General features: G+C 33.8%; 2 non-coding genes across 2 annotated transcripts; both read right to left on the reverse strand.

The window, feature by feature from the left end:
* Positions 1-22442: 22442 nt before the first annotated feature.
* Positions 22443-22526, reverse strand: LOC139895410 (small nucleolar RNA snoR77Y). Its single transcript, XR_011775862.1, has one exon. It is a non-coding gene; the product is annotated as a small nucleolar RNA snoR77Y (small nucleolar RNA).
* A 48-nt stretch (positions 22527-22574) lies between these two features.
* Positions 22575-22730, reverse strand: LOC139895419 (small nucleolar RNA snoR2/U65). Its single transcript, XR_011775871.1, has one exon. It is a non-coding gene; the product is annotated as a small nucleolar RNA snoR2/U65 (small nucleolar RNA).
* Between the last annotated feature and the right edge of the window lie 45279 nt (positions 22731-68009).

Here is a 68009-nt window from a genome sequence, read left to right on the forward strand (position 1 = left end):
TCTGCCATCTCTATCAGAGATAATAGAGATTGGTATTCCATGTCTAGAGACAACTTCCTTCAAGTATAATCTCGCCAACTTCTCCATTTTATCATCTTCTCTCATTGGCAGAAAGTGTGCTGACTTGGTGAGACGATCAACTATTACCCAAATAGTATCATAACCACATGCAGTCCTTGGCAATTTAGTAATGAAATCTATGGTAATGTTTTTCCATTTCCATTCTGGGATTTCGGGTTGTTGAAGTAGACCTGATGGTTTCTGATGTTCAGCTTTGACCTTAGAACACGTCAAACATTCTCCTACGTATCTAGCAATATCAGCTTTCATACCCGACCACCAAAAGTGTTTCTTGAGATCTTTGTACATCTTTCCCGCTCTGGGATGTATTGAATATCTGGTTTTATGTGCTTCCTTAAGTACCTTTTCTCTCACATCTCCAAACTTTGGTACCTAAATTCTTTCAGCCCTATACCGGATTCCGTCTTTCCGAATATTAAGATGTTTCTCCGATCCTTTGGGTATTTCATTCTTCAACTTTCCTTCTTTTACAACTCCATGTTGCGCCTCCTTTATTTGGGTAGTAAGGTTAGTACGAATAATTATATTCATAGCTTTTACCCGCATTGGTTCTCTATCCTTTCTACTCAAAGCGTCGGGTACCACATTTGCCTTCCCCGGGTGGTAACGAATCTCGAAATCGTAATCATTCAATAACTCAATCCACCTACACTGCCTCATGTTCAGTTGTTTCTGATTAAATGTATGTTGGAGACTTTTGTGGTCGGTATATATGATACTTTTGACCCCATATAAGTAGTGCCTCCAAGTCTTTAATGCAAAAACAACAGCGCCCAATTCCAAATCGTGAGTCGTATAATTTTGCTCGTGAATCTTCAATTGTCTGGACGCATAAGCAATTACCTTCGTTCGTTGCATTAATACACAACTGAGGCCTTGCTTTGAGGCATCACAATATATCACAAAATCATCATTCCCTTCAGGCAATGACAATATAGGTGCCGTAGTTAACTTTTTCTTCAACAATTAAAACGCTTTCTCCTGCTCATCCTTCCATTCAAATTTCTTTCCTTTATGCGTTAATGCAGTCAAGGGTTTTGCTATTTTGGAAAAATCTTGGATGAACCTTCTGTAGTAACCAGCCAGTCCTAAAAATTGGCGTATATGCTTCGGAGTTTTCGGGGTTTCCCACTTTTCAACAGTTTCAATCTTTGTCGGATCCACTTGAATACCTTCTTTGTTCACTATGTGACCGAGGAATTGAACTTCTTCCAACCAAAATGCACACTTTGAAAACTTAGCGTACATTTTTTCTTTCCTCAACAACTCTAACGCTTTTCTCAAATGTTCTTCGTGCTCTTGATCATTCTTTGAGTAAATAAGTATGTCATCGATAAAAACAATGACAAACTTGTCAAGGTATGGTCCACACACTCGGTTCATGAGGTCCATGAACACAGCTGGTGCGTTAGTCAACCCAAACGGCATAACCATAAACTCGTAATGACCGTAACGCGTCCTGAAAGCAGTCTTTGGAATATCATCCTCCTTCACCCGCATTTGATGATACCCAGAACGTAAATCAATCTTCGAATAAACTGACGAGCCTTGTAGTTGATCAAATAAGTCATCGATTCTTGGTAGTGGATAACGATTCTTAATGGTAAGTTTGTTCAACTCTCGGTAGTCGATACACAACCTGAATGTACCATCCTTCTTTTTGACAAACAAAATAGGAGCTCCTCATGGTGATGTACTTCGTCGTATAAAACCACGCTCTAAAAGTTCTTTTAGTTGGCTTTGGAGTTCTTTCATTTCACTGGGTGCGAGTCTGTATGGAGCACGAGCTATTGGTGCAGCTCCTGGTACGAGATCTATTTGAAATTCAACAGATCGATGTGGAGGTAGTCCCGATAATTCTTTCGGAAATACATCGGGAAATTCTTTTGCGACGGGAACATCATTGATGTTCTTTTCTTCAGGTTTGACTTCTTTGATGTGTGTTAGAACGGCATAGCAACATTTTCTTATTAGTTTTTGCGACTTCAAATTACTAATAAGATTTAGCTTCGCGTTGCTCTTTTCTCCGTACACCATTATAGGTTTTTCTTTTTCTCGTACAATGCGAATTGCATTTTTGTAATATACGATTTCCGCTCTCTCCTTTTTCAACCAGTCCATGCCGATTATCACATCAAAACACTCTAACTCTACTGGTATCAAATCGATCTTAAACGTTTCGCTAACCAGTTTAATTTCTCGATTCCGACATATTTTATCTGCCGAAATTAATTTACCGTTTGCTAATTCGAGTAAAAATTTATTATTCATAGGCGTCAATGGACCACTTAATTTAGCACAAAAATCTCTACTCATATAACTTCTATCCATACCCGAATCAAATAAAACATAAGCAGGTTTTTCATCGATAAGAAACGTACCCGTAACAAGCTCCGGGTCTTCCTGCGCTTCTTCCGCATTAATGTTAAAAACTCTCCCACGGCTTTGCCCATTATTATTTCCCTGGTTTGGACACGCAGTTTTGTAGTGGCCCTTCGTCCCGCATCCAAAACAAATAATGTAGGCATTACTTGTTCCTTTACCCGATGGTCCATAAATTTCACACTTCGTTGTATCATGACTCTTTCTATTACATTTAGTACATTTTGCTGGACAAAAAGTAGTTGGATGGTACCCTTCACACCTCAGACACGGAATTTTCTGATTTTGATTACCAGTGTTGTTATTGAGATTGTTGTTGGGATTTTTGTTGTTGCGGTTGGTATTATTGTTGTGATGATTGTTGTAGTTGTTGTTGTTGAAATGGTTGTTGTTGAAATGGTTTTTGTTGCGTTTGTTGTTGCGAAAAATGGTGCGATTGTGGTTGTGATTGTGGTGTTGATTGTTGAAATTGTGACTCTTGTCATTGTGTTCTTCCCACTTTCTCTTGACTTGTTTCATTTTAGCATCCTCGGCCGCCTGCTCTTTAATCCTTCCCTCGATCTGGTTTATAAGTTTGTGATCCATTCGGCTTGCCTTTTGCATTGAAGTGGGCGCACTTGAACTCACATCCTACTGAATTCTCTCTGGTAACCCCTTTACAAATGCATCGATCTGCTCTTCTTCATCTTCGAACACTCTTGGGCACAATAAGCACAACTCGGTGAATCGTTGTTCGTATGTGGTGATATCGAATCCCTTCGTTCGTAATTCTCTAAGCTCTATCTTGAGCTTATTGACTTCGTTTCTGGGATGGTACTGCTCGTTCATCAAGTGTTTGAATGCTGACCACGGTAGTGCGTAAGCAACATCTTGTCCCACTTGTTCGAGATAGGTATTCCACCATGTTAACGCAGTACCTGTGAAGGTATGCGTGGCGTACTTTACCTTATCTTCCTCAGCACATTTGTTTATAGCAAACACAGATTCGACCTTTTCGGTCCATCGTTTCAGTCCGACTGGTCCTTCAGTTCCATCGAATTCTAAAGGTTTACAGGCAGTAAAAGCCTTGTAGGAGCATCCTACATGGTTTCCTGTGGAGTTAACTCCACTGCTAGACCCTGAGTTATTGTTGTTTTGCATTGCAGCCTGTACTGCGGCTATATTTACTGCAAGGAAAGCACAGAAGTCTTCCTCACTCATGTTCAAGTTCTGATGAGTAGTCGGTGCCATTTCCTTCAAAAATAGCCAAAAGAATTAAGTTAATCATATAGAATATTAAGAGTAGTCAATAGTATTCTGTAGCATAATATGAACTCATTTATAAAAGTTTTTTCTTCATATTAGCGTTTTATAAGTTTTAATTCGGGTAATACCTACCCGTTAAGTTCATACTTAGTAGCTAACATACAATTCAACTACTACAATTCTATATGAAAAACTGATTATAATAATATTTCACATTCAAACTTTTATACAATATTTTGCAAACTTACAATACCGCTATTTTATATATAGCATGAAATATAGCACATAAAAACTCTGATACAAAACAGTTGCGAAGACAATTCTAGTTAATACGCAAGTCGTTCAACAAAGGCAATAAAGACACGTAATTCATACGTCCAGAAACAAGTCATGCATTCTGGTTTTACTAAGACTACTTCCCATCCTTGGTCTTGTGGAACATAACCGTTGTGACCATTGACAAGACAGCATGTTGTAATGTCGTTAAAAGGACGAGGGTTTCGTAATGTCCAACAGCTCCGTAATAATCTAAAAACCTTGTTTCTCACCCCAACTACTGAATCCGTCACTTGTGGGAAGGTTTTATTTAAAAGTTGCAATCCAATGTTCTTTTTCTCACTTTAGTAAGAAGCGAACATCACTAACCCGTAAGCATAACATGCTTCTTTATGTTGTATGTTAGAAGCTCTTTCTAATTCACGAAATCCTATGTTGGGATATGTTGAGTCAAAATAAGTTCTTAACCCGTAGCGTAAAATTGCATTTGGGTTCCCCGCATTTAACGCTTTAAAGAAAACACGGCGTAACTTACACTCTCCCCAATGTGATATACCCCAACTATCAAAGGAAAGCCTTTTATAAAATAAGGCATTTCTGGAAAGTCTTTCAAATGTTTGACAAGTTAATTTCGCCATAACTAATTGTGCTGATGAATTCTGACCGACTCTAGACAAGATTTCATCAATCATATCCTCTGGTAGGTCTTCTAAAATATTCGGTTTTCTACCCTTAACGTCCATTTTGTGTTTTTATACTGTAAAAATAGACGAGGGTTAGATTCATAAAAGATAATTAACAAATAATACAAGCAATTTTTACATAGAACATAAAAGTACAAGCACTCTACAATACATATAATACACAACATGATTACAACCCTCTAATCTGAATCACTGGTTTCTTCTTCTTCGGACTTGGTTCGTTTTCCTAATTTTCTAGGAATATATGGTGTTCCTCTAATACTAGCCATCATTTTCCACAATGGTTTAGAAAAACCTGGTGGTTTAGAGGTTTCTGGGTCATTGTTACATTTTAGGAAATACGGATGTTGCCGATACATATAAAGTTCATCGGGGTTGGAATTGGATTTCTCTATTTTTATACCTTTTCCCTTATTATTTTCTTTCGCTTTATTAAATTGGGTCGAGGTAATTTCTATAACATCATCGGAATCCTCATCGAGATCCGATTCATCGGAAAATTGGTAATCTTCTCAATATTTTGCTTCCTCGGCGGAAACACCATTGACCATTATTAACTTTGGTCTGTTAGTTGAGGATTTTCTTTTATTTAATCGATTTACTATAGGTATCAATATTTATTCCTCCGGAACCTCCTCCTCTTCCTATTCCTCCTCTTCCGATTCCTCATCTTCCGGTTCCTCTTCTTCCGGTTCCTCTTCGGGAATTTGTGAATCTTCCCAAAATTTATTCGACTCTTCATTATTATTAGGTGAATCGATGGGATTTGTACTAGTGGTAGACATCTATCACACAATATCAAACACATTATGAGGTTAATATATCACATAATATTTACTTGTTAATAATATATAGTTTCCAAAAAAAGTGTTAAGAAATCATTTTTAACGAAAACACGGTCGAAGTCCAGACTCACTAATGTAACCTAACAAACTCGATAAGACACACTAATACAAATTTCTGGTTCTCTAAGACCAACGCTCGGATACCAACTGAAATGTCCCGTTTATATTGATTATAAACGTTCCATATAAATTGATTTCGTTGCGAGGTTTTGACCTCTATATGAGACGTTTTTCAAAGACTGCATTCGATTTTAGAACAAACCATAACCTTTAAAATATTACGATGATTATCAAATAATGATAATCTAAAATATAGCGTTTTTCACACGACTATTACATAATGGTTTACAATTATATTACGCATCAACATAAGTCTTCGAATGCAGTTTTTAAACAATATTATACAAGCATTGACTCCAAATCTTGTCCTTAATTTAGTAGGCAACAGCGGAAGCTCTTAATAATCACCTGAGAATAAACATGCTTAAAACGTCAACAAAATTGTTGGTGAGTTATAGGTTTAACCTACATATTATCAAATCATAATAATAGACCACAAGATTTCATTTTTATAACACATCTCATATCAGGCATTTCGCAAACTGCATAGAGATAAAAAAATCATTCATATGTTGAACACCTGGTAACCGACCTTAACAAGATGCATATAGAATATCCCCATCATTCCGGGACTCTCATCGAATATGATAAATCAAAGTACTAAAGCATCCGTAACTCGGATGAGGCTTGTTAGGCCAAATAGATCTATCTTTAGGATTCGTGTCAATTAGGGGCCATTTTCCTAATTCTTAGGCTACCAAGCTAAAAAGGGGCATATTCGGTTCGATAATCCAACATAGAAAGTATTTTCGATTACTTGTGTCTATTTTGTAAAATATTTATAAAATCGCATGTACTCTCATCTCAAAAAAAATAATAGATTTTAAAAGTGGGACTATAACTCACTTTCACAGATTTTTACTTCATCGGGAAGTAAGACTTGGCCACTGGTCAATTCACGAACCTATAACAAATATGTACATATATATATCAAAGTATGTTCATGTAATGACCCGCACTTTTTTGATCATTCTATACTTGTAAGATTAATATTTACATAAATTAAACCTTACCAACATGATAAGCAATCCAAATTGTTGAGATTTATGTTTTTGAAAAGAGTTTTTACACAACGTTTGACCGTCTAGTTTAACCGATGATATCACGAACTATATAACATATGATAATTATACGTTTGTGTATATATATGTATATATACATATTTAACATGATCTAAGAATGTTTTAATATCTCATTTTGTATTAATAACAATAAGTTATATGTATATTTTGAAACTACTAACTTAAGTTTTCAAAACGATAACCATACGCAACGTTATTTGACTTAAATACTTATGACCTATAATGTTTATACATATATCGTATAAGTAATGAATTTAATCACTTTTAAGAACTTAAATACATAAAACCATATAAGTGTATTCACAAAAGATAGCTATATTTGAATCCTCATTCCATTTTTCACAAAATTTCTATACGTATATCTAGAGTATATGTACTCGTATCATACGCAGCTTCTAGATGTATTTACTATTGGTATATACCAATAAAAATCTGCTCCTTAGCAGCCTTAAATGATTAAGAAACATGTGGAACCAACCATTTGTCAAGTAGCATGAATTATTTAGCAAGAAAACAAAGTTAGGTATCTTTTTTTTCCTTTATAACCTAAAAACGTTTTTATGCATGCACACCATTTCTTCACCCCATTTTCTCATACTTACACTTCCATTTCTCTCTCAAAATACTCTTAACTTCATACTTGATCATCTCCAAGCATTTTCTCCATCATTTAGCTTCAAAAACAACACTTAAATCTCATAAGAAAACCTTACAAAAACACTTCAAGAAATCCTTCCAAGAACACAAACTTACTTCCAATCTTTCATCCAATTCCATCACCCTTTTGGTTCTAGGTTCTTACTCCTCTTTTACAGAAACCTTGTCCAAGGAACTTGAGGTAGTATCTATGTTCATAACCTTATTCGATTCATATATATATAGCTATCATATTTTGTGGTATACAATTTTAACAACAAGAACATAGTTTGAATGTTTTCAAACTTGTTTGCAAACTAAATAGATCCTTCTAACTTAACTTTTAAAATACTTCAAGACCTGTAATATAACTTAAATATATGCTAATTTAACAAGGTATAACTTGGTTTTTCAAAGAACACCTTAAAAACTGTTTTTACGACGTCGGAGTGTAACCGGGGGCTGTTTTGGGTTGGATAATTAAAAACCATCTTAAACTTTGAATTGAAGGTTTATGTTCTGGAAAAATGATTTTTACTATGAATATGGTAACACATAAAAATTTCATGATTTAATTCAAAGTATAAGTATTTTTAGAAAAATAATCATTTAAGGTTGCCTACATAAAGGAAAAGGTTTAACTTCATAAGTTTCACTAAAGTTTCACCTATGCCGTGTGATTTTGAATACAAAGTAAGATATTTACAGTTCATAGTCTTAAAGAGGAACTCGATCCAAGGAGATGGCAAGTTGAATCAACGAAAACGGAGTTGTAACGAAGAAACTATGACCGAAACAAAATTGGCTATCCAAGACTAGTTTAACTTCGGGATTAATTGGAGAAAATTAAAATAAATCACATCTTTTTAAGATAACATGATATTTTATATATATGTACTCATAATTCAATTTTATATGGTTCAGGATCACCCGTAAACAACACGAGAAGATTAATCATAAGATCCCATGTTTGTACGCAACACGTCATTTGACAACACCGGTACTTTATGTACGCAACACGTCATTTGACAACACCGGTACCGTGGGTCAAGATTAATCTCGACCAATACATATACGATGGGGATTTTTATTTATTTCATTGGGGGTTTATTAAACACCTAAAAATGAACCATTAAAATTGAATTACTAACATCGGACTGCTAACTACGAACTAAGAAATTATTAAAACTATTAAAAGTATAAAAAGTATATATATGTGACGATTGTTTAAAATAGAAATATATTGATAAACTATATATGGATAGGTTCGTGATATCAATCGGAGACCAAGTCGAAATTACATATCTTCAAGACAAAAGTGAGTATATAGTCCCACTTTTAAACTCTAAGTATTTCGGGATGAGAATACATGTATTTTATGTTTTACGTTATGGACACAAGTAACTGAAAAATATATTCTACGTTGAGTTGTACCACTGGCATACTTCCCTGTAGCTTGGTAACTGTTATTTACAGCGGTATTGTAAACGCGAATCCTGTTGATAGATCTATCGGGCCTGACAACCCCAACCGGACTGGACGACCAGTATTCAACGGTTGCACAGTACTTCGTTTTGTGACTACACTTGGTACGGTGTAGTAAGATTTCATAATAAAGGGAATATGCGACGTGATTAAATGTTAAGTATGGTTACCAAGTGCTCAACCACTTAGAATATTTTTATTAAAATGTTTATATATGAAATCTTGTGGTCTATATTTATATCGCTGCCGGCATTAAACCTATATCTCACCAACTTTATGTTGACGTTTTAAACATGTCTATTCTCAGGTGATAATTAGAAGCTTCCGCTGCAACATGTTGAATTTAAACAAGATCTTGAGTATGCATATTTGTGTCAAAAATAAAACTGCATATCGGAGGATTTGTAATGTAAAATATGCTAGAAATCGTATTGTTATCATCACATGTAAAGTTTGTAAGTCTAAGATTATCGCTAAACGATAATCATCTTTATTTTGTCTAAAGCTTGTATCAAAATAAGAATTATGGTTTGTAATGTAAAATATATGCAGTTGTTCTTTTAAAAATGTCGCATATAGAGGTCAATACCTCGCAATGAAATCATACGTTATCTAACACGTTCTTATGGTTAAGGACGGGTTATGACATGTGGTATCAGAGCGGTGGTCTTAGCGAACCAGGTTTGCATTAGTGTGTCTAACTGATAAGTCGTTAGGATACATTAGTAAGTCTGGACTTTGACCGGGTCTGATTTAAAAACCATTGCTTATCATTGTTGGTTAAAATTTATATGTAAATATTATGTAGTACTAATGGGTTAGTTGTTGTGTGATAGATGTCGGGCTCAAAACTTGTTATCACATTCAGCGACTCCGAACCAGAATCTTCAGATGGTGTTCCAGTCATTAACCTATCCGATGACGAAAATAATATCTTTGGGGAAGACTCACAAATTCCGGATGAACTGACTATAGAGAACCCGGAAAGTGAACCCGAGGAGGAAAGTGAACCCGAGGAGGAAAGTGAACCCGAGGAGGAAAATGAACCCGAGGAGGAAAGTGAACCCGAGGAAGAAATACAGGAAATTACAAAAGAAGAGTTCGAACTAGGAAAGAAACGAAAGGCTAATGAATTAGAAAATTCAAATCCTGAGTTTAATAAGGATGATGTGGCACCAACTCCACTAGACACTACCACCCCTATTCCCGCTATTCCTATTCGTTCTATCCTGGCATCCAGTTCTTCAGTCCCACAGCCAAAATATAGGCAGACAGCCAGGATAAGCGTTAAGCGATTCTTTGAACCTAAACGTCCTAGAAAATAGACCAAACGATGCGCTGCCGTATTAAACCATGGGATCATATAATGTTTTGTATAATATTATTAGTGTGGTTTGCTTAATGTTCGATGTAAGATAAGCATATGTAAAATAGTGAAGTGTGAAATGCAATAATTTTCCATGGTTAAGTATTACTTAGATGGTAGTAATTGATTCTGTACTAAGCTATTAAGTATGGACATTAACGGGTAGGTACTACCCTAGATATAATTATAAAACGCTAATAAGAAGAAAAGGCTTTTATAATAATACCTGGTTCATATTATTAATAAGCTATAATGTACTGTAAATATACACTACATCTATAATATTCCATGTGAATAATTATTTTCTTTTCATTCTTATAGAAGAATATGGCGCAATTGAACCGAATGACGGAACAAGAAATCCAGGAACTCATCAATCAGCGAGTGAACGACAGAATGTTATGGGTCGAGGCTGCAAGAGGTGCTGCAGTTAACCCAAATCCTCGTGTGGGGTGCACTTACAAAACTTTTCAAGCTTGCAAGCCCTCATCATTCAGTGGAACAGAAGGACCGATCGGTTTAACCCGGTGGATAGAAAAGATGGAGACTGTGTTTAAAATAAGTGGTTGTGTTGAAAAGGACATGACCAAGTATGCATCGTGCACTTTACAAGATAGTGCACTCACGTGGTGGAAAAATTATGTGAAGGCTGTAGGAGGAGATGTAGCTTATGATACTCCTTGGGAAGAATTCAAAACAATGTTAATCAACGAGTATTGTCCAAGGAACGAGGTTAGGAAGTTGGAAGATGAATTACGAAGCCTGAAGGTTGTTGGTACTGAAATCACCAACTACAATCAGCGATTCATGGAATTAGTTTTGCTATGTCCTGAATTGGTTCCAACCGAAGAACGGAAGATTGAAATGTACAAAGATGGTTTGCCCAAAAAGGTCAAGGCAAATGTTACAGCATCGAAACCTAAGACAATTCATGAAGCTATAACCATGGCAAACGAGCTAATGGATCAGGTCATCATGGATAAGAAAGTATCCAATACTGATGTGAAGGTATCAGGTAACAAAAGAAAGTGGAATGGAAATTATGATCGAGGTAACCAACAACAATCTTTTAAGAAACAAGAAAACACGCAAGGTACGGGTAGTGGTTTAAGCTTTGGTTATAAAGGACAAAATCCTTTATGCAACCGATGCCACAAACATCACTCTGGTTACTGTAATGTGGTATGCAACAAATGTAATCGAAAGGGTCATCTTGCTGAAGATTGTAGGGCTCTCGTTACAAATATAAATAGTACCAAGACTCCTGCCACCAATGCAAATAGAACTGCTTTGGCTACCATTACTTGTTTTGGGTGTGGAAAACAAGGTCACTATAAGAGCCAGTGCCCGAATCCAGAGAAGAATATCGGACCTGCACGTGGAAGAGCATTTGTTATTAATGCTAAAGAGGCATGTGAAGACCCGGAGCTTGTTACGGGTACGTTTACCATTAATAACTTATCCGCATCTATTATATTTGATACTGGTGCTAATAGAAGTTACGTGTGTAGAGACTTTCACGCTAAATTGAATTGTTCATCATTACCTCTCGATGCTAAGTACATGATTGAGTTAGCTAATGGTAAACTAATTAAAGCCGATAAAATTTGCCGTGATTGTAAAATAAATTTAGCCGGAGAAACATTTAAAATTGACTTGATACCCGTAGAATTAGGAAGTTTTGATGTAATAGTCGGCATGGACAGGATGTCCAAAATAGGAGCTGAAGTTGTGTGCGCCAAGAAGGCAATTCGCATTCCTCGTAAGGATAAAACGCCAGTAATGATTTATGGAGAGAAGGGTAACTCAAAGCTAAAACTCATTAGTTATTTGAAAGCTCAAAAGTGCTTGAAGAAAGGGTTCTATGCTATCTTAGCACATGTTAATAAAGTCGAAACAAAGGAAAAAGTGAAGAGCATCAATGACGTGCCTGTGGCAAGAGATTTTCCTGAAGTCTTTCCGGAAAAGTTGCCGGGATTACCTCCATTTAGATCTGTAGAATTTCAAATAGATTTAGTACCAGGAGCTGCACCAGTGGCTCGTGCTCCATATTGACTTGCACCGTCCGAGTTAAAAGAACTTCAGAGTCAGTTAAAAGAATTACTGGATCATGGATTCATACGACCAAGTACTTCACCGTGGGGAGCTCCGATTCTATTTGTTAAAAAGAAAGATGGATCTTTTAGGATGTGTATAGATTATCGTGAATTAAATAAGTTAACTATCAAGAATCGGTATCCACTACCGAGAATTGACGACTTATTTGATCAACTCCAAGGATCATGTGTGTACTCAAAAATTGACTTAAGGTCGGGCTATCATCAATTACGTGTCAAAGAAGAGGACATTCCGAAAACTGCTTTTCGGACACGTTATGGTCATTACGAATTTTTGGTCATGCCGTTTGGATTGACGAATGCGCCAGCTGTATTCATGGACCTCATGAATCGAGTTTGTAGTCCATATTTAGATAAGTTTGTTATCGTTTTCATTGATGATATTCTTATCTATTCCAAGAGTGAGCAAGAGCATGAGCAGCATTTAAGGTTGATATTAGAGTTGTTGAGAAAAGAACAGCTATATGCTAAATTTTCTAAATGTGCTTTCTGGTTGAAAGAAGTGCAATTTCTTGGCCACGTTGTTAGTAGCAAAGGAATTCAGGTTGATCCAGCAAAAATTGAAGCCATTGAAAAATGGGAGACTCCTAAGACACCAACGCAGATACGTCAATTTTTGGGTTTAGCCGGTTATTATAGAAGGTTTATTCAAGATTTTTCCCGAATAGCTAAGCCGTTGACAGCGTTAACGCAAAAAGGGAAGAAATATGAATGGACTTCTGAGCAGGAGAGTGCATTTCAATTACTAAAGAAGAAGTTAACTACGGCGCCTATTTTATCGTTACCATAAGGGAACGATGATTTTGAAATATATTGTGACGCTTCGCGACAAGGTTTTGGTTGCGTTCTTATGCAACGAAAGAAAGTTATTGCATACGCATCCCGACAATTGAAGATTCACGAGCAGAATTATACGACGCATGATCTAGAACTGGGAGCAGTCATGTTTGCATTGAAGATATGGAGACACTACTTGTATGGGGTTAAATGCACTGTGTTTACTGATCATAAAAGCCTTCAACATATTTTTGATCAGAAACAGCTGAACATGAGACAACGTAGGTGGGTCGAGTTAATAAACGACTATGATTGTGAAATTCGTTATCATCCCGGGAAGGCGAACGTGGTGGCCGATGCTTTAAGCAGAAAGGAACGAGAACCAATTCGAGTACGAGCGATGAACATAAAAATTCGCATGAATCTCAACTCACAAATCAAAGAAGTTCAACGAGAAGCACTTACTAAAGAAAATATAGGAAATGAAATAATGAAGAAGTATGAGAAGCAACTCGTTATGCGGGAAGATGGAATTTGATATTTTGCAAATCGTATTTGGGTACCGAAGTTGGGTGGATTAAGGAAGTTGATATTGAACGAGGCACATAAGACAAGATATTCGATACATCCTGGAGTTGGAAAGATGTACCAAGATCTTAAGACACATTATTGGTGGCCTAATTTAAAGACAGACGTTGCAACATATGTTGGGGAATGTTTAACTTGTTCCAAAGTCAAAGCTGAACACCAGAAGCCGTCAGGGTTACTTCAACAACCAGAAATCCCAGAATGGAAATGGGATGGTATTACCATGGATTTCATCACGAAGTTACCAAAGACTGCCTGGGGATACGACACCATTTGGGTGATTGTTGATCGTCTCACCAAGTCTGCACACTTCTTGCCTATAAAGGAAACGGATAGAATGGAGAAACTATTACGATTGTATATAAAGGAAGTTGTTTCAAGGCATTGAATACCTATTTCCATTATATCCGATCGTGATAGTAGATTTACATCAAAGTTCTGGCAATCACTACAGGAGGCCCTAGGAACTCGTTTGGATATGAGTACCGCGTATCATCCGCAAACCGACGGGCAGAGTGAAAGAATGATTCAGACTCTTGAAGACATGCTCAGGGCATGTGTAATCGATTTTGGAAACGGATGGGATAAATATCTACCATTAGCAGAATTCTCGTATAATAATAGTTATCATGCGAGCATTAAAGCTGCGCCATTCGAAGTATTGTACGGAAGGAAGTGTAGATCTCCTATTTGTTGGAACGAAGTAGGAGATCGACAATTAACTGGTCCCGAGATCATACACGAAACGACTGAGAAGATAGTACAAATCAAGGAGAGATTGAAAACAGCCCGTAGTCGCCAAAAGAGCTACGCCGATGTTCGAAGGAAACCATTAGAGTTTCAGATCGGTGACATGGTTATGTTAAAGGTGTCACCTTGGAAAGGTGTAATACGTTTTGGAAAAAGGGGTAAACTAAACCCAAGGTATGTAGGCCCGTTCAAGATCATCGAACGCATTGAACCGGTAGCTTATCGACTCGAGTTACCGCAACAACTCGCCGGAGTACATAATACCTTTCACGTCTCAAACCTTAAGAAGTGTCTTGCAAAGGAAGACCTCACCATTCCTCTTGAAGAAATCCATGTCGACGAGAAACTACAATTCATCGAAGAACCAATCGAAATCATGGATCGTGAAGTTAAACGGCTCAAGCAGAGCAACATACCGATCGTTAAGGTTCGTTGGAATGCTCGAAGGGGTCCCGAGTTTACTTGGGAACGAGAGGATCAAATGAAACAAAAGTATCCACACTTGTTTCCCGATGACGCAAAATAGGTACAATTTTAAAATTCCGGGACGAAATTTATTTAACGGGTAGGTACTGTAATGACCCGCACTTTTTCGATCATTCTATACTTGTAAGATTAATATTTACATAAATTAAACCTTACCAACATGATAAGCAATCCAAATTGTTGAGATTTATGTTTTTGAAAAGAGTTTTACACAACGTTTGACCGTCTAGTTTAACCGATGATATCACGAACTATATAACATATGATAATTATACGTTTGTGTATATATATGTATATATACATATTTAACATGATCTAAGAATGTTTTAATATCTCATTTTGTATTAATAACAATAAGTTATATGTATATTTTGAAACTACTAACTTAAGTTTTCAAAACGATAACCATACGCAACGTTATTTGACTTAAATACTTATGACCTATAATGTTTATACATATATCGTATAAGTAATGAATTTAATCACTTTTAAGAACTTAAATACATAAAACCATATAAGTGTATTCACAAAAGATAGCTATATTTGAATCCTCATTCCATTTTTCACAAAATTTCTATACGTATATCTAGAGTATATGTACTCGTATCATACGCAGCTTCTAGATGTATTTACTATTGGTATATACCAATAAAAATCTGCTCCTTAGCAGCCTTAAATGATTAAGAAACATGTGGAACCAACCATTTGTCAAGTAGCATGAATTATTTAGCAAGAAAACAAAGTTAGGTATCTTTTTTTTCCTTTATAACCTAAAAACGTTTTTATGCATGCACACCATTTCTTCACCCCATTTTCTCATACTTACACTTTCATTTCTCTCTCAAAATACTCTTAACTTCATACTTGATCATCTCCAAGCATTTTCTCCATCATTTAGCTTCAAAAACAACACTTAAATCTCATAAGAAAACCTTACAAAAACACTTCAAGAAATCCTTCCAAGAACACAAACTTACTTCCAATCTTTCATCCAATTCCATCACCCTTTTGGTTCTAGGTTCTTACTCCTCTTTTACAGAAACCTTGTCCAAGGAACTTGAGGTAGTATCTATGTTCATAACCTTATTCGATTCATATATATATAGCTATCATATTTTGTGGTATACAATTTTAACAACAAGAACATAGTTTGAATGTTTTCAAACTTGTTTGCAAACTAAATAGATCCTTCTAACTTAACTTTTAAAATACTTCAAGACCTGTAATATAACTTAAATATATGCTAATTTAACAAGGTATAACTTGATTTTTCAAAGAACACCTTAAAAACTGTTTTTACGACGTCGGAGTGTAACCGGGGGCTGTTTTGGGTTGGATAATTAAAAACCATCTTAAACTTTGAATTGAAGGTTTATGTTCTGGAAAAATGATTTTTACTATGAATATGGTAACACATAAAAATTTCATGATTTAATTCAAAGTATAAGTATTTTTAGAAAAATAATCATTTAAGGTTGCCTACATAAAGGAAAAGGTTTAACTTCATAAGTTTCACTAAAGTTTCACCTATGCCGTGTGATTTTGAATACAAAGTAAGATATTTACAGTTCATAGTCTTAAAGAGGAACTCGATCCAAGGAGATGGCAAGTTGAATCAACGAAAACGGAGTTGTAACGAAGAAACTATGACCGAAACAAAATTGGCTATCCAAGACTAGTTTAACTTCGGGATTAATTGGAGAAAATTAAAATAAATCACATCTTTTTAAGATAACATGATATTTTATATATATGTACTCATAATTCAATTTTATATGGTTCAGGATCACCCGTAAACAACACGAGAAGATTAATCATAAGATCCCATGTTTGTACGCAACACGTCATTTGACAACACCGGTACTTTATGTACGCAACACGTCATTTGACAACACCGGTACCGTGGGTCAAGATTAATCTCGACCAATACATATACGATGGGGGTTTTTATTTATTTCATTGGGGGTTTATTAAACACCTAAAAATGAACCATTAAAATTGAATTACTAACATCGGACTGCTAACTACGGACTAAGAAATTATTAAAACTATTAAAAGTATAAAAAGTATATATATGTGACGATTGTTTAAAATAGAAATATATTGATAAACTATATATGGATAGGTTCGTGATATCAATCGGAGACCAAGTCGAAATTACATATCTTCAAGACAAAAGTGAGTATATAGTCCCACTTTTAAACTCTAAGTATTTCGGGATGAGAATACATGTATTTTATGTTTTACGTTATGGACACAAGTAACTGAAAAATATATTCTACGTTGAGTTGTACCACTGGCATACTTCCCTGTAGCTTGGTAACTGTTATTTACAGCGGTATTGTAAACGCGAATCCTGTTGATAGATCTATCGGGCCTGACAACCCCAACCGGACTGGACGACCAGTATTCAACGGTTGCACAGTACTTCGTTTTGTGACTACACTTGGTACGGTGTAGTAAGATTTCATAATAAAGGGAATATGCGACGTGATTAAATGTTAAGTATGGTTACCAAGTGCTCAACCACTTAGAATATTTTTATTAAAATGTTTATATATGAAATCTTGTGGTCTATATTTATATCGCTGCCGGCATTAAACCTATATCTCACCAACTTTATGTTGACGTTTTAAACATGTCTATTCTCAGGTGATAATTAGAAGCTTCCGCTGCAACATGTTGAATTTAAACAAGATCTTGAGTATGCATATTTGTGTCAAAAATAAAACTGCATATCGGAGGATTTGTAATGTAAAATATGCTAGAAATCGTATTGTTATCATCACATGTAAAGTTTGTAAGTCTAAGATTATCGCTAAACGATAATCATCTTTATTTTGTCTAAAGCTTGTATCAAAATAAGAATTATGGTTTGTAATGTAAAATATATGCAGTTGTTCTTTTAAAAATGTCGCATATAGAGGTCAATACCTCGCAATGAAATCATACGTTATCTAACACATTCTTATGGTTAAGGACGGGTTATGACAGTTCAAAATATATTTACAACATTTTTAATACGTTTTAAGGTTTTAAGTTTATTAAGTCAGCTGTCCTCGTTAGTAACCTACAACTAGTTGTCCATAGTTAGATGTACAGAAATAAATCGATATATATTATCTTGGATCAATCCACGACCCAGTGTATACACGTCTCAGGCTAGATCACAACTCAAAGTATATATATTTTTGGAATCAACCTCAACCCTGTATAGCTAACTCCAACATTACTGCATATAGAGTGTCTATGGTTGTTCCAAATAATATATATACATGGGTCGATATGATATGTCAAAACATTTGCATACGTGTCTATGGTATCCCAAGATTACATAATATATTATAATACATGTAATACAATATAAGTTAGCTAGGATATGATTAATATAGATTTGTTACCAATTTTCACGTAGCTACAACAAGAAAAATTATCCAATCTTGTTTTACCCATAACTTCTTCGTTTTAAATCCGTTTTGAGTGTTTCAAGTTGCTTTGGTTTCATATTGAACTTAATTTTATGAATCTAAACAGAAAAAGTATATGTTTATAGTCGGAAATACAGGTTACAAGTCGTTTTTGTAAAGGCAGTCATTTCAGTCAAAAGAACGACGTCTAAATGACCATTTTGGAAAACATACTTCTACTTTGAGTTTAACCATGATTTTTTGATATAGTTTCATGTTCATAAGAAAAATCATTTTTCCAGAAGAACAACTTTTAAATCAAAGTTTATCATAGTTTTTAATTAACTAACCCAAAACAGCCCGCTGTGTTACTACGACGGCGTATATCCGGTTTTACGATGTTTTTCGTGTTTCCCGGTTTTAAATCATTAAGTTAGCATATCATATAGATATAGAACATGTGTTTAGTTGATTTTAAAAGTCAAGTTAGAAGGATTAACTTTTGTTTGCGAACAAGTTTAGAATTAACTAAACTATGTTCTAATGATTTCAAGTTTAAACCTTCGAATAAAGTAGTTTTATATATATGAATCGAATGATTTTATGAACATCATTACTACCTCAAGTTTAGTAGGTAAACCTACTGGAAGTGACAAGAAATGATCTAGCTTCAAAGGATCTTGGATGGCTTGAAAGTTCTTGAAGCAGAATCATGACACGAAAACAAGTTCAAGTAAAATTATCACTCGAATTAAGATAGTTATAGTTATAGGAATTGAATAAAAGTTTGTATATGAGTATTACCTTGATTTAGAATGATATCTTACTGTAAACAACAAGGATTTCTTGAGGTTGTATGATCACTTTACAAGATTGGAAGTGAGCTAGTAAACTTGGAAGTATTCTTGATTTTATGAAACTAGAACTTGTAGAATTTATGAAGAATATTTAGAACTTGAAGATAGAACTTGAGAGAGATCACTTATATGAAGAAAATTGAAGAATGAAAGTGTTTGTAGGTGTTTTTGGTCGCTGGTATATGGATTAGATGTAGTGACCCGAACTTTTCCATGTTTATATATATATTAAATGAAATTGTTATTTACATGATTAAGTGTTTCCAACATGTTAAGCAATCAAACTTGTTAAGACTTGATTAATTGAAATAGGTTTCATATAGACAATTGACCACCCAAGTTGACCGGTGATTCACGAAGGTTAAAAATTGTAAAAACTATATGATGACATATATATGGTTATATATATAGTTAACATGATATTATGATAAGTAAACATATCATTAAACAATGAACTACATATGTAAAAGCAAGACTACTAACTTAATGATTTTGAAACGAGATATATATGTAACGATTATCGTTGTAACGACATTTAATGTATATATATCATATTAAGAGATATTCATACATCATAATATCATGATAATATAATAATTTAAAATCTCATTTGATATTATAAACATTGGGTTAACAACATTTAACAAGATCGTTAACCTAAAGGTTTCAAAACAACACTTACATGTAACGACTAACGATGACTTAACGACTCAGTTAAAATGTATATACATGTAGTGTTTTAATATGTATTCATACACTTTTGAAAGACTTCAAGACACTTATCAAAATACTTCTACTTAACAAAAATGCTTACAAGTACATCCTCGTTCAGTTTCATCAACAATTCTACTCGTATGCACCCGTATTCGTACTCGTACAATACACAGCTTTTAGATGTATGTACTATTGGTATATACACTACAATGATCAGCTCTTAGCAGCCCGTGTGAGTCACCTAACACATGTGAGAACCATCATTTGGCAACTAGCATGAAATATCTCATAAAATTACAAAAATATGAGTAATCATTCATGACTTATTTACATGAAAACAAAATTACATATCCTTTATATCTAATCCATACACCAACGACCAAAAACACCTACAAACACTTTCATTCTTCAATTTTCTTCATCTAATTGATCTCTCCCAAGTTCTATCTTCAAGTTCTAAGTGTTCTTCATAAATTCTACAAGTTCTAGTTTCATAAAATCAAGAATACTTTCAAGGTTGCTAACTTACTTCCAATCTTGTAGAGTGATCATCCAACCTCAAGAAATCTTTTTTATTTATAGTAAGATATCTTTCTAATATAAGGTAATATTCAAATTCAAACTTTGGTTCAATTTCTATAACTATAGCAATCTTATTTCGAGTGATGATCTTACTTGAACTTGTTTTCGTGTCATGATTCTGCTTCAAGAACTTCGAGCCATCCAAGGATCCGTTGAAGCTAGATCCATTTTTCTCTTTTCCAGTAGGTTTATCCAAGGAACTTAAGGTAGTAATGATGTTCATAACATCATTCAATTCATACATGAAAAGCTATCATATTCAAAGTGGTAAACTTGTAATCACTAGAACATAGTTTAGTTAATTCTAAACTTGTTCGCAAATAAAGTTAATCCTTCTAACTACACTTTTAAAATCAACTATACACATGTTCTATATCTATATGATATGCTAACATAATGATTTAAAACCCAAAAACACGATAAACACCATAAAACCGGATTTACGCCGTCGTAGTTACAACCGGGGGCTGTTTTGGTTTGGATAATTAAAAACTATGAAAAACTTTGATTTAAAAGCTATACTTCTGGGAAAATGATTTTTCTTATGAACATGAAACCATATCCAAAAATCATGGTTAAACTCAAAGTGAAAGTATGTTTTTCAAAACAGTCATCAAGATGTCATTCTTTCGACGGAAATGACTACCTCTTTCAAAAACGACTTGTAACTTGTGTTTCTGACTATAAACCTATACCTTTTATGTTTAGTTTCATAAAGTCAAGTTCAATACGAAACCGTGGCCGCTTAAATCACTCAAAACGGATTAGAAACGAAGAAATGACGAGCAAAACAAAATTGATAAAAACTACTCATTTTAGCTACGTGAAAATTGGTAACAAATCTATTCCAACCATAACTTAATCAACTTGTATTGTATATTATGTAATCTTGAGATACCATAGACACGTATACAATGTTTCGACCTATCATGTCGACACATCTATATATATTTCGGAACAACCATAGACACTCTATATGTGAATGTTGGAGTTAGCTATACAGGGTTGAGGTTGATTCCAAAATATATATAGTTTGAGTTGTGATCAATACTGAAATATGTATACACTGGGTCGTGGATTGATTCAAGATATATATATTAAATTATTTATGTCCGATCAATTGTGGACTTCTAAATCGAACCGCTAACTGGACAACTAAAAATCATCAACACGTAATAAAGAAAATATTGTGAATATATTTCGATCATATTTTGATATATGTATATATTGTTATAGGTTCGTGAATCAACCAGTGGCCAAGTCAAATTCTCGACGAAGTGATATTTGGTGAAAGTGAGTTATAGTCCCACTTTTAAAATCTAATATTTTTGAGATGAGACATTAATATTAAAATCTTCACTGATCGCCGAACTCGAAATATTCCACAGAAGAGACATTAATTAGATTACTTTTTAATATTAAATCTTATCTTATACTTAAAAAGAGATGATTTTCACACACACTTTTTTGATCCTCACACACCTATTTTAACCTTTTACCCTTCTAATAATACTCAATTGGTGTGTAAGAATCAAAAAAGTGTGTGTGAGAATCATCCCCTATACTTAAATGATCCTGATTACTTTAATATTAGAATCTCTACTCTAATACACAAAATAATATGCCAATACCCTTTATTCTATTCTATCTAATTTGATATTAGCGAGATATAAATTAGTTTTCCTTTGGTAAGAAACTAATCCAATTGTTTGAAATGTAAACTTGTCTTTTGAATATTTGATATTCTAGAACTATGCTTATAAATGAAACAAAATAAACTGTTATTTGGATCGAAGTTTTGGTTGTAACTGATCACACTCATATCCAATTGAAAAGATTTTGCAAAGATATCACTAAATATTAAACATTACAAACTAGCTTACTTTTACAAAAACAATTTAGGGAAACTATTATTATCAATTCAATTAAACCAAATTCTTAGAAGAAGCCTCAGGCAGCCTAGTTATCATCAATGTGATTTCAGTCGGTAATTCCAACATTTTTATTTATAAATCATCATCGGCTTCATTTTCTGAATTTAATAAAAAAAAATTAAAAATTAACAAGAAAATAGAAATGTGATCACATAAAACGGCTCTGTGAATGAACGGAAACAAATCAGTTCACAGGTTCCTATAAAAATGCAAAAGGCACAAAAGCTTGTTATCGGTTCAATCATAGCATCTTCGGTCAATGCAACTTTTGGCTACCGTCGATATGGCATCGAACCTTAACGATAAATTTTGTATCGTTTATCAATTTATCAAATAAATTCAAATGAAAAAGAATAGAAAAAAAAAATTAACTAAAAACAACATCAGAATGCATTTAGGAATTCAGAAAAATGAACAGATAATGTAAACAGCTGAAGATATGAATGCGGTATAAGAAAACGAAGGATGGTGTATATGTAGAGAACTGTGATTGTAAACCCTAATTTTCAGAACAATAATTTAGGGGTTAGTCGGCCCATTAAAAAGCTGCCTAAAGCCCGTTTTGATCTCGGTCTAGTAAAGGCCTTTTAGTTGTGATATGTGCATATTATAGTCGAGATATCATATGGGCCATAAGCCGGCACATGTCATCGAAGTTAAATTTCAAAATAATATTTACATTTTTAAACTTCAATTTTATTTTCTTGACATAAAATACACGATCCTTTTCGGTAGTGTTGTTTCAAGTCCTAAAACTCAAAATAATGTTGAGACGACAAATGTAAATAATTTCTTATTATCAAATGGACAATCCTTTACTATTTAGGTTTTGTTAATGTATACTACGAGACACACGTTAAGCTGCATTTAATAAAACTCATAATGTTCTTAAGTTTTGAAATTTGTAATTAACAAGAATATGGGCTGACCCAATTGGGCCAAATGGGCTGGATAGTTGTTATGGGGAAAAAGATAGAAATGGAAGGCATTCATGGTATTCAAACCCAGAACCCTCCGCTAATCAACACACACTCCAGGCTATTGAACCGCTGATGTCTTCGCTATTTAGATAAGGTACTTAATATTTAAAGGTTAAAATGTTTTACTTAATATTTAAAGGTTAAAATGTTTTGGGTTACTATTGAGGAATAGTAACCCACTTTTGCTCCAATGTAATATTATTAATTAATTAATACGTAGTATTAATTTAATATATAATTTTCCATGTAAAATCTCGAGACCTAATTATAATTCTTACAAGAAAATAATCATTGAGCTGTATATATGATAGTATAGAACTTTAGAAGGTAGAATTGAACAAAATCATACTAAGGAATAGATAAAAATGAACACGTACGATGATTAATCGTTAAAACTTGTGGGTATTAAAAAGGCGGATTCCGGTACGTATCGAACTTGATAAAAGAGATATAGATTTGGATTCCGTTAGATCTTCTTTATGTGATGATGATGTGGAAACCATTGAGCATACTTTAATCTTTTGTCGTCATGCAATGGATATTTGAGTTCGGGTCTATAAATGGTGGGGCTTAGGTGCGGTTTCAAACTTAAGCATAAATGAAGTATTTCGGGGCAAATGTAATCATTCCTTATCCCCTCTTTGGTCGAGTGTTTGAAATGTCCCGTTCTTATTGATTAAAAACGTTCCATATTAATTGATTTCGTTGCGAGGTTTTGACCTCTATATGAGACGTTTTTCAAAAACAGCATTCATTTTAAAACAAACCATAACCTTTATTTCATCGATAAAGGTTTAAAAAGCTTTACGTAGATTATCAAATAATGATAATCTAAAATATCCTGTTTACACACGACCATTACATAATGGTTTACAATACAAATATGTTACAACAAAATAAGTTTCTTGAATGCAGTTTTTACACAATATCATACAAGCATGGACTCCAAATCTCGTCCTTATTTAAGTATGCGACAGCGGAAGCTCTTAATAATCACCTGAGAATAAACATGCTTAAAACGTCAACAAAAATGTTGGTGAGTTATAGGTTTAACCTATATATATCAAATCATAATTATAGACCACAAGATTTCATATTTCAATACACATCCCATACATAGAGATAAAAATCATTCATATGGTGAACACCTGGTAACCGATATTAACAAGATGCATATATTTAAGAATATCCCCATCATTCCGGGACACCCTTCGGATATGATATAAATTTCGAAGTACTAAAGCATCCGGTACTTTGGATGGGGTTTGTTAAGCCCAATAGATCTATCTTTAGGATTCGCGTCAATTAGGGTGTCTGTTCCCTAATTCTTAGATTACCAGACTTAATAAAAAGGGGCATATTCGATTTCGATAATTCAACCATAGAATGTAGTTTCACGTACTTGTGTCTATTTTGTAAATCATTTATAAAACCTGCATGTATTCTCATCCCAAAAATATTAGATTTTAAAAGTGGGACTATAACTCACTTTCACAGATTTTTACTTCGTCGGGAAGTAAGACTTGGCCACTGGTTGATTCACGAACCTATAACAATATATACATGTATATCAAAGTATGTTCAAAATATATTTACAACACTTTTAATATATTTTGATGTTTTAAGTTTATTAAGTCAGCTGTCCTCGTTAATAACCTACAACTAGTTGTCCACAGTTAGATGTACAGAAATAAATCGACAAATATTATCTTGAATCAATCCACGACCCAGTGTATACGTATCTCAGTATTGATCACAACTCAAACTATATATATTTTGGAATCAACCTCAACCCTGTATAGCTAACTCCAACATTCACATATAGAGTGTCTATGGTTGTTCCGAAATATATATAGATGTGTCGACATGATAGGTCGAAACATTGTATACGTGTCTATGGTATCTCAAGATTACATAATATACAATACAAGTTGATTAAGTTATGGTTGGAATAGATTTGTTACCAATTTTCACGTAGCTAAAATGAGAAAAATTATCCAATCTTGTTTTACCCATAACTTCTTCATTTTAAATCCGTTTTGAGTGAATCAAATTGCTATGGTTTCATATTGAACTCTATTTTATGAATCTAAACAGAAAACGTATAGGTTTATAGTTAGAAAAATAAGTTACAAGTCATTTTTGTAAAGGTAGTCATTTCAGTCGAAAGAACGACGTCTAGATGACCATTTTAGAAAACATACTTCCACTTTGAGTTTAACCATAATTTTTGGATATAGTTTCATGTTCATAATAAAAATCATTTTCTCAGAATAACAACTTTTAAATCAAAATTTATCATAGTTTTTAATTAACTAACCCAAAACAGCCCGCGGTGTTACTACGACGGCGTAAATCCGGTTTTACGGTATTTTTCGTGTTTCCAGGTTTTAAATCATTAAGTTAGCATATCATATAGATATAGAACATGTGTTTAGTTGATTTTAAAAGTCAAGTTAGAAGGATTAACTTTTGTTTGCGAACAAGTTTAGAATTAACTAAACTATGTTCTAGTGATTACAAGTTTAAACCTTCGAATAAGATAGCTTTATATGTATGAATCGAATGATGTTATGAACATCATTACTACCTTAAGTTCCTTGGATAAACCTACTGGAAAAGAGAAAAATGGATCTAGCTTCAATGGATCCTTGGATGGCTCGAAGTTCTTGAAGCAGAATCATGACACGAAAACAAGTTCAAGTAAGATCATCACTTGAAATAAGATTGTTATAGTTATAGAAATTGAACCAAAGTTTGAATATGATTATTACCTTGTATTAGAATGATAACCTACTGTAAGAAACAAAGATTTCTTGAGGTTGGATGATCACCTTACAAGATTGGAAGTGAGCTAGCAAACTTGAAAGTATTCTTGATTTTATGAAACTAGAACTTTTGGAATTTGATGTTATGCGAGGTGTATACGAAATAGTTTATATTTTACTAGGAAAAACTATTAAATACGATACAATTTTACACAAGATATTTATTTATTTATAGAATGGATATACTTAAACCTTGCTACAACACTTATAGGCAGTGTACCTAATCGTAAAGTAGTGTAGTTTTTAGTAAGTCCGGTTCGTTCCACAGGGAAATCTTTAAACAAAGCTCAACGCTATATTAGTTTACTTTTATAAAAATACAAACATATATATAAGTAATATTATTATTATAAAGGGGGTTTTTACCGTTTAATAACCGGTTTGTCGATTTTAAGACTTTAGTCGCAGTTAAAACCTAATGTAAAATATAAAATAAATACAAGACTTAAATTAAAGCGTAAAGTAAATAACGATAATGAAATTGCGAATAATAAAAGTGCGATAAAATAAAATTGCGATAATTAAAAAGTACGATAATTAAAAGTGCGATTAAATAACAATAAATAAAAAGTACGATAATTAGAAGTGCAATTAAATATAAAATAAAGGAAATTAAATATGAAATAAAAGAATTATGCTTATTTAAACTTCCGTAATCATGATGTTTGACGTGTTGATTTTAGTTTTATGCCCCATGGGTTAATTGTCCTTTGTCCTGGATTATTTAATATGTCCGTCTGGTTTTTGTCCATAACAGTCCATCAGTCATAAATATAAAGTGCGAGTGTCCTTGTCAAATTATTATTATACCCGAAGTTGAATATTCCAACTAATTGGGGATTCGAATTGTAACAAGGTTTTAATACTTTGTTTAATGAATACACCAGGTTATCGACTGCGTGTAAACCAAGGTTTTACTACTTTGTTAACAATTACACCAATTACCCTTGAATGTAATTTCACCCCTGTTTTAATTATTCTAGTGGCTATTAATCCATTCCCGTGTCCGGTTAAATGAACGATTATTCGTACATATAAATACCCTGCCCATCGTGTCCGATCGAGTGTATATGGTAATTTATAGGGACGCCCAATTGTAAATCTTTATATTAACATTAACAAACTTTCATTTAGTTAAACAAATATAAAGCCCATTAATAGCCCATAGTCTAATTTCCACAAGTGTCGTTCTTTTGTCCAAACCCCAATTATGGTACAAAGCCCAATTACCCAATTTTAGTAATTAGCCCAACATCATGATTACTTCGTTTTAAATAAGCATAATAATAACTTAGCTACGAGACATTAATGTAAAAAGGTTGAACATAACTTACAATGATTAAAAATAGCGTAGCGTTACACGGACAGAATTTCGACTTACACCCTTACAATATTCGCTAACATACCCTTATTATTAGAATTATAATTAAAATTAAAATATAAATTATATATATATATTTTACGTATATATGAGAGAAGAGAGAAATAGATTGATATTTGCGATCAGAATTCGGTTGGCTTTATAGGGATTTTCGTTTTTTGGGGCTCCGCGACTCGCGGTGAATTTTGCCTTCAAACTCCGCGAGTCGCGGAGGTTACTTTTACAGCTCAGAGGAGTTTGGCTCTTTGTTTACCGACGATTTATAATATATATATATAATATATATATAATTAATATAATTAATTATATATTATATTATATTTATATACATAGTTAACTTGTAATTTTTAGTCCGTTGCGTCGAGCGTTAAGAGTTGACTCTGGTCCCGGTTCCGGATTTTCGAACGTCCTTGCGTACAATTTTATATTTTGTACTTTGCGTTTTGAATCTTGTACTCTTGTAATTTCGAGACGTTTCTTATCAATAATTGGAACCTTTTTGATTGTCTTTTGTACTTTTGAGCTTTTTGGTCGTTTGCGTCTTCAATTCGTCGAATCTGTCTTTTGTCTTCACCTTTTATTATTTAAACGAATATCACTTGTAAATAGAACAATTGCAACTAAAAGCTTGTCTTTCTTGAGGAATAATGCTATGAAATATATGTTCGTTTTTAGCATTATCAAATATTCCCACACTTGAGCGTTGCTTGTCCTCAAGCAATATCGTCTTGAAATACTAGAATCACTTCTTTATTCTTCACACTTTATACATCAGTGATTTCTATACGGCGGTATAAACAATGGTAGTAACGATATGGTTTACAGTCCCACATGACTATAAAAATTTAGATCCATTAAGGAAATTGGATCTTTATGAAAACATTTGATCTTTTGAAAATTAAATCTAGTTTTTACCCTAGATAAGTTTTCCGGAATAACCCTTTACCGGTGTTTGCAAAATATTTTTGTGGGTTTGGTGGGTTTCAGATTTGAAAATTTTAGCTCAAAACTTGCGGTTTTGTGTCACCCACTTGCTAACCTTGTATTTGGAAAGCAACACGTCCAGTTTACTTGTCCCGTATATTACCTTTCGGTAAACTACCGTCCGGTTGTAAAGGAAAGCGTTGAACAAGCAACTGTTAAGGCAATGTCCCGTGACATGCTTTTGATTATGGTCTATAACGTGTCGGACGCAATTACTATCCTTGGTAGGAGCAATAGTAAAGCTCACCCTCATAATTTTTCGGTATGGCACAAGGTCCTGTCTTTGACCATGCTATGCAACCACCGTTCTTACGGTTGACACCCGATTTAGTTCAGGTGACCTAATGAATTCCAGGTGAATTCCTAGGATTTTACGTTCAATGGTAATGAACGCATTGAAAATAGGGTTTTCAGAAAACAAATCGGTTTATAATTTTGATCAAAATATTTTCTCGTTCAAGCTCGAGTTTAGATATCATTGAATTCCATGAGTTTGAATTCTCAATCTTTAAGGTCAATCTCTAGGATTGAGTAATATCAGTCTTAAAAGCTGATTTTTAATCTTTAAGGAGATTATCCTTTCTGGGGATCTGATTCATTAGTCTTATCCAGCTAATTTGCATGGTGCCCCCCCATTGTACGAGATAAATCCTTCTCATGGTTAGGATAAATCCGACCACTTGGCGACCCTGTTTAATGCTGAGGTCCGTGGATTTCCTGCTGATTTTAGTGATGACTTTTCTAGATTTTTCGTCAACCTACAGCTGGTCTGGACGACAACTTCATGACCTAAATCAAGAAGCGCGTGTCTTTTTCGGAAGACTTTACTTCCTTTTAATGATGGAATTGATTCATCGTGTAGATCCATCTCTTCTTTTCTTTCATCGGGTAAAAACAGTTTAGTTTAGTCCAAAGCAAAAGTATTTTCAGTTATTTGTTACAGATATATGTGACATATGTTTAAGATAACTTGGTAAATTTTCCCACACTTGGCTTTTATTTTCCTTTTTATCGTCCTCTATTCCATTTTAAATGAATTTTAACATTTTAGTTTGTTTCTCAATTTATGTCCTTTCCGAGGTAACAATAATTTCGGTGTTAAAACCTAGTTTTATCGTTCATAAATATGTATAAACATGATTTGAATTCATTTAATTGAAAATTTTGAAAAATTTTACTAGAATTGGGTAGTCAGTATATAAGACTAGGGCTGTTCTTTTTTATCAGAGAGCACTAGATTCTAATACAACTACTGCTTTACTAGTATTTTTAATGGTAACCAAGTGTTTAAGATAAAAATTTTAAAATCCGAAAGAATTTAACCCCTTCCCACACTTAAGATCTTGCAATGCCCTCATTTGCAAGAAATCAGTAACAATTTAAATTATTGAGGGTGATTTGTGTGAAAATGATTAAATTTTTACCAAAGTTTCCAAATATATTGGCGTTTGTTTGCTGAATGATAAATGGTGCACATCATTTGTTCATTCCGTCTTGTTGTTATTTCACATATATTTTGCATCTTGTCGTCAAAATTAGTTGCTTTTGCTGAACTTAATGCCAGTCTTTGAAAATGCATTGTTTTACCCTGTTGTGTACATAAGTGATAATGCTAAAAACGAACATATATTTCATAGCATTATTCCTCAAGAAAGACAAGCTTTTAGTTGCAATTGTTCTATTTACAAGTGATATTCGTTTAAATAATAAAAGGTGAAGACAAAAGACAGATTCGACGAATTGAAGACGCAAACGACCAAAAAGCTCAAAAGTACAAAAGACAATCAAAAAGGTTCCAATTGTTGATAAGAAACATCTCGAAATTACAAAAGTACAAGATTCAAAACACAAAGTACAAGATATTAAATTGTACGAGAGGACGTTCGAAAATCCGGAATCGGGACCAGAGTCAACTCTTAACGCTCGACGCAACGGACTAAAAATTACAAGTTAACTATGTATATAAATATAATATAATATATAATTAATTATATTAATTATATATATATTATATTTATATATAAAAAACCGTCGGCAGAGAAAACTCCAAGGACTGAGCTGTAAATACTATCTCCGCGACTCGCGGAGATTGAAGGGGTTTTTGCCGCGAGTCGCGGAGCCCCAAAATTCTACTCTGGCTATAAAGCAAACCGAATTCTGATCAAATTTCATATCTTATTTCATCTCTCTCAATATATACGTAATATATATATATATATATATATTTATATTTTAATTTTAATTTTAATTATAATTCTAATAATAAGGGTATGTTAGCGAATGTTGTAAGGGTGTAAGTCGAAATTCTGTCCGTGTAACGCTACGCTATTTTTAATCATTGTAAGTTATGTTCAACCTTTTTATATTAATGTCTCGTAGCTAAGTTATTATTATGCTTATTTAAAACGAAGTAATCATGATGTTGGGCTAATTACTAAAATTGGGTAATTGGGCTTTGTACCATAATTGGGGTTTGGACAAAAGAACGACACTTGTGGAAACTAGACTATGGGCTATTAATGGGCTTTATATTTGTTTAACTAAATGAAAGTTTGTTAATGTTAATATAAAGATTTACAATTGGGCGTCCCTATAAATTACCATATACACTCGATCGGACACGATGGGCGGGGTATTTATATGTACGAATAATCGTTCATTTAACCGGACACGGGAATGGATTAATAGCCACTAGAATAATTAAAACAGGGGTGAAATTACATTCAAGGGTAATTGGTGTAATTGTTAACAAAGTAGTAAAACCTTGGTTTACACGCAGTCGATAACCTGGTGTATTCATTAAACAAAGTATTAAAACCTTGTTACAATTCGAATCCCCAATTAGTTGGAATATTTAACTTCGGGTATAAGAATAATTTGATGAGGACACTCGCACTTTATATTTATGACTGATGGACTGTTATGGACAAAAACCAGACGGACATATTAAATAATCCAGGACAAAGGACAATTAACCCATGGGCATAAAACTAAAATCAACACGTCAAACATCATGATTACGGAAGTTTAAATAAGCATAATTCTTTTATTTCATATTTAATTTCCTTTATTTTATATTTAATTGCACTTTTTAATTATCGCAATTTTATTTTATCGCATTTTTATTATTCGCAATTTCATTATCGTTATTTACTTTACGCTTTAATTTAAGTCTTGTATTTATTTTATATTTTACATTAGATTTTAACTGCGACTAAAATCTTAAAATCGACAAACCGGTCATTAAACGGTAAAAACCCCCCTTTATAATAATAATATTACTTATATATATGTTTGTATTTTTATAAAAGTAAACTAATATAGCGTTGAGCTTTGTTTAAAGATTTCCCTGTGGAACGAACCGGACTTACTAAAAACTACACTACTGTACGATTAGGTACACTGCCTATAAGTGTTGTAGCAAGGTTTAAGTATATCCATTCTATAAATAAATAAATATCTTGTGTAAAATTGTATCGTATTTAATAGTATTTTCTGCTAAAATTTAATAGTATTTTATACCCCTTAGCTCAAACATCAAGTATTTTTGGCGCCGCTGCCGGGGAACGCCGAAGCGAAACGCCATATTTTTAAATTTTAAGTTATAATTTGTTTTTGTAAAATTTATATTTTTGTTTAAAAAATTAAAAAATCTTTTAAAATCGAAAAAAAAAATATATATATATATTTTAAAGTGTATTTTAAGTTTTTCTTTATTATTTAAAAAATATTAAAGTATTTGTATTTTATTTTAGTAATTTATTAAGTTTTTATTTAAATTATATATTTATATCTTATATTATATATAAAACAGAAATTAAAAATAAATATTAAATAATTACGTGACCTGTCATTTGAACCAGTCCAATTGAACCAGTTCAGGGTGTTCATGCGAGTCGCATGACCCACCCCCTTATTCCATGCGACTCGCATGAAGGGGTTGACCAGGCCACATCCAAACCCTAATTCCGCATTTATTACGTATATTATTTAATTATTATTACTAAAACCCTAAAACTATTATTATTATTATAATTAAAGTTTTTAATTTATTTAGTTATTTTTACTTTTGTTTAAGTTTTATTATTTATTTACTTAATACTATAATATAAAAAAAAATATAAAAATAATATTTTTATAAAATCTAATATTTTTATAACTTTTTATAACTTTTATATTTTGTCCCTTTTTAATCGTTGTAGCGTAATATTTGTATTTTTAGCTCATATTTAATTTTAAACTTAGTTTTTGCTATAGTTATTTTTACTCCTAGATTTTTAGGCTTTGCCGTAGAATTCCTTAAGTGCTTTTTCTTTAGACTAAGATTTAGGTGCTTTAGAATTTTGCGACGCCTTTTTAAGTTTTAGTTTCTTTTTTAAGTTATTTCCATTTGGGATTTAGTTTTTCCTTGTAAGCTTTAATATTTTTAGACCTTTTACTATGTACCAATTATCATTTCAATTAGTAATTTCAATTTGCGATTATAATTTTAAGTTAGTTGTAGTAATAAGGTTAGGTTAGTCAAGTATTTTTAAGTTTTTATAAGTTTCTTTTATTTTTCCGTCACCTTTTATTTTTCAACCATTTTTTTTTCTTTTTCTACCTTTTTCGACGCGCAATCTTTTTCTCTCTTATTTCTCGCTATTCTAGTTTTTAGGACTTAGAATTTTTTCTACTTCTTATCTAAATTTCTTAAAATTACGAAAATTTATTTTGAGTGGTTAAATTAATAGACATCAAAATTTTCTGGTTCGTAGTAATAGTTGGATTTGTACGTGGACCGGGTTATTGGAGCCAAACAGTCCTCAATTATATTGAGACCAAACGAATCCTGCCCCTCTGCTGCATCTTTTGGCTATTCGAAACGTGGGCAAAATCAGAAAAGTCTATTAATTGGATAACTTATTATAATTTTTCTTTCCTTTTTAAAAACTAATAGGATATTCAGTGAATGCACCGAGCAAGACGTTCATCACCTTTTGTACGTTCACCACCTGTAACTCGATCAAGACATCGTTTAACAAATATAACCGCCGTTGATTTTTCTTTAGAATCATCATCCAGTCAACCAAGTACTTCAGTTCAAATTTCCGATAATCCATTTTTTGAACCCGACCTCACAATTGAGAATCCGGAAAATATTCAGGAACGGTTCATAGATCCTGAACCACTAAACTTTCCTCCGGAACCACCAATCATTCAAACAGAGATTGTTGAGGAACGAACCATTAAATCTGAAGCATCTAGTGATACCGATTCAACAAATTCAATTATGGAGAATCTGGAACCTTTAAGTATGGAAGACCGAATGAGAGCTAAACGCACTGGCCAAGGTCACGCAATTACTCATCCAGACATTAATGCGCCAGATTATGAAATCAAAGGACAAATTTTACACATGGTGACTAATCAATGCCAATTTAGTGGTGCGCCGAAGGAAGATCCAAATGAACATCTACGTACCTTTAATAGGATCTGCATACTATTTAAAATACGAGAAGTGGAGGATGAACAGATATATCTCATGTTATTTCCCTGGACTTTAAAGGGAGAAGCCAAAGATTGGTTGGAATCGTTACCTGAAGGGGCGATCGATACATGGGATGTTTTAATTGACAAATTTCTTAAACAATTCTTTCCTGCATCTAAAGCCGTAAGACTTCAAGCAGAAATTGTTACGTTCACACAGAAACCAAATGAAACTCTATATGAGGCGTGGACAAGATATGGAAAGTTATTAAGAGGATGTCCGCAACATGGTTTAGACACCTGTCAAATAGTACAAATATTCTACCAAGGATGCGACATCACTACAAGGAAAGACATAGATATAGCAGCTGGTGGTTCTATTATGAAGAAAACCGAAACTGATGCTTACAAAATTATTGATAATACTGCTTCCCACTCACATGAGTGGCACCAAGAAAAAGACATCATTAGATCATCTAAAGCAGCTAGAGCCGATTCTAGCCATGACTTAGATTCCATTTCGGCAAAGATAGATGATGTGGAGAGACGAATGGAAAAGATGACTAAAGATATTCACTCAATACGAATTAGTTGTGAGCAGTGTGGAGGACCACATTTGACAAAAGATTGTCTAAGTATTGAATTAACAATGGAACAAAGAGAGAATATTTCATACATAAACCAAAGGCCTGGAAATAATTATCAGAATAATTATCAACCGCCAAGACCGATTTACAATCAAAACCAGAATTATAACCGAAATATTCCATACAATAACCAACAAGGTCCTAGCAATCAACAAGTATCCAATAATACTTACAATCAGCAAAGACCAAATTTTCAAAACAAACCACCACAACAAACCGATGATAAAAAGCCGAATTTAGAAGATATGATGACAAAGCTAGTTGAAACTCAAACGCAGTTTTTCACATCTCAAAAACAAACCAATGAACAAAATGCTCAAGCATTTAGAAATCAACAAGCTTCTATTCAAAATCTGGAACAAGAAGTAAGTAACCTAGCAAGGTTAATAGGTGAAAGAAAACCGGGAAGTTTACCAAGCGATACAAATGCTAACCCCCGGAATGAAACAGCTAAAGCTATTACCACAAGAAGTGGTACAACACTTAAATCACCTGAAATACCTGTAACTTCTGATGAAACTATTCCTACTCCACAAGAACCACAACCTGATCAAGATAAGGAAAAAGAACCGGTAGTTGAAAAGGTTAATGAAGATAACACAGTTAAGGATAAACCTTATGTTAAACCATACCAACCACCACTTCCTTACCCGAGTAAAATGAAGAAAGAAAAACTTGAAGCCGAGCAATCCAAATTCTTGGATATGTTTAAACAGATAAATGTAAATCTTCCTTTCATTGATGTGATTTCAGGAATGCCAAGATATGCTAAATTCTTGAAAGATCTAATCACGAATAGAAAGAAAATGGAAGAACTCTCGGCTGTTACTATGAATGCTAATTGTTCAGCAGTACTGTTGAATAAGATACCAGAAAAACTATCTGATCCAGGAAGTTTCACAATTCCATGTTTTCTGGGTAGTCTTAGTTCAATAGAAGCATTGGCAGACTTAGGTGCTAGTATAAATCTAATGCCGTATTCACTATACGCTAAACTAGACCTTGGAGAATTAAAACCAACCAGAATAAGCATACAACTATCCGATAGATCAATAAAATATCCTAGAGGGATAATGGAGAACATGCTAGTTAAAGTTGGTACTTTAGTATTTCCAGTAGATTTTGTTGTTTTGGAGATGGAAGAAGATTCTCAAGTTCCTCTCATATTAGGAAGACCATTCTTAAACACGGCTAAAGCAATGATAGACGTGTTCGGTAAGAAACTGACCCTAAGTATAGAGGATGAGAGTGTTACCTTTTCAGTTGATAGAGCAATGCAACAACCACAATCTGCAGATGATACATGTTATTATATTCAAACTATAGATGCACATGCAGAATTATTAGAAGAATTTCCAGAATTACAAGGAACAGGAGAATGTTCTTTAGGAGAAGGTAATGAACCAATTGATGAAGCTGAAATGTTAGCTACACTTATAGCTAATGGATATGAACCAACAACAGAAGAAATTCAAATGCTAAAAGAAGAAGATAGATATCGATATAAATCATCGATAGAAGAACCTCCGAAATTAGAGTTAAAGCCACTTCCAAACCATTTGGAATACGCTTATTTACATGATGAATCTGAATTACCTGTAATAATATCGTCTTCTCTTACTGAAAATGAGAAATCACAACTCATTTCTGTGTTGAAAGCTCATAAACCAGCCATTGCATGGAAGATTCATGATATTAAAGGAATAAGTCCTTCGTATTGCACACATAAAATCCTTATGGAAGAAGGTCATAAAATGTATGTGCAACGCCAAAGAAGACTAAATCCTAATATGCAAGATGTAGTTAAGAAAGAGATTATTAAACTGCTAGATGCAGGTTTAATTTATCCAATCTCTGATAGTCCATGGGTAAGCCCAGTTCAATGCGTGCCTAAGAAGGGTGGCATGACTGTCATTATAAATGAGAAAAATGAGCTTATTCCTACTAGGACTGTAACAGGATGGCGTGTATGTATTGATTATAGAAAATTAAATGACGCCACCAGAAAAGATCACTTTCCCTTACCTTTCATAGATCAAATGTTGGAAAGATTAGCCGGAAATAGTTACTATTGTTTTCTAGATGGATTTTCCGGATATTTTCAAATTCCAATAGCACCCGAAGATCAAGAGAAAACCACATTCACGTGCCCTTATGGTACTTTTGCTTACAAACGCATGCCATTTGGACTTTGTAACGCCCCTGCAACCTTTCAAAGGTGTATGATGGCGATTTTTCATGACATGATAGAAGAATGCATGGAAGTTTTCATGGATGACTTTTCAGTCTTCGGTGATACATTTAAATCATGTCTAGTTAATCTGGAACGAATGCTAATTAGATGCGAAAAATCAAATCTAGTACTTAATTGGGAGAAATGCCATTTCATGGTTAAAGAAGGCATCGTTCTTGGACATAAAATTTCAAAAGAAGGAATTGAAGTGGATAGAGCTAAAGTAGATGTAATTGCTAAACTTCCACATCCCACAAATGTTAGAGGAGTTAGGAGTTTTCTAGGGCATGCCGGTTTTTACCGACGTTTCATAAAAGATTTTTCTAAAATTGCCACTCCTATGAATAAACTCCTAGAAAAGGATGCGCCATTCATCTTTTCAGATGAGTGTATAAAATCTTTTAATATTCTTAAAGAAAAACTCACTAATGCACCGACCATGATAACACCAAATTGGAATCTACCATTTGAACTAATGTGCGATGCAAGTGATTTTGCAATGGGAGCCGTTTTAGGACAAAGGATTGAAAAACGATTTCAACCTATATATTATGCTAGTAAAACGTTACAAGGAGCACAAATGAACTATACAACTACTGAAAAAGAACTCCTTGCTATTGTCTTTGCTTTTGACAAATTTCGATCATATCTCGTTCTAGCAAAAACGGTGGTCTATACCGACCATTCTGCTCTTAGATACCTATTTTCAAAACAAGATGCTAAACCAAGATTAATCCGTTGGATCTTACTCTTACAAGAGTTTGATATTGAAATCCGAGATAAAAGAGGAGCAGAAAATCTCGCCGCTGATCATCTTTCTCGTCTTGAAAATCCCGAATTAGAAGTTCTGAATGAATCGGCCATACAAGACAACTTTCCTGATGAATATCTATTGAAGATAGATTATAAAGAAATCCCATGGTTTGCAGACTATGCAAACTATTTAGTTTGTGGATTCCTTGAAAAAGGATTATCGTACCAAAGACGAAAGAAATTTTTCAGTGATATAAAACACTATTTCTGGGAAGATCCACATCTGTTTAAAAGTTGTCCCGATGGAATAATACGCCGATGTGTATTTGGAAATGAAGCTAGTAAAATTTTAAACCATTGTCACACAGGACCAACAGGAGGGCATTATGGGCCTCAACTAACAGCAAGAAAAGTTTATGAAGCTGGATTCTATTGGCCTACAATTTACAAAGACGCACACCTTCTTTGCAAATCCTGTGATGCATGTCAAAGGACCGGAAAAATAAGTCAACGTGATGAAATGCCACAAAATGTCATCCAAGTATGTGAAGTATTTGACATTTGGGGTATTGACTTTATGGGTCCATTTCCAAAATCTCATAATAATCTATATATACTCGTAGCCATTGATTATGTATCTAAATGGGCGGAAGCACAAGCTCTCCCAACTAACGATGCACGAGTTGTAGTCAACTTTTTAAAACGTCTTTTTGCAAGGTTTGGAACACCGAAAGCTTTAATAAGTGATCGGGGTACTCATTTCTGTAATAATCAACTTGAGAAAGTTCTTAAAAGATATGGAGTAACTCATAAAATCTCCACCGCATATCATCCACAAACAAGTGGACAAGTTGAAAATACCAACCGAGCTTTAAAACGTATTCTAGAGAAAACCGTAGGATCAAATTCGAAGGAATGGTCCATTAAATTGGAGGATGCACTCTGGGCTTTTAGAACAGCCTACAAAACTCCAATTGGAACCACACCTTTTAGACTTGTTTATAGAAAAGCATGTCATCTTCCAGTAGAAATTGAACACAAAGCATTTTGGGCTTTGAAAACATGTAATCTTGATTTACATGAAGCTGGACGTCTACGATTAAGTCAACTAAACGAATTAGAAGAATTAAGACATGAAGCATACGAAAATTCATTAATCTATAAAGAAAGAACGAAGAAATGGCATGATAAAAGAATCAGAAGTTCAAAAGAATTTAAAGAAGGAGACAGAGTTCTTCTTTTCAATTCACGATTCAAGCTATTTCCTGGAAAATTGAAATCAAGATGGTCTGGACCATTCATAGTCAAAAGAGTTTTCCCATACGGAACGATAGAATTGATAAATTCAAATGGGATTGAATTTAAAGTTAATGGTCACAGAGTTAAACATTACATACATGGTCCGATGGAAGTCGACAACGAAGTTAATCACAATTTTGACACCAAAGCTAACTAAGTGTGGGGAGAATCAAGTCTTTAAAGGATAATATGTATTTCTGTTAGAGTTAGATTGTCTGTTTTCATGTAGTTCTCGAAAATGGAACACGTATGGTCTTTCCCTAGCAGACCCTAAAGAACTAGTCTTCTCCCCCCATTCTGAATTTTTATTTTTTTTAGGTTTCTACGAAATGAAGACTGCCTGTGAACTAAACCATGGTCTAATGCTACACGCTTTGATCACTAAACGAAATAATGATATACTCCCGAGTGAACTAGTATCAGTAATCAGAGAAAGAATGGACGGAGTTAGAAAAGGATCCAGATGCGAAGATAATAAGTTACAATTTGGTAAAGGAAAATCAAAATCCGCAGCGAAAAGAAGAGCACGACACCTAGAACGATGTCACAAATGCGGAAAATGGTCACATGGAGGTAAATGTTCAAATAATCAAACCTATTCAAATACCGAATTTGTTACTTTATGCAGAGACGGACCGTTCATATGTTTAGAAGAAAAGACAATGAATGCTCGAGGTTACGCCTATGTAGCAATGGAAAACCAATTAAACCGACTATCTTATGAATATAATAGATCATATAACTAAGAAATCTATTTCACAGGTATGTCTGTACAGTTTTTATTTTATTTTTATTTTTAACCTTTTGATAATAAACGCTAATTTGTTCGCTAAAAAGTATTAAATTGATATTGAATAAAATTAGGTTTGGCGACCGAAATTATTGATATCATTCAAAAATTTATTACATCACTGCGAAATTTAACGTTTATTCTTAAGGTATAAATATCTTTAATCAATCAACCCAAAATATTTCAAAAATTCGTCATGAGTTAAATTAGGTCTTGGAACCGAAATTACTTTACCGAAAAGAGGGGCGCATATTTTTGATAATATTTGATTTATTAAAGTGGGATAAAAAGACAAAAAGATTTTTAATTTTATTTTTACCATGTTTTTAAAATTAATATTTAAATCTTAAATTGATATTGTAAACTTTGTAAAAACAATATATTTAAAATTGTAAATATTTGAAAAATTAATATAAGTTTGATATGAATTTATAAATTTTTAAATTAAGTTTGGTGTGAACTTTTAATTTTTAAAATATGAATTTTTAATTTTATGCATTTCAAATTTTAAGTTTGGTGTAAATTTTTAATTTTTAATTTTGAATTTTATATTTAAGTTGTGTGAATTTAAAAACAAAAATTTACTTTATCTCATTAAGTTAAAAATATGATTTTTAAAATTCGTCGTAAGTTGAAGACTAGGTCTTTGAACCGAAATTGCTTTACCCGAAGGAGGGACGAGAACTTTTATTATCATTATTTTTAATCTTATTGATTTAAAGTATGCCAAAAACATTGAAAAAACCCAAAAATCTTAGCTTTTAAAACAATCGCTACAAAAAGACAAATTTTAAAATTTTGTCGAGGGACGGACTAGGACATCGATCCGAAACGACCTCGTCCTAAATAACAAGGGAAACAAAATTTTAAAATTAATTACTAAATTGTTTTAATAAGTTAAAGATTATAAAAAAAAAAAAAAAAAAATACCAAACTCCGCGACTCGCGGAGTTTGGAGGGTAAATCCCCGCGACTCGCGGAGAGACCGGATTACAGAAAAAAAAATAAGAGCTGCAAACGATCAGTTCACTCACCCACACACAAAACAGAAATATACTGCGAAAAAACACCCCGAAAAAACCCGAAAATCACCCCCAAAAATCCCAATTTTTAACCGTTAATCACCAAATTTTTTGCTAAAATCATGTTAAGAAGGATGCTATCTAAGAATTTCTCAAGAAAAACGGTAAATTTCTACACCTAAACACCATTAATTCGAAATTAGGTGTTCTTGAGCTATTTTTTCCCCAATTTGATTTTGATGCTTTTTAGTGTAATTAGACTTAAATTGTTTATGTATTATGCTTGTATAACCTAGATTGATGCTGTTTAACATGATTAGAAGCCTTAAACTTCAAATTTTGAATAATCTAGGGTTTGAGTTCTTGAGCAATTTGGGGCTTTTTGATATAAACAGGTTATGGCCGATTTTTGTCATGAATTGTTGCTAAATTGAGTAGTGTAACATGTCTAGGTAGTTAAATGATCAAAACTTTGAGCCTAAACATGATTTTGAGAATTAAAGTGGACTTTTTCAAGTCTAAAAATTCATGAACTTGATTTTTGAAAGATAATGCCATTTGAGACTTGTTTGATTGCTAGTAATGATTATTTTGACATGTTATTTGAGTTGAATGCTTATGAACTTGGCGAAAATTTTCGTATATGCTTATTTGAAAAAGTGTAGATTTGATAAAAATGTGAAAATAAGCTTAAGTTTGATATAAATTGATAATGTCATTGTAATTATTTTAATTGATGATTTTGCTGACACTAATGCATATTTGGATGCACAAAATTTGTGTTTGATGTGTTTTGCAGAATGAAAGGGGTGAATCTTCATCCCAAGCCCGCCATGCTCCTGCTGAGAATTTGGAACAACAGGAGGTAGATAACTACTACAAGCAGGATGTACCTCATCCAGTCATGACCTTTTCCGATATGCATTTGGAAGAGTTGCACCCGAACCTGAGATTTGACAGACTTTGGATAGATTATCCAAAATATCAACGGGGTTTGCATACTCTTCATTCCAAGGTTGTTGAGGTACCGAGGGTCATAGAATGGGGACCCTTAGAAGCTGTAGAATTGGCCGGGCCAATTAGGGAATTACTTGTACAGAGGTATGGTAATTCTTCTTTTAATGACTGGATATGTTTATTCACCATACGCAGACCTGTATATAAAGTATGGTGTGAAGAGTTGTTATGTAGTATAGAGTTGAATGATCGGGTAGCTAGTTTAACCGATCGTTCTTTTATTAGATTTTTGTTAGGCGGTTCGATGCGCCACATGTCTTTACTGGACATGGCTCAGGCTTTACGTATATATACGCCTGAGGAGTTAGCGTCTGCCGATTGTAGAGGATTGATACTAAACGGTAGAAAGATAGATGAGAATTTTGATACACACGGTGTGTGGAGTCAAATGACAAGCCATCACCGTTTCAAAGGGGGAAACTACTCTTATTTGGATATAGATAGAGCCGAATTAAGAGTAATACATAGGTTTTTAGCTAATTCGATTACACAAAGGGGTAAAAACAAAGAAAAGGTAAATGAACAAGATTTGTTTTACCATATGTGTATTCGAGACCCACAGAGCGCTGTAAGTATACCATATTGTGTGGGTTATTATTTATCAGCTATGGTTCGGGGGATGCGTCCACATAGCATAATAGGAGGTGGTATTTTTATTACTTTGATTGGTGAATATCTCGGTGTGGATATAAGTCGGGGGGGATTATTACTAGAAGAGCCGGAACCCCGCGACACTATAGGTTTAAATGTATACCATGGTGCGAAAGTTTTGAAGCGACGAAATAACGCCGCAGTACGACACCATGGTAGACATCCACAGGTGGAGAGAAACCAGGAGCAAGGTAATGTAGGAGGGGGGAATGAGATGCAAGAAATGCATAGGTTTATAGCTTCTCAGGAATACGAAAATGCTAGACAGAGAGCATTTGAAGATTGGCAAGTTCATCAGAACCAGATCATAGCGCATTGCCAACATATAGGTAGAAACTATATTCCTACACCGAAACCCGTCTTCCCTCCTTGGTCGATAGAGATGCAGCCACCATATCCTACGTATGACCCTGCCGAAGCATTCTATAGCACTTATGGTTATGCGTGGAACCCCTATTGGTACCAATATCATCCTTAGTTTACTTATTATTTTTTTTATTTTGTAATTTGTAATTATTGATACATTTAATATTTTTGTTAATATTGTAATCATTTTTATCTAACTTTTATTCTTAGATTTTAATAATTTTTGAATGTGGGGTAATATACCAAACTTCAAAAATATGTATATATGTTTGCAACAGGGTAAAACAATGCATTTTCAAAGACTGGCATTAAGTTCAGCAAAAGCAACTAATTTTGACGACAAGATGCAAAATATATGTGAAATAACAACAAGACGGAATAAACAAATGATGTGCACCATTTATCATTCAGCAAACAAACGCCAATATATTTGGAAACTTTGGTAAAAATTTAATCATTTTCACACAAATCACCCTCAATAATTTAAATTGTTACTGATTTCTTGCAAATGAGGGCATTGCAAGATCTTAAGTGTGGGAAGGGGTTAAATTCTTTCGGATTTTAAAATTTTTATATTAAACACTTGGTTACCATTAAAAATACTAGTAAAGCAGTATTTGTATTAGAATCTAGTGCTCTCTGATAAAAAAGAACAGCCCTAGTCTTATATACTGACTACCCAATTCTAGTAAAAATTTTCAAAATTTTCAATTAAATGAATTCAAAATCATGTTTATACATATTTATGAACGATAAAACTAGGTTTTAACACCGAAATTATTGTTACCTCGAAAAGGACATAAATTGAGAAACAAACTAAAATGTTAAAATTCATTTAAAATGGAATAGAGGACGATAAAAAGAAAAATAAAAGCCAAGTGTGGGAAAATTTACCAAGTTATTTTAAACATATGTCACATATATCTGTAACAAATAACTGAAAATACTTTTGCTTTGGACTAAACTGTTTTACCCGATGAAAGAAAAGAAAAGATGGATCTACACGATGAATCAATTCCATCATTAAAAGGAAGTAAAGTCTTCCGAAAAAGACACGCGCTTCTTGATTTAGGTCATGAAGTTATCGTCCAGACCAGCTGTAGGTTGACGAAAAATCTAGAAAAGTCATCACTAAAATCAGCAGGAAATCCACGGACCTCAGCATTAAACAGGGTCGCCAAGTGGTCAGATTTATCCTAACCATGAGAAGGATTTATCTCGTACAATGGGGGGGCACCATGCAAATTAGCTGGATAAGACTAATGAATCAGATCCCCAGAAAGGATAATCTCCTTAAAGATTTAAAATCAGCTTTTAAGACTGATATTACTCAATCCTAGAGATTGACCTTAAAGATTGAGAATTCAAACTCATGGAATTCAATGATATCTAAACTCGAGCTTGAACGAGAAAATATTTTGATCAAAAATTACAAACCGATTTGTTTTCTGAAAACCCTATTTTCAATGCGTTCATTACCATTGAACGTAAAATCCTAGGAATTCACCTGGAATTCATTAGGTCACCTGAACTAAATCGGGTGTCAACCGTAAGAACGGTGGTTGCATAGCATGGTCAAAGACAGGACCTTGTGCCAGACCGAAAAATTATAAGGGTGAGCTTTACTATTGCTCCTACCAAGGATAGTAATTGCGTCCGACACGTTATAGACCATAATCAAAAGCATGTCACGGGACATTGCCTTAAACAGTTGCTTGTTCAACGCTTTCCTTTACAACCGGACGGTAGTTTGCCGAAAGGTAATATACGGAACAAGTAAACTGGACGTGTTGCTTTCCAAATACAAGGTTAGCAAGTGGGTGACACAAAACCGCAAGTTTTGAGCTAAAATTTTCAAATCTGAAAACCACCAAACCCACAAAAATATTTTGCAAACACCGGTAAAGGGTTATTCCGGAAAACTTATCTAGGGTAAAAACTAGATTTAATTTTCAAAAGATCAAATGTTTTCATAAAGATCCAATTTCCTTAATGGATCTAAATTTTTATAGTCATGTGGGACTGTAAACCATATCGTTACTACCATTGTTTATACCGCCGTATAGAAATCACTGATGTACAAAGTGTGAAGAATAAAGAAGTGATTCTAGTATTTCAAGACGATATTGCTTGAGGACAAGCAACGCTCAAGTGTGGGAATATTTGATAATGCTAAAAACGAACATATATTTCATAGCATTATTCCTCAAGAAAGACAAGCTTTTAGTTGCAATTGTTCTATTTACAAGTGATATTCGTTTAAATAATAAAAGGTGAAGACAAAAGACAGATTCGACGAATTGAAGACGCAAACGACCAAAAAGCTCAAAAGTACAAAAGACAATCAAAAAGGTTCCAATTGTTGATAAGAAACATCTCGAAATTACAAAAGTACAAGATTCAAAACACAAAGTACAAGATATTAAATTGTACGAGAGGACGTTCGAAAATCCGGAACCGGGACCAGAGTCAACTCTTAACGCTCGACGCAACGGACTAAAAATTACAAGTTAACTATGTATATAAATATAATATAATATATAATTAATTATATTAGTTATATATATATTATATTTATATATAAAAAACCGTCGGCAGAGAAAACTCCAAGGACTGAGCTGTAAATACTATCTCCGCGACTCGCAGAGATTGAAGGGGTTTTTGCCGCGAGTCGCGGAGCCCCAAAATTCTACTCTGGCTATAAAGCAAACCGAATTCTGATCAAATTTCATATCTTATTTCATCTCTCTCAATATATACGTAATATATATATATATATATTTATATTTTAATTTTAATTTTAATTTTAATTTTAATTATAATTCTAATAATAAGGGTATGTTAGCGAATGTTGTAAGGGTGTAAGTCGAAATTCTGTCCGTGTAACGCTACGCTATTTTTAATCATTGTAAGTTATGTTCAACCTTTTTATATTAATGTCTCGTAGCTAAGTTATTATTATGCTTATTTAAAACGAAGTAATCATGATGTTGGGCTAATTACTAAAATTGGGTAATTGGGCTTTGTACCATAATTGGGGTTTGGACAAAAGAACGACACTTGTGGAAACTAGACTATGGGCTATTAATGGGCTTTATATTTGTTTAACTAAATGAAAGTTTGTTAATGTTAATATAAAGATTTACAATTGGGCGTCCCTATAAATTACCATATACACTCGATCGGACACGATGGGCGGGGTATTTATATGTACGAATAATCGTTCATTTAACCGGACACGGGAATGGATTAATAGCCACTAGAATAATTAAAACAGGGGTGAAATTACATTCAAGGGTAATTGGTGTAATTGTTAACAAAGTAGTAAAACCTTGGTTTACACGCAGTCGATAACCTGGTGTATTCATTAAACAAAGTATTAAAACCTTGTTACAATTCGAATCCCCAATTAGTTGGAATATTTAACTTCGGGTATAAGAATAATTTGATGAGGACACTCGCACTTTATATTTATGACTGATGGACTGTTATGGACAAAAACCAGACGGACATATTAAATAATCCAGGACAAAGGACAATTAACCCATGAGCATAAAACTAAAATCAACACGTCAAACATCATGATTACGGAAGTTTAAATAAGCATAATTCTTTTATTTCATATTTAATTTCCTTTATTTTATATTTAATTGCACTTTTTAATTATCGCAATTTTATTTTATCGCATTTTTATTATTCGCAATTTCATTATCGTTATTTACTTTACGCTTTAATTTAAGTCTTGTATTTATTTTATATTTTACATTAGATTTTAACTGCGACTAAAATCTTAAAATCGATAAACCGGTCATTAAACGGTAAAAACCCCCCTTTATAATAATAATATTACTTATATATATGTTTGTATTTTTATAAAAGTAAACTAATATAGCGTTGAGCTTTGTTTAAAGATTTCCCTGTGGAACGAACCGGACTTACTAAAAACTACACTACTGTACGATTAGGTACACTGCCTATAAGTGTTGTAGCAAGGTTTAAGTATATCCATTCTATAAATAAATAAATATCTTGTGTAAAATTATATCGTATTTAATAGTATTTCCTAGTAAAATAATAACTATTTTATATACACCTCGCATAACATCAATAAGATAAACTGCAAACATATATACATATTTTTGAAGTTTGGTATATTACCCCACATTCAAAAATTATTAAAATCTAAGAATAAAAGTTAGATAATTATAAAAATGATTACAATATTAACAAAAGTATTAAACGTATCAATAATTACAAATTACAAAATAATAAAAAATAATAAGTAAACTAAGGATGATATTGGTACCAATAGGGGTTCCAGGCATAACCATAAGTGCTATAGAATGCTTCGGCAGGGTCATACGTAGGATATGGTGGCTGCATCTCTATAGACCAAGGAGGGAAGATGGGTTTCGGTGTAGGAATATAGTTTCTACCTATATGTTGGCAATGAGCTATGATCTGGTTCTGATGAACTTGCCAATCTTCAAATGCTCTCTGTCTAGCATTTTCGTATTCCTGAGAAGCTATAAACCTATGCATTTCTTGCATCTCATTCCCCCCTCCTACATTACCTTGCTGCTGGTTTCTCTCCACCTGTGGATGTCTACCATGGTATCGTACTGCGGCGTTATTTCGCCTTTTCAAAACTTTCGCACCATGGTATACATTTAAACCTATAGTATCGCGGGGTTCTGGTTCTTCTACTAATAATCCCCCCCGACTTATATCCACACCGAGATATTCACCAATCAAAGTAATAAAAATACCACCTCCTATTATGCTATGTGGTCGCATCCCCCGAACCATAGCTGATAAATAATAACCCACACAATATGGTATACTTACAGCGCTCTGTGGGTCTCGAATACACATATGGTAAAACAAATCTTGTTCATTTACCTTTTCTTTGTTCTTACCCCTTTGTGTAATCGAATTAGCTAAAAACCTATGTATCACTCTTAATTCGGCTCTATCTATATCCAAATAAGAGTAATTTCCCCCTTTGAAACGGTGATGGCTTGTCATTTAACTCCACACACCGTGTGTATCAAAATTTTCATCTATCTTTCTACCGTTTAGTATCAATCCTCTACAATCGGCAGACGCTAACTCCTCAGGCGTATATATACGTAAAGCCTGAGCCATGTCCAGTAAAGACATGTGGCGCATCGAACCGCCTAACAAAAATCTAATAAAAGAACGATCGGTTAAACTAGCTACCCGATCATTCAACTCTATACTACATAACAATTCTTCACACCATACTTTATATACAAGTCTACGTATGGTGAATAAACATACCCAGTCATTAAAAGAAGAATTACCATACCTCTGTACAAGTAATTCCCTAATTGGTCCGGCCAATTCTACAGCTTCTAAGGGTCCCCATTCTATGACCCTTGGTACCTCAACAACCTTAGAATGAAGAGTATGCAAACCCCGTTGATATTTTGGATAATCTATCCAAAGTCTGTCAAATCTCAGGTTCGGGTGCAACTCTTCCAAGTGCATATCAGAAAAGGTCATGACTGGATGAGGTATATCCTGCTTGTAGTAGTTATCCACCTCCTGTTGTTCCAAATTCTCAGCAGGAGCATTGCGGGCTTGGGATGAAGATTCACCCCTTTCATTCTGCAAAACACATCAAACACAATTTTTGTGCATCTAAATATGCATTAGTGTCAGCAAAATCATCAATCAAAATAATTACAATGACATTATCAATTTATATCAAACTTAAGCTCATTTTCATATTTTCATCAAATCTACACTTTTTCAAATAAGCATATACGAAAATGTTCGCCAAGTTCATAAGCATTCAACTCAAATAACAAGTCAAAATAATCATTACTAGCAATTAAACAAGTCTCAAATGGCATTATCTTTCAAAAATCAAGTTCATGAATTTTAGACTTGAAAAAGTCCACTTTAATTCTCAAAATCATGTTTAGGCTCAAAGTTTGGATCATTTAATTACCTAGACATGTTACACTACTCAATTTAGCAACAATTCATGACAAAAATCGGCCATAACCTGTTTATATCAAAAAGCCCCAAATTGCTCAAGAACACAAACCCTAGATTACTCAAAATTTGAAGTTTAAGGCTTCTAATCATGTTAAACAGCATCAATCTAGGTTATACAAGCATAATACATAAACAATTTAAGCTTAATTACACTAAAAAGCATCAAAATCAAATTGGGGAAAAATTTGCTCAAGAACACCAAATTTCGGATTAAATGGTGTTTAGGTGTAGAAATTTACCGTTTTTCTTGAGTAATTCTTAGATAGCATCCTTCTCAACATGATTTTAGCAAAAGATTTGGTGATTAACGGTTAAAAATTGTGATTTTTGGGGTGTTTTTGGGTGGTTTTTCGGAGTTTTTTCGCAGCAGTTTTTGAGTTTGTGGAGTGTGAAATTGAGCTGTTGCAGCTCTTATTTTTTTTTTCTGTAATCCGACTCCTCCGCGAGTCGCGGGGATTTACCCTCCAAACTCCGCGAGTCGCGGAGTTTGGTATATATATATATATATATATTTTTTTTTTATAATCATTAACTTATTAAAACAATTAAGTAATTAATTTTAAAATTTTGTTTCCCTTGTTATTTAGGACGAGTTCGTTTCGGATCGATGTCCTAGTCCGTCCTTCGACAAAATTTTAAAATTTGTCTTTTTGTAGCGATTGTTTTAAAAGCTAAGATTTTTGGGTTTTTTCAATGTTTTTGGCATACTTTAATTCAATAAGATTAAAAATAATGATAATAAAAGTTCTCGTCCCTCCCTCGGGTAAAGCAATTTCGGTTCAAAGACCTAGTCTTCAACTTACGACGAATTTTAAAAATCATATTCTTAACTTAATGAGATAAAGTAAATTTTTGTTTTTAAATTCACACAACTTAAATATAAAATTCAAAATTATTATTAAAAATTCACACCAAACTTAAAATTTAAAATGCATAAAATTAAGAATTTATATTTTAAAAATTAAAAGTTCACACCAAACTTAATTTAAAAATTCAAAAATTCATATCAAACTTATATTAATTTTTCAAATATTTACAATTTTAAATATATTGTTTTTATAAAGTTTACAATATTAATTTAAGATTTAAATATTAATTTTAAAAACATGGTAAAAATAAAATTAAAAATCTTTTTATCTTTTTATCCCACTTTAATCAATCAAATATTATCAAAAATATGCGCCCCTCTTTTCGGTAAAGTAATTTCGGTTCCAAGACCTAATTTAACTCATGACGAATTTTTGAAATATTTTGGGTTGATTGTTTAAAGATATTTATACCTTAAGAATAAACGTTAAATTTCGCAGTGATGTAATAAATTTTTGAATGATATCAATAATTTCGGTCGCCAAACCTAATTTTATTCAATACCAATTTAATACTTTTTAGCGAACAAATTAGCGTTTATTATCAAAAGGTTAAAAATAAAAATAAAAATAAAAACTGTACAGACATACCTGTGAAATAGATTTCTTAGTTATATGATCTATCTCATTCATAAGATAGTCGGTTTAATTGGTTTTCCATGGCTACATAGGCGTAACCTCGAGCATTCAGTATCTTTTCTTCTAAACATATGAACGGTCCGTCTCTGCATAAAGTAACAAATTCGGTATTTGAATAGGTTTGATTATTGGAACATTTACCTCCGTGTGACCATTTTCCGCATTTGTGACATCTTTCTAGGTGTCGTGCTCTTCTTTTCGCTGCGGATTTTGATTTTCCTTTACCAAATTGTAACTTATTATCTTCGCATCTGGATTCTTTTCTAACTCCGTCCATTCTTTCTCTGATTACTGATACTATATCACTCGGTAGTATGTCATTATTACGTTTAGTGATCAAAGCGTGTAGCATTAGACCATGGTTTAGTTCACAAGCAGTCTTCATTTTGTAAAAACCTAAAAAAAATAAAAATTCAGAATGGGGGGAGAAGACTAGTTCTTTAGGGTCTGCTAGGGAAAGACCATTCGGGTTCCATTTTCGAGAACTACACGAAAACAGACAATCTAACTCTAACAGAAATACATATTATCCTTTAAAGACTTGATTCTCCCCACACTTAGTTAGCTGTGGTGTCGAAATTGTGATTAACTTCGTTGTCGACTTCCATTGGACCATGTATGTAATGTTTAACTCTGTGACCATTAACTTTAAATTCCATCCCATTTGAATTTATTAATTCTATCGTTCCGTATGGGAAAACTCTTTTGACTATGAATGGTCCAGACCATCTTGATTTCAATTTTCCAGGAAATAGCTTGAATCGTGAATTGAAAAGAAGAACTCTGTCTCCTTCTTTAAATTCTTTTGAACTTCTGATTCTTTTATCATGCCATTTCTTCGTTCTTTCTTTATAGATTAACGAATTTTCGTATGCTTCATGTCTTAATTCTTCTAATTCGTTTAGTTGACTTAATCGTAGACGTACGGCTTCATGTAAATCAAGATTACATGTTTTCAAAGCCCAAAATGCTTTGTGTTCAATTTCTACTGGAAGATGACATGCTTTTCCATAAACAAGTCTAAAAGGTGTGGTTCCAATTGGAGTTTTGTAGGCTGTTCTAAAAGCCCAGAGTGCATCCTCCAATTTAATGGACCATTCCTTCGGATTTGATCCTACGGTTTTCTCTAGAATACGTTTTAAAGCTCGGTTGGTATTTTCAACTTGTCCACTTGTTTGTGGATGATATGCGGTGGAGATTTTATGAGTTACTCCATATCTTTTAAGAACTTTCTCAAGTTGATTATTACAGAAATGAGTACCCCGATCACTTTTTAAAGCTTTCGGTGTTCCAAACCTTGTAAAAAGACGTTTTAAAAAGTTGACTACAACTCGTGCATCGTTAGTTGGGAGAGCTTGTGCTTCCGCCCATTTAGATACATAATCAATGGCTACGAGTATATATAGATTATTATGAGATTTTGGAAATGGACCCTTAAAGTCAATACCCCAAATGTCAAATACTTCACATACTTGGATGACATTTTGTGGCATTTCATCACGTTGACTTATTTTTCCGGCCCTTTGACATGCATCACAGGATTTGCAAAGAAGGTGTGCGTCTTTGTAATTTGTAGGCCAATAGAATCCAGCTTCATAAACTTTTCTTGCTGTTAGTTGAGGCCCATAATGCCCTCCTGTTGGTCCTGTGTGACAATGGTTTAAAATTTTACTAGATTCATCTCCAAATACACATCGGCGTATTATTCCATCGGGACAACTTTTAAATAGATGTGGATCTTCCCAAAAATAGTGTTTTATATCACTAAAGAATTTCTTTCGTCTTTGGTACGATAATCCTTTTTCAAGGAATCCACAAACTAAGTAGTTTGCATAGTCTGCAAACCATGGGATTTCTTTATAATCTATCTTCAATAGATATTCATCAGGAAAGTTGTCTTGTATGGCTGATTCATTTAGAACTTCTAATTCGGGATTTTCAAGACGAGAGAGATGATCAGCGGCGAGATTTTCTGCTCCTCTTTTATCTCGGATTTCAATATCAAACTCTTGTAAGAGTAAGATCCAACGGATTAATCTTGGTTTAGCATCTTGTTTTGAAAATAGGTATCTAAGAGCAGAATGGTCGGTATAGACCACCGTTTTTGCTAGAACGAGATATGATCGAAATTTGTCAAAAGCAAAGACAATAGCAAGGAGTTCTTTTTCAGTAGTTGTATAGTTTGTTTGTGCTCCTTGTAACGTCTTACTAGCATAATATATAGGTTGAAATCGTTTTCCAATCCTTTGTCCTAAAACGGCTCCCATTGCAAAATCACTTGCATCGCACATTAGTTCAAATGGTAGATTCCAATTTGGTGTTATCATGATTGGTGCATTAGTGAGTTTCTCTTTAAGAATATTAAAAGATTTGATACACTCATCTGAAAAGATGAATGGCGCATCCTTTTCTAGGAGTTTATTCATAGGAGTGGCAATTTTAGAAAAATCTTTTATGAAACGTCGGTAAAAACCGGCATGCCCTAGAAAACTCCTAACTCCTCTAACATTTGTGGGATGTGGAAGTTTAGCAATTACATCTACTTTAGCTCTATCCACTTCAATTCCTTCTTTTAAAATTTTATGTCCAAGAACGATGCCTTCTTTGACCATGAAATGGCATTTCTCCCAATTAAGTACTAGATTTGATTTTTCGCATCTAATTAGCATTCGTTCCAGATTAACTAGACATGATTTAAATGTATCACCGAAGACTAAAAAGTCATCCATGAATACTTCCATGCATTCTTCTATCATGTCGTGAAAAATCGCCATCATACACCTTTGAAAGGTTGCAGGGGCGTTGCAAAGTCCAAATGGCATGCGTTTGTAAGCAAAAGTACCATAAGGGCACGTGAATGTGGTTTTCTCTTGGTCCTCGGGTGCTATTGGAATTTGAAAATATCCGGAAAATCCATCTAGAAAACAATAGTAACTATTTCCGGCTAATCTTTCCAACATTTGATCTATGAAAGGTAAGGGAAAGTGATCTTTTCTGGTGGCGTCATTTAATTTTCTATAATCAATACATACACGCCATCCTGTTACAGTCCTAGTAGGAATAAGCTCATTTTTCTCATTTGTAATGACAGTCATGCCACCCTTCTTAGGTACGCATTGAACTGGGCTTACCCATGGACTATCAGAGATTGGATAAATTAAACCTGCATCTAGCAGTTTAATAATCTCTTTCTTAACTACATCTTGCATATTAGGATTTAGTCTTCGTTGGCGTTGCACATACGTTTTATGACCTTCTTTCATAAGGATTTTATGTGTGCAATACGAAGGACTTATTCCTTTAATGTCATGAATCTTCCATGCAATGGCTGGTTTATGAGCTTTCAACACAGAAATGAGTTGTGATTTCTCATTTTCAGTAAGAGAAGACGATATTATTACAGGTAATTCAGATTCACCATGTAAATAAGCGTATTCCAAATGGTTTGGAAGTGGCTTTAACTCTAATTTCGGAGGTTCTTCTATCGATGATTTATATCGATATCTGTCTTCTTCTTTTAGCATTTGAATTTCTTCTGTTGTTGGTTCATATCCATTAGCTATAAGTGTAGCTAACATTTCAGCTTCATCAATTGGTTCATTACCTTCTCCTAAAGAACATTCTCCTGTTCCTTGTAATTCTGGAAATTCTTCTAATAATTCTGCATGTGCATCTATAGTTTGAATATAATAACATGTATCATCTGCAGATTGTGGTTGTTGCATTGCTCTATCAACTGAAAAGGTAACACTCTCATCCTCTATACTTAGGGTCAGTTTCTTACCGAACACGTCTATCATTGCTTTATCCGTGTTTAAGAATGGTCTTCCTAATATGAGAGGAACTTGAGAATCTTCTTCCATGTCCAGAACAACAAAATCTACTGGAAATACTAAAGTACCAACTTTAACTAGCATGTTCTCCATTATCCCTCTAGGATATTTTATTGATCTATCGGCTAGTTGTATGCTTATTCTTGTTGGTTTCAATTCTCCAAGGTCTAGTTTAGCGTATAGTGAATACGGCATTAGATTTATACTAGCACCTAAGTCTGCCAATGCTTCTATTGAACTAAGACTACCCAGAAAACATGGAATTGTGAAACTTCCTGGATCAGATAGTTTTCTGGTATCTTATTCAACAGCACTGCTGAACAATTAGCATTCATAGTAACAGCCGAGAGTTCTTCCATTTTCTTTCTATTTGAGATTAGATCTTTCAAGAATTTAGCATATCTTGGCATTCCTGAAATCACATCAATGAAAGGAAGATTTACATTTATCTGTTTAAACATATCCAAGAATTTGGATTGCTCGGCTTCAAGTTTCTCTTTCTTCATTTTACTCGGGTAAGGAAGTGGTGGTTGATATGGTTTAACATAAGGTTTATCCTTAACTGTGTTATCTTCATTAACCTTCTCAACAACGGTTCTTTTTCCTTATCTTGATCAGGTTGTGGTTCTTGTGGAGTAGGAATAGTTTCATCAGAAGTTACAGGTATTTCAGGTGGTTTAAGTGTTGTACCACTTCTTGTGGTAATGGCTTTAGCTGTTTCATTTCGGGGGTTAGCATTTGTATCACTAGGTAGACTTCCCGGTTTTCTTTCACCTATTAACCTTGCTAGGTTACTTACTTCTTGTTCCAGATTTTGAATAGAAGCTTGTTGATTTCTAAATGCTTGAGCATTTTGTTCATTAGTTTGTTTTTGAGATGTGAAAAACTGCGTTTGAGTTTCAACTAGCTTCGTCATCATATCTTCTAAATTCGGCTTTTTATCATCGGTTTGTTGTGGTGGTTTGTTTTGAAAATTAGGTCTTTGCTGATTGTAAGTATTATTGGATACTTGTTGATTGCTAGGACCTTGTTGGTTGTTGTATGGAATATTTCGGTTATAATTCTGGTTTTGATTGTAAATCGGTCTTGGCGGTTGATAATTATTCTGATAATTATTTCTAGGCCTTTGGTTTATGTATGAAATATTCTCTCTTTGTTCCATTGTTAATTCAATACTGAGACAATCTTTTGTCAAATGTGGTCCTCCACACTGCTCACAACTAATTCGTATTGAGTGAATATCTTTAGTCATCTTTTCCATTCGTCTCTCCACAGCATCTATCTTTGCGGAAATGGAATCTAAGTCATGGCTAGAATCGGCTCTAGCTGCTTTAGATGATCTAACGATGTCTTTTTCTTGGTACCACTCATGTGAGTGGGAAGCAGTGTTATCAATAATTTTGTAAGCATCAGTTTCGGTTTTCTTCATAATAGAACCACCAGCTGCTATATCTATGTCTTTCCTTGTAGTGATGTCGCATCCTTGGTAGAATATTTGTACTATTTGACAGGTGTCTAAACCATGTTGCGGACATCCTCTTAACAACTTTCCATATCTTGTCCACGCCTCATATAGAGTTTCATTTGGTTTCTGTGTAAACGTAACAATTTCTGCTTGAAGTCTTACGGCTTTAGATGCAGGAAAGAATTGTTTAAGAAATTTGTCAACTAAAACATCCCATGTATCGATCGCCCCTTCAGGTAATGATTCCAACCAATCTTTGACTTCTCCCTTTAAAGTCCAGGGAAATAACATGAGATATATCTGTTCATCCTCCACTTCTCGGATTTTAAATAGTGTGCAGATCCTATTAAAGGTACGTAGATGTTCATTTGGATCTTCCTTCGGCGCACCACTAAATTGGCATTGATTAGTCACCATGTGTAGAATTTGTCCTTTGATTTCATAATCTGGCGCATTAATGTCAGGATGAGTAATTGCGTGACCTTGGCCAGTGCGTTTAGCTCTCATTCGGTCTTCCATACTTAAAGGTTCCAGATTCTCCATAATTGAATTTGTTGAATCGGTATCACTAGATGATTCTGATTTAATGGTTCGTTCCTCAACAATCTCTGTTTGAATGATTGGTGGCTCCGGAGGAAAGTTTAATGGTTCAGGATCTACGAACCGTTCCTGAATATTCTCCGGATTCTCAATTGTGAGGTTGGGTTCAAAAAATGGATTATCGGAAATTTGAACTGAAGTACTTGGTCGACTGGATGACGATTCTAAAGAAAAATCAACGGCGGTTATATTTGCTAAATGTCTTGATCTAGTTACAGGTGGTGAACGTACAAAAGGTGATGAACGTCTTGCTCGGTGCATTCACTGAATATCCTATTAGTTTTTTAAAAAGGAAAGAAAAATTATAATAAGTTATCCAATCAATAGACTTTTCTGATTTTGCCCACGTTTCGAATAGCCAAAAGATGCAGCAGAGGGGCAGGATTCGTTTGGTCTCAATATAATTGAGGACTGTTTGGCTCCAATAACCCGGTCCACGTACAAATCCAACTATTACTACGAACCAGAAAATTTTGATGTCTATCAATTTAACCACTCAAAATAAATTTTCGTAATTTTAAGAAATTTTAGATAAGAAGTAGAAAAAATTCTAAGTCCTAAAAACTAGAATGGCGAGAAATAAGAAAGAAAAAGAGTTCGTCGCAAAAGGTCGAAAAAGAAAAAAAAATGGTTGAAAAATAAAAGGTGACGGAAAAATAAAAGAAACTTATAAAAACTTAAAAATACTTGACTAACCTAACCTTATTACTACAACTAACTTAAAATTATAATCGCAAATTGAAATTACTAATTGGAATGATAATTGATACATAGTAAAAGGTCTAAAAATATTAAAGCTTACAGGAAAAACTAAATCCCAAATGGAAATAACTTAAAAAGAAACTAAAACTTAAAAAGGCGTCGCAAAATTTTAAAGTACCTAAATCTTAGTCTAAAGAAAAAGCACTTAAGGAATTCTACGGCAAAGCCTAAAAATCTAGGAGTAAAAATAACTATAGCAAAAACTAAGTTTAAAATTAAATATGAGAGAAAAATACAAATATTATACTACAACGATTAAAAAGGGACAAAATATAAAAATATACAAAAAGTTATAAAAAGTACAATTTTTATAAAAATATTATTTTTATATTATTTATTTAATAAAACTACTAATTTTACAATTTAATTAAACTTATTAATACTAAATACATAAATTAAATAAAACGTAAAAGTTAAAGTAAAATTAATTATAATAATAATAATAATTAGGGTTTAATAATAATTAATTAATAATTACCGTAATAAATGCTGAATTAGGGCTTCTGTTCGTGTGTCAGGTACCCTCCGCGAGTCGCGGTATTTATTGCATCAAACCCCGCGAGTCGCGGGGTTTCAAATTTCAGCTGACAGCTTATAATTTCAACGCGTTTTTTTTCTTTATTTATTTATTTATTTTTTTTTATCTGTTTTCTATTTTTTTTTTCTATAAATAAAAGATAGTTAATAAAACTTATATTTTTATAAACTAAAATAAAAATAAAGAAACTTATAAAACTTTTAACGAACTCTTAAAAATATATAAATTTTTGTTTTTCTTTTTATATTTTCGAATTTTTAAAACGTATTTTTACAAAAGCGACTTTTAATAAAAGTAAAATAAAAATCTTTTTTTTTATATTAGCGTTCCGCTTCCGGCTTTTAAGAGATTTCCCCGGCAGCGGCGCCAAAAATACTTGATGTTATGCGAGGTGTATACGAAATAGTTTATATTTTACTAGGAAAAACTATTAAATACGATACAATTTTACACAAGATATTTATTTATTTATAGAATGGATATACTTAAACCTTGCTACAACACTTATAGGCAGTGTACCTAATCGTAAAGTAGTGTAGTTTTTAGTAAGTCCGGTTCGTTCCACAGGGAAATCTTTAAACAAAGCTCAACGCTATATTAGTTTACTTTTATAAAAATACAAACATATATATAAGTAATATTATTATTATAAAGGGGGTTTTTACCGTTTAATGACCGGTTTGTCGATTTTAAGACTTTAGTCGCAGTTAAAACCTAATGTAAAATATAAAATAAATACAAGACTTAAATTAAAGCGTAAAGTAAATAACGATAATGAAATTGCGAATAATAAAAGTGCGATAAAATAAAATTGCGATAATTAAAAAGTACGATAATTAAAAGTGCAATTAAATAACAATAAATAAAAAGTACGATAATTAGAAGTGCAATTAAATATAAAATAAAGGAAATTAAATATGAAATAAAAGAATTATGCTTATTTAAACTTCCGTAATCATGATGTTTGACGTGTTGATTTTAGTTTTATGCCCCATGGGTTAATTGTCCTTTGTCCTGGATTATTTAATATGTCCGTCTGGTTTTTGTCCATAACAGTCCATCAGTCATAAATATAAAGTGCGAGTGTCCTTGTCAAATTATTATTATACCCGAAGTTGAATATTCCAACTAATTGGGGATTCGAATTGTAACAAGGTTTTAATACTTTGTTTAATGAATACACCAGGTTATCAACTGCGTGTAAACCAAGGTTTTACTACTTTGTTAACAATTACACCAATTACCCTTGAATGTAATTTCACCCCTGTTTTAATTATTCTAGTGGCTATTAATCCATTCCCGTGTCCGGTTAAATGAACGATTATTCGTACATATAAATACCCCGCCCATCGTGTCCGATCGAGTGTATATGGTAATTTATAGGGACGCCCAATTGTAAATCTTTATATTAACATTAACAAACTTTCATTTAGTTAAACAAATATAAAGCCCATTAATAGCCCATAGTCTAATTTCCACAAGTGTCGTTCTTTTGTCCAAACCCCAATTATGGTACAAAACCCAATTACCCAATTTTAGTAATTAGCCCAACATCATGATTACTTCGTTTTAAATAAGCATAATAATAACTTAGCTACGAGACATTAATGTAAAAAGGTTGAACATAACTTACAATGATTAAAAATAGCGTAGCGTTACACGGACAGAATTTCGACTTACACCCTTACAATATTCGCTAACATACCCTTATTATTAGAATTATAATTAAAATTAAAATATAAATTATATATATATATATTTTACGTATATATGAGAGAAGAGAGAAATAGATTGATATTTGCGATCAGAATTCGGTTGGCTTTATAGGGATTTTCGTTTTTTGGGGCTCCGCGACTCGCGGTGAATTTTGCCTTCAAACTCCGCGAGTCGCGGAGGTTACTTTTACAGCTCAGAGGAGTTTGGCTCTTTGTTTACCGACGGTTTATAATATATATAATATATATATAATTAATATAATTAATTATATATTATATTATATTTATATACATAGTTAACTTGTAATTTTTAGTCCGTTGCGTCGAGCGTTAAGAGTTGACTCTGGTCCCGGTTCCGGATTTTTGAACGTCCTTGCGTACAATTTTATATTTTGTACTTTGCGTTTTGAATCTTGTACTCTTGTAATTTCGAGACGTTTCTTATCAATAATTGGAACCTTTTTGATTGTCTTTTGTACTTTTGAGCTTTTTGGTCGTTTGCGTCTTCAATTCGTCGAATCTGTCTTTTGTCTTCACCTTTTATTATTTAAACGAATATCACTTGTAAATAGAACAATTGCAACTAAAAGCTTGTCTTTCTTGAGGAATAATGCTATGAAATATATGTTCGTTTTTAGCATTATCAGAATTTATGAAGAACACTTAGAACTTGAAGATAGAAGTTGAGAGAGATCAATTAGATGAAGAAAATTGAAGAATGAAAGTGTTTTTAGGTGTTTTTGGTCGTTGGTGTATGGATTAGATATAAAGGATATGTTATTTTGTTTTCATGTAAATAAGTCATGAATGATTACTCATATTTTTTAATTTTATGAGATATTTCATGCTAGTTGCCAAATGATGGTTCCCACATGTGTTAGGTGACTCACATGGGCTGCTAAGAGCTGATCATTGGAGTGTATATACCAATAGTACATACATCTAAAAGCTGTGTATTGTACGAGTACGAATACGGGTGCATACGAGTAGAATTGTTGATGAAACTGAACGAGGATGTAATTGTAAGCATTTTTGTTAAGTAGAAGTATTTTGATAAGTGTCTTGAAATCTTTAAAAAGTGTATGAATACATATTAAAACACTACATGTATATACATTTTAACTGAGTCGTTAAGTCATCGTTAGTCGTTACATGTAAATGTTGTTTTGAAACCTTTAGGTTAACGATCTTGTTAAATGTTGTTAACCCAATGTTTATAATATCAAAAGAGATTTTAAATTATTATATTATCATGATATTATGATGTACGAATATCTCTTAATATGATATATATACATTAAATGTCGTTACAACGATAATCGTTACATATATGTCTCGTTTCAAAATCATTAAGTTAGTAGTCTTGTTTTTACATATGTAGTTCATTGTTAATATAATTAATGATATGTTTACTTATCATAATATCATGTTAACTATATATATAACCATATATATGTCATCATATAGTTTTTACAAGTTTTAACGTTCGTGAATCACCGGTCAACTTGGGTGGTCAATTGTCTATATGAAACCTATTTCAATTAATCAAGTCTTAACAAGTTTGATTGCTTAACATGTTGGAAATACTTAATCATGTAAATATCAATCTCAATTAATATATATAAACATGGAAAAGTTCGGGTCACTACAGTACCTACCCGTTAAATAAATTTCGTCCCGAAATTTTAAGCTGTTGAAGGTGTTGACGAATCTTCTGGAAATAGATGCGGGTATTTCTTCTTCATCTGATCTTCATGCTCCCAGGTGAACTCGGGTCCTCTACGAGCATTCCATCGAACCTTAACAATTGGTATCTTATTTTGCTTAAGTCTTTTAACCTCACGATCCATTATTTCGACGGGTTCTTCGATGAATTGAAGTTTTTCGTTGATTTGGATTTCATCTAACGGAATAGTGAGATCTTCTTTAGCAAAACATTTCTTCAAATTCGAGACGTGGAAAGTGTTATGTACAGCCGCGAGTTGTTGAGGTAACTCAAGTCGGTAAGCTACTGGTCCGACACGATCAATAATCTTGAATGGTCCAATATACCTTGGATTTAATTTCCCTCGTTTACCAAATCGAACAACGCCTTTCCAAGGTGCAACTTTAAGCATGACCATCTCTCCAATTTCAAATTCTATATCTTTTCTTTTAATGTCAGCGTAGCTCTTTTGTCGACTTTGGGCGGTTTTCAACCGTTGTTGAATTTGGATGATCTTCTCGGTAGTTTCTTGTATAATCTCCGGACCCGTAATCTGTCTATCCCCCACTTCACACCAACAAATCGGAGACCTGCACTTTCTACCATAAAGTGCTTCAAACGGCGCCATCTCAATGCTTGAATGGTAGCTGTTGTTGTAGGAAAATTCTGCTAACGGTAGATGTCGATCCCAACTTTTCCGAAATCAATAACACATGCTCGTAGCATGTCTTCAAGCGTTTGTATCGTCCTTTCGCTCTGCCCATCAGTTTGTGGATGATAGGCAGTACTCATGTCTAGACGAGTTCCTAATGCTTGCTGTAATGTCTGCCAGAATCTTGAAATAAATCTGCCATCCCTATCAGAGATAATAGAGATTGGTATTCCATGTCTGGAGACGACTTCCTTCAAATACAGTCGTGCTAACTTCTCCATCTTGTCATCTTCTCTTATTGGTAGGAAGTGTGCGGATTTGGTGAGACGATCAACTATTACCCAAATAGTATCAAAACCACTTGCAGTCCTTGGCAATTTAGTGATGAAATCCATGGTAATGTTTTCCCATTTCCATTCCGGGATTTCGGGTTGTTGAAGTAGACCTGATGGTTTCTGATGCTCAGCTTTGACCTTAGAACACGTCAAACATTCTCCTACGTATTTAGCAACATCGGCCTTCATACCCGGCCACCAAAAATGTTTCTTGAGATCCTTGTACATCTTCCCCGTTCCAGGATGTATTGAGTATCTGGTTTTATGAGCTTCTCTAAGTACCATTTCTCTCATATCTCCAAATTTTGGTACCCAAATCCTTTCAGCCCTATACCGGGTTCCGTCTTCCCGAATATTAAGATGCTTCTCCGATCCTTTGGGTATTTCATCCTTTAAATTTCCCTCTTTTAAAACTCCTTGTTGTGCCTCCTTTATTTGAGTAGTAATGTTATTATGAATCGTTATATTCATAGATTTTACTCGAATGGGTTCTCTGTCCTTCCTGCTCAAGGCATCGGCTACCACATTTGCCTTCCCCGGGTGGTAATGAATCTCAAAGTCGTAATCATTCAATAATTCAATCCACCTACGCTGCCTCATATTCAGTTGTTTCTGATTAAATATGTGTTGAAGACTTTTGTGGTCGGTATATATAATACTTTTGACCCCATATAAGTAGTGCCTCCAAGTCTTTAATGCAAAAACAACTGCGCCTAATTCCAAATCATGCGTCGTATAATTTTGTTCGTGAATCTTCAATTGTCTAGACGCATAAGCAATCACCTTCGTTCGTTGCATTAATACACAACCGAGACCTTGCTTTGATGCATCACAATAAATCACAAAATCATCATTCCCTTCAGGCAATGACAATATAGGTGCCGTAGTTAGCTTTTTCTTCAATAACTGAAACGTTTTCTCTTGTTCATCATTCCATTCAAATTTCTTCCCTTTATGCGTTAATGCAGTCAAGGGTTTTGCTATTCTGGAAAAGTCTTGGATGAACCTTCTGTAGTAACCAGCTAGTCCTAAAAACTGGCGTATGTGTTTCGGAGTTTTCGGGGTTTCCCACTTTTCAACAGTTTCTATCTTTGCCGGATCCACCTTAATACCTTCTTTGTTCACTATGTGACCGAGGAATTGAACTTCTTCCAACCAAAATGCACACTTTGAAAACTTAGCGTACAATTCTTCCTTCCTCAATACTTCTAACACCTTTCTCAAATGTTCACCGTGTTCTTGGTCATTATTTGAGTAAATAAGTATGTCATCAATGAAAACAATGACAAACTTGTCAAGGTATGGTCCACACACTCGGTTCATAAGGTCCATGAACACAGCTGGTGCATTAGTTAAACCAAATGGCATGACCATAAACTCGTAATGACCGTAACGTGTTCTGAAAGCAGTCTTTGGAATATCATCTTCTTTCACCCGCATTTGATGATACCCGGAACGTAAGTCAATCTTTGAATAAACAGACGAGCCTTGTAGTTGATCAAATAAGTCATCGATTCTCGGTAGTGGGTAGCGGTTCTTGATGGTAAGTTTGTTCAACTCTCGGTAGTCGATACACAACCTGAATGTACCATCTTTCTTCTTGACAAACAAAACAGGAGCTCCCCACGGTGATGTGCTTGGTCGAATGAAACCACGCTCTAAAAGTTCTTGTAATTCGCTTTGCAGTTCTTTCATCTCGCTGGGTGTGAGTCTGTAAGGAGCACGAGCTATTGGTGCAGCTCCTGGTACAAGATCTATTTGAAATTCAACGGATCGATGTGGGGGTAATCCCGGTAATTCTTTCGGAAATACATCGGGAAATTCTTTTGCGACGGGAACATCATTGATGCTCTTGTCTTCAGTTTGTACTTTCTCGACGTGTGCTAGAACAGCATAGCAACATTTTCTTATTAGTTTTTGTGCCTTCAAATTACTAATAAGATGTAGCTTCGTGTTGCCCTTTTCTCCGTACACCATTAAGGGTTTTCCTTTTTCTCGTATAATGCGAATTGCATTTTTGTAACAAACGATCTCTGCTTTCACTTCTTTCAACCAGTCCATACCGATTATCACATCAAAACTCCCTAACTCTACTGGTATCAAATCAATCTTAAATGTTTCGCTAACCAGTTTAATTTCTCGATTCCGACATATATTATCTGCTGAAATTAATTTACCATTTGCTAATTCGAGTAAAAATTTACTATCCAAAGGCGTCAATGGGCAACTTAATTTAGCACAAAAATCTCTACTCATATAGCTTCTATCCGCACCCGAATCAAATAAAACGTAAGCAGATTTATTGTCAATAAGAAACGTACCCGTAACAAGCTCTGGGTCTTCCTGTGCCTCTGCCGCATTAATATTGAAAACTCTTCCGCGGCCTTGTCCATTCGTGTTCTCCTGGTTCGGGCAATTTCTAATAATGTGGCCCGGTTTTCCACATTTATAACAAACTACATTGGCATAACTTGCTCCGACACTACTTGCTCCGCCATTACTCGTTCCGACACCATTTGTTCCTTTCGTTCTGTTAACTCCTGGTCCGTAGACCTCACACTTCGCCGCGCTATGACCATTTCTTTTACACTTGTTGTAAAATTTGGTGCAGAACCCCGAGTGATACTTTTCACACCTTTGGCATAGCTGTTTCTGATTGTTGTTGTTATTGTGGTTATTATTGTTGTTGGGATGATTGTTGTAGTTGCTGTTGTTGTTGTTGTTGTTGTTGTTGGGCCGTTTGTTGTAGTTGCGATTGATGTTGCGATTGTTGGGATAATTGTTGCGATTGCTGTTGTTGTTGTATTGGTGATTCTTATCACCATTTTCCTCCCACTTTCTTTTGACTTGCTTCACATTGGCCTCTTCAGCAGTCTGTTCTTTAATTCTTTCTTCAATCTGGTTCACTAGTTTGTGAGCCATTCTACATGCCTATTGTATGGAGGCGGGCTCGTGTGAACTTATATCTTCTTGGATTCTTTCCGGTAATCCTTTCACAAACGCGTCGATCTTCTCTTCCTCATCTTCGAATGCTCCCGGACACAATAGGCACAATTCTGTGAATCGTCTTTCGTACGTGGTAATATCAAATCCTTGGGTTCGTAACCCTCTAAGTTCTGTCTTGAGCTTATTGACCTCGGTTCTAGGACGGTACTTCTCGCTCATCAAGTGCTTGAATGCTGACCACGGTAGTGCGTACGCATCGTCTTGTCCCACTTGCTCTAGATAGGTATTCCACCATGTTAACGCAGAACCTGTGAAGGTATGCGTAGCGTACTTCACTTTGTCCTCTTCAGTACACTTACTTATGGCAAACACCGATTCGACCTTCTCGGTCCACCGTTTCAATCCGATCGGTCCTTCGGTTCCATCAAATTCCAAAGGTTTGCAGGCAGTGAATTCTTTGTAGGTGCATCCTACACGATTTCCTGTACTGCTAGATCTAAGGTTATTGTTGGTATGTAGCGCAGCCTGTACTGCGGCTATGTTTGAAGCTAGAAAAGTACGGAATTCCTCTTCATTCATATTCACGGGGTGTCGAGTAGTCGGTGCCATTTCCTTCAAAATAGTCAAATGGAACAAGTTAATCATACAGAATATTAAGAGTAGCTAATAGTATTTCGTAGCATAATATGAACTCATTTATAAAAGCTTTTTCTTCATATTAGCGTTTTATAAGTTTAAATTCGGGTAGTACCTACCCATTAAGTTCATACTTAGTAGCTAATATACAATTCAACTACTACAATTCTATATGAAAAACTGATTATAATAATATTTCGCGTTCAAACTTTTACACAATATTTTACAAACTTACAATACCGCTTATTTTACATATAGCATGAAATATAACACACAATAAATTTGATACAAGATGGTTGTGAAGATAATTCTAGCTAGTACACAAGTCGTTCAGCAAAGGCAATAAAGACACGTAATTCATACGTCCAGAAACAAGTCATGCATTCTGGTTTTACTAGGATTACTTCCCATCCTTGGTCTTGTGGAACATAACCGTTATGGCCGTTGATAAGACAACGTGTTGTAACGTCGTCAAAGGGGCGAGGGTTACGTAATGTCCAACAGTCCCGTAACAATCTAAAAACCTCATTTCTTACCCCAATTACCGACTCCGTCACTTGTGGGAACGTTTTGTTTAATAGTTGTAGCCCGATGTTCTTGTTCTCACTTTGGTGAGAAGCGAACATTACTAATCCGTAAGCATAACATGCTTCTTTATGTTGCATGTTTGCCAATTTTTCTAAATCACGAAGTCCAATATTCGGATATATTGAGTCAAAATAATTTCTTAACCCATTGCGTAAAATAGCATTTGGGTTCCCCGCAATATATGCGTCAAAGTAAACACATCGTAACTTATGGATTTCCCAATGTGATATCCCCCATCTTTCGAACGAAAGCCTTTTATAAACCAAGGCATTCTTGGAACGTTCTTCGAATGTCTTACAAACTGATCTCGCCTTAAATAGTTGTGCCGAAGAATTCTGACCGACTCTAGACAAGATTTCATCAATCATGTCTCCGGGTAGGTCTCTTAAAATATTGGGTTGTCTATCCATTTTGTGTTTTTATACTGTAAAATAGACAAGAGTTAGATTAAAAAAAAATACTTATTAATACAAGCAATTTTTACATATATCATAAAGCATAAGCACACTATATTACATATATTACACCACACGAATACAACTATCTTATTCCGACTCGCTTGTTTCTTCTTCTTCTTCGGTTTTGGTTCGTTTTGCCAAGTTTCTAGGGATATATGATGTTCCCCTAATACGAGCCGTCGTAATCCACATTGGTTTAGAAAAACCTAGTGGTTTAGAGGTTCCCGGGTCATTGTTACAACTTAAGGACTTCGGGGGTTGACGATACATATAAAGTTCATCGGGGTTGGAATTAGATTTCTCTATTTTTATGCCCTTTCCCTTATTATTTTATTTTGCCTTTTTAAATTCAGTTGGGGTAATTTCTATAACATCATCGGAATTCTCGTCGGAATCCGATTCATCGGAGAATTGGTAATCCTCCCAATATTTTGCTTCCTTGCCGGAAACACCATTGACCATAATTAACCTTGGTCGGTTGGTTGAGGATTTTCTTTTACTTAACCGTTTTATTATTTCCCCCACCGGTTCTATTTCTTCATCCGGTTCCGATTCTTCTTCCGGTTCCGACTCTTCTTCCGGTTCCGACTCTTCTTCCGGTTCCTCTTCGGGAACTTGTGAATCAGTCCACGAATCATTCCAATTTACATTTGACTCTTCATTATTATTAGGTGAGTCAATGGGACTTGTTCTAGAGGTAGACATCTATCACATAATATCAAACGCGTTAAGAGATTAATATATCACATAATATTCACATGTTAAAAATATATAGTTTCCAACAAAATTTGTTAAGCAATCATTTTTCAAGTAAACACGGTCGAAGTCCAGACTCACTAATGCATCCTAACAAACTCGATAAGACACACTAATGCAAAATTCTGGTTCTCTAAGACCAACGCTCTGATACCAACTGAAATGTCCCGTTCTTATTGATTAAAAACGTTCCATATTAATTAATTTCGTTGCGAGGTTTTGACCTCTATATGAGACGTTTTTCAAAGACTGCATTCATTTTAAAACAAACCATAACCTTTATTTCATCGATAAAGGTTTAAAAAGCTTTACGTAGATTATCAAATAATGATAATCTAAAATATCCTGTTTACACACGACCATTACATAATGGTTTACAATACAAATATGTTACAACAAAATAAGTTTCTTGAATGCAGTTTTTACACAATATCATACAAGCATGGACTCCAAATCTCGTCCTTATTTAAGTATGCGACAGCGAAAGCTCTTAATAATTACCTGAGAATAAACATGCTTAAAACGTCAACAAAAATGTTGGTGAGTTATAGGTTTAACCTATATATATCAAATCATAATTATAGACCACAAGATTTCATATTTCAATACACATCCCATACATAGAGATAAA

The sequence above is a fragment of the Rutidosis leptorrhynchoides genome, chromosome 2 (genome assembly GCF_046630445.1).
Source record: "Rutidosis leptorrhynchoides isolate AG116_Rl617_1_P2 chromosome 2, CSIRO_AGI_Rlap_v1, whole genome shotgun sequence".
NCBI lineage: Eukaryota > Viridiplantae > Streptophyta > Magnoliopsida > Asterales > Asteraceae > Rutidosis > Rutidosis leptorrhynchoides.